This window comes from Helicoverpa zea, chromosome 16 (genome assembly GCF_022581195.2).
Source record: "Helicoverpa zea isolate HzStark_Cry1AcR chromosome 16, ilHelZeax1.1, whole genome shotgun sequence".
Classification (NCBI taxonomy): Eukaryota; Metazoa; Arthropoda; class Insecta; order Lepidoptera; family Noctuidae; genus Helicoverpa; species Helicoverpa zea.
In genome coordinates, this window is record NC_061467.1 from 8,244,096 (window position 1) to 8,316,184 (window position 72,089).

At 35.6% G+C, this 72,089-nt stretch overlaps 1 protein-coding gene across 1 annotated transcript; it reads right to left on the reverse strand.

Annotated features, from left to right (window-relative positions):
• Positions 1-39,553: 39,553 nt before the first annotated feature.
• Positions 39,554-43,566, reverse strand: LOC124637517 (putative polypeptide N-acetylgalactosaminyltransferase 9). The gene is made up of 6 exons (XM_047174032.1): positions 43,410-43,566; positions 42,687-43,144; positions 41,725-41,907; positions 41,017-41,127; positions 40,632-40,757; positions 39,554-40,301 (listed from the first exon to the last, which is right to left on the reverse strand). Exons 1-6 carry the CDS (start codon positions 43,507-43,509, stop codon positions 40,107-40,109), a joined length of 1,173 nt encoding a protein of 390 aa, XP_047029988.1. The 5' UTR covers positions 43,510-43,566; the 3' UTR covers positions 39,554-40,106.
• Between the last annotated feature and the right edge of the window lie 28,523 nt (positions 43,567-72,089).

A 72,089-nucleotide genomic window follows, 5' to 3' on the forward strand; every position in this document is an offset into this window, starting at 1 on the left:
TTTGAAGCGTATATAGGAGTTGACGCCTTTAAATTTATGAGCGCTCGAATTTTATGCACGAAAGTGGAACGGTGTACCATACGCTGGGAAGGCGGTGAATGGTGTCGGAATTTGTTGTGTGGAAATCGAGAAGTGGTATCGTTAGTTGCTTCAAATACTTTTTTAACTATTAGGGAGAATATGAGTATTCGATTTTCTTTAATTCGTCATACTCGACTTTTGAAGGAGTAGTAATCGAGCTTAGAGAAGAAGTTAACCTGAGTGTATATTGACCATTTGAAGTGCTTGTCAATGTTATGGAACTAAACAAAATTAATTTGACTCAACTGCTGACTCCTATTAGTTCCATCCTGTTATTGTTTTCGTGTGTTCCTTTGAAGTAATATATTTTACAAAACGTAGTTCTTATCCAATAACAATTCCCAGTTATAAGTTGCAATCTTCACAATCCTCACGATTCATTGCACCACAATATTCTTACTTCTTCTCAACAATAGCAGTAACTCGAAAACATTTATCAACGCGACTCCTTAACATTCATACCGTACTTCGCGTGCTTTAGAAAAATACCATAAAAATTATGATAACCATTAAACTTTCTTATTATAACGCTATTTGAAATCACAAGAGCGCATTGAAAGGCGTTCTGTAGGTATGAGCATTTCAGCATTATCTACCACGGTCTAGCACAATGCATCTGCCGGGAGCCATTCAGCTTCACAATTGTGCAGTTATGTCAGTTTATTTAAACCTTTATATAGTCTTGGGGGTCGTTAAAACTATTATAACTGCCTTCAAAATAAAACTTGGCTCCAGATAAGAGTTTTGCTGCATTTAGTTTTTCCTGTGTGGAAATGTAGCGTTTTTTTTGTTGTTTTATTTCAACGTTTTCTAATTACACAGTACTTATTTTTTGATAAGAATTCCTTTGCATAGATATTTACATATTTACATTATAAAACATATAAAAACCTATCCTAGTAAAAGAAAAAATAAATATCACTACCTATAACTAACTAACAAAAATAAATAAATTCATTGCAGAATTCCTTTGCAGAAAAAAATCGAAAGAATGAAGCAGAGAATTTAAAAAATGGTCTCGGTTTTAATAAAAAATTTCATGTTATTTATAAAACATAACTTAGAGCTGTTAAAATTTCAGTTTCCACGTAGTTCTGAAGTTATTTTCTACGAAACAAGAAACTAAGTTGTTGGCTCGCCACGAGTTTATGAAGGAGGAATGTGAAAACTTTATTTTATACTATTTATGAAAAGTTCTAAGTAATTTTGAAGCTAGTAATTGAAAACTTGCTGTTTACTTAATATGTGTTTAATATTTATTCTGGAAGGAAATGGAATAAAAACTTTTTCTCATTTATGATATTTTTTGTTGACTTAGTTACTGGTATTCATAATTCTGAGGAAATCCTACAGTAAACCTTTTAGGAGGAACCAGTCTTTAATTTTTTATAAATTTTAATACAAGCAGAAGCTCTATGATGCAATTCTCAACTTCCTGCATCTATTGGATTTCAATTCTATACCAACACTTACTTTAATAGATATATCCATAGAAAACATTATTATTTTCTAATCTAGGAATATAAAGTTGGAGTTCGTTTGTGGGTTGGTTTTCATCAACCCAATAATCTTAGGAATTACTGGTTGGATTTGCAAAATTATTTCAGTGTTATTTTGGTTTTATTAGCATAATTTACCTCAAAATCTGTACATTATATTTTAAAATGAACTAAATCTATATTTACATAAAAAAAAGAAAACTAATAAAGGGTGTAGAAAAATTGATCCTTATCACTGTCACCCGGCAGTGTACCCAAAAGGCTGGCTGCATCGCAACGTTGAATGGCACAATGTTTAAACGTTCCAGAGTTAGATTACTCATTTATTAAGAAAGGCTATCGGTTCTACTTTTTTTTATTTCACAGAACGTGAGTAAAATAGCTGGCTGAAAAATTCTAAATAATTTTCTGAAAATATAGCCATACAATTTATAACAGCACGACAATTTGTACACAGACCAGGAAATAAAAGAAATAAACTCACTAGAAGAGCCGGTCGCTGAGATTTTTTCCACTCTTAATTACCAACGGGCGGACATTTAAGTATTTCTCCACTATATAATTATCTGTTCCTCTTCAATTCAATTACAGGTTCCGTTACAACGTTCGTTTCATTAAGAATAATTACAGGTTGCCTTAAAAATAACTTGCTTCTTCTATTTGTGCAAGTGTAGGTACCTAAACGTTGATGCTGTTACGAAGAATTTTTAATACAAACATTGAACTGAGTAGCATAAAATATACTTACACAACACATAAAGTTGCAGTAGGTTTAATTATTAGTTCAATAATTAATTTCATTCCAAAAATTGACATATCAAAAAAAATATTATGTTAAACTTAAATGGACTCAAAAATGAGGACAGTTTAAGGCAATAACAATATTATTATCATAGTTATAAGTAATGTTTATCAACAGGTTTAAATGGAAACCATGTCAGGTTGATTTCAGATTTACAGCAGACACTGACAGACTCATTATTCTTTGATTTATTAAAGTTTTATAGCCTCGGACATTTCAGGGCCCATTACACACTCCGTTTATCGTTTCCGTGATATTTCCCACATTAATATATTGATAGCATTAAAATACTTTTGGTAAAGTGGTTTGCTGATCTTTAACATACAGCTCAACAAAGATTTTCTTTTAAAATCTGTTTAACTGATAATATTTAACACCCATAATCTTAATAGACCAATTAAAGTTTAATTTTGTTTACTGATAAAAAAAATCTCTTGCGGACCGGCCAAAGCCACTACGCTGATATGCTACGAACTGGCTACGACGCTACGACGTGCTGCGATCGTCCATTCTCAACAACTTATGCGCGGCTCTTATAAAAAGAAACGAGTGGTTTTGCATTCTTGATATTAATTTCGTACCGCAAACCTAAAAAGTTACCTGCCATTTCTATAGGAACTGCACATTCTTTGGTATGCAACAAATTGTTTTTTTATTTGGTCTCATAAACAATGAAAAAACGTCACAACATATACACGTTCCGTCACAACAGACTTCTCAAAGACGTTGAAAAATCTAATATAACATAAACTATATGGGTGTAGTAACTTAATGAAAATTAAACATTCTATGTAACTAAAAACGATAAATACTAAGAACACTCTAATCAGTCTTTTTCAGCACTCGTCCCAGAAACGTAAGATACAAACATTTCGTTGCAAATTAAAACCACCAGTTACGTTTAAATGGATACTTTGTTACCGCGAAACATTAATTACTAGGAACTTGGAACGTGAAATTAAATGGATAAGGATATATTAGCTGGAGTAAAAAACATACGTACCTAAATGTAAGACAATGTATGTATTATAAACTCGCCTTTATATGTGTGCATCAAACCTATTGAATAGTTTCTGTATTTTTGATTTTTGGTCTTAGATTTAATTTCTCTATGTTATAAGAACATCATCTATAATGATCCAGCCCTTACCTTAGCTTAATTTAGGATCAGCATAACATGTCGATACATCTGTCTAATATTTTAGACATCAACAAGTGACATTCTTTAAATATAACTCTATATCGTCTTTTAAAAGGTATATGTATTTTAACCAACTTCCAAGAAATGGGAGTTTTCAATGCGACGAATTCATTTTCGTTTTATCTTTATCAGGATACATCCATAGAAATCATTCATCACGCAAAAAATATTCCTAGTGTAGTAACATATTTTTTATTCCAAAAACAAATAAAACTTAAATAGTTTCACAATTCTATTCCTTGCTTCGCACATCAGAGCTGTCCACTAGCGAAGAGAAATTATTTTTAATTAAAGTTAAAATTAACAACTAGTAAAGTGGACGTGGCGGTTTGCAGTCACAGTTAACTTATTTCATATTATTATATATTAAACCAATCCCGTTTTACACCGACATACACTTGGAAAATTTAAACGGGTACAGCTGTAATAATATTTTAAATGGTTTAATTGTTTTGGTCAGGCTTTTTGATAAGTAACTGCAACTGGCAGTATTTATTTTATATTAAATTCTCTTCACGCAAACTAATTCTACGTTTTTTGTAGCGTGACTTTTTTTAATACGAGTTTGTTGCTATCTGAGCTATTCATGTGTATAAATTACATATTTACTGTAAAAAATCAAATCAAGAGATGATTTTTGGACCATGTTTTCTGTCAGTCTTATGACAAAAGCCAACATTATGGAAAAATTGAATCTTATCAATAATGTATCTCCATGTAAAAAATTTCTATCAAAAGTTTCGAAACGTGATTTTATACAATACAAGCTCAATCAAAACGTCTAATAAGTGCAACGTAGTAAACTTCTACCAACAGATGCATAAAACATACATCTCGTAAAAAACAAATGAAAACGAAATAAAAAAATCCTAATAAATAATTCATTATTTTATTATAATAAACATTTACTCGTGTACGTGTTCTCATGAAAATTGAAATTCTTATTTCGGCTTTTTTTTCCACGTATAATAAGGTGACGGTGCTTGTTAAAATTCTGAGCGGTTCTCGCCATTACCCTATCAACCACGTGACAGACAGACATAAGATAACATAGACGTGACAAATGTGTTTAGTGTTGCCATGCTTCAGGGTGAATATTTTGTACCCCATTTTTGGGCCTAGGAAAAAATATTTTTATGAACGCTTGTAGTTACTAAAGTACTTTGCTTACAATTTTGTTATTTGGTTCACATATGTATATTTTCCAGGAGCTTTTTTATGTGTGTCAAAGAAGTACGATTCAACATTCTCACACGTCATGTAAAGTTACAACTAACACAAAATAAAATATCACTAAGTATCTCATTAAAACGTAACTAAGTACATCATTCTTGCCATATTAAAAATGATCCTAATGAATACTCCATTCCATAATACGCCTCTTTTCACAGTATGGCAACCCCAATTACTGTAAATTCCTTCCTATTCCATAAGCGTACGTCTTTGTGAACGCCTACTCGTAAGACGAATGCTTGAATAAGGCCTATGTTGCAAGAAAATCGTAATAAAATATATTACGGATCATAATAAAAATTTACAACTTTCGTCTGGGGTAGGTATTTAGGTTTTTTTTTTGTTACAAGTAGAGCGTGAAGTATAGTGACAGTAAATTGTTTTGGTTATTGTTACTGTAACATTGATTTAGGTTTTATACTACTTAAACTGAAATTACCTTTTAAAATCGCCAAAAAAATCTAAATGCAATTCAAACGTACCTGCACGGTACGTGTTGAAAATTGATGGAATGAGGTTTTTATTTTCATTTCAAGGAAACACGTGTTCTACCTGCTGTCTCTCTAAAATATTCAGAAGTATTTAAAACCGAAACGAAGGACTAGCACCGAAAAGTTTTGCTTACTGAATTTTTAAGCAAGCTTTTTACCAAAAAAAAAAACAATTTGTTTTCGCGTCCAAGCCGGGTTTAGCCGCCCATAACAAACCAGATTACATCTTTAAAAATATTGTTTAACAAAGAAATCTGCCAAACGAATCCAGTTTTTACCGGTTTCCACCGGTTTAAGTTAAACGAATTGACGGAACTTTGATTCCCTTCGCGAAGTTCTGACGAGATTCGCCGAAGTTCGAGAATATTCGGCGCCCGACTTATCTGAGTTACTGTTAGCGATTCAATTATGGAAGTGTTTGGGGATATAAATATGCTAATAAATATTTTTGTGCGCCCCCAAATTGGATTATTTATTTTGTGACGCGGAATTCTGAAATTAATGGCAGTCAAACTTTTTAATAAGGCGTCTCAGTTAAATGAATTGGTTTCTGTTTAACGTTCTTAGAATTCCGGACACGAGCTGCCTACATTATTTTTTTGTTATTTACTAAGTTTTTTTACTTTGACCATTTTTGAAAATGTTTAATGCTATTAAAATCGCATTTACGAGTAGTCTCGAGTTCGAGGTAACAGGATTCATTTCAGGCAAGTATGAAAGTAACTATTCTGAGTTTTACTTGTTCAGTGTATCTTATCTAATACAAATGACTGACTGTTGAAGAAAAATATCGTAAGAAAACATAGACTTTCAAGGCTGAAATCGACACTTCATACTAGGATTACCGCTCAGGCTGTAAAAAAAGTGAGATATTAAAAAAAAGGACTTATAGAAATGTCAATATTTATAATTTGTTCCATTTCAAGCCTACGCTTTTTCATCTTACATGGATTGACATAATGTATCCAGTATTCAGCGAATGTATTGTCTACGTGAGATGTGTAGACAAAACTTTAGTTACATATTTTATTTCTGTTTTTACGCCTATAAATAAATAGAAATATATTGCTCGTTATGTCAAAAGATTGCTAAAGGAAAACTGATTTCTTTCAGTTGTTTCTTTGGCCTTGGAAAAGTTTTCCGGTATTTAATGTATGTTTATGGATACAGTGGCGAGGTTTTTAGCCATCCTTCATAATATACCGCAGTGTAACATGCGTTATGTAGTAACTTTATTTGAAGGAACACATAAAAAGTCAAGGTTAATTGGTTAAAGAGAGTTCAGATAAGAATATAAATGTGAATAAAATCTTAACCAGTAAAGATGTAATTTTACTTAATTTGCATTATCTAGTGTGGCATTACAATGTGCATAAAACTAATATACCTACTTATGTTTTTTAACTTTGATTTTTAATGACTTTCAAAACTCAATATTTACTACATTAGTTAAGTATCGAATTCAAGAACCGATTTACTGTTTTGAATTTCTCCACCAACATTTGTTGCAAAAGTATTCTTTCAGTAATGAATTCTAACATTTAGTACTTAATAAAGTTACAAAACCGTTTCAACGTCACTCACTTATCTCCCGTCAGTACAGACGGATACAAAATTGTTTCCCCCATAGTACAGTCCCGTCGTGACGTGAATTGTGATCGTACACTTGTTTACTTGACGATACTCTTTGTCACATGAGGAAGTTTCTCAGACTCGTGGGCGTATTAATGGCATTAAAAGTGATTCAATCAAGCGCTTACATTTTACTTGGAGAATATTTAAATAAATGGAGGCTCCCTTTTATCTTTGGTGATCCATTTTCTTGCATAATTATAGCTTTGAACGATCTTGTAGTTAAAGCATGTTTTAAAATATACTTAATGCAGTTTTGTTGAAAGGTAAAAATAAATCTTAAAATAAGATTGTTTCTTCGTATGCACTTCATTCACTAAAGAATTATACATTTTTAATTTTGATTCTTTTTTTGATAATTATTGACATGGTGTAATGATCAAGTTCTCAATTATTTATCATTAAAAGACATACTTAAAAATTATAATTTTAAAGTTTTTACATTTGCATACATACTATTTACTTTTTTACATTATTTTCAACATTATTATTATGTGGATAAAGTTCAAATTCATGACATTTCGATACATCCTTCTATGTATGTATAATGTTTGACGGAGGAAAATACCCAAAGCTATTTGTGGTCAAAATTACTGACGTGACTTTATTGATATTTCCCTGACCTTCAAAACATAGTAGGCATATTAAATTTATCCTTATGAAAATTTCTTCGATCTGCAGACTAAACATTTCACTGTCATGTGTGGTGTAGGCAGGTTTAATTATATCGAAACCTCGATATTTACCTTTGTACAGGTATTTAAAATTATCCTGTAATTCAGACGTCTTGCATGGAAGACGTCATAGGCATACACAGATGAAATACAGGTCATGGGTGGTCTCACTTCTGTAATGAAGAAAACATAGTATAATACGGAATGTTTACATAAAATCTCCTTTAAAAATACTGATATACACAAATAGAAGACAAGTCTGCCATATTGTGTAGTAACCAGAGGTGCATAGGCAATTGTACAGCTCAAAGGGCTCCTACTCAACGTTGGCGCAACACACATAAAACTATCCCACCTGAATACAAGCACAAAATTCAGGGAACCATTACGCGAAATACAAACAAAATTTCGGATGGCTTTATGCAATAGCTAGTCACCAGTTAATCCATAAAACTGTATAATCGTCATTCGTTCGCGCCCATTAAGTGCGCAATGGGCTTTAAACGATTGACGTAAAGGATGATTTGATGCATTTGTGCCGAGCGCTGGTGAAACGCAAATTGGTGCGATGCGGTCGACGGAACCAGCTTTCTGTTTAATCAGCTTGGTTACATCGCTGATTGTAGCCACCATGTTTTGCGATTTTATATTGTTTGGCCTAAAATGACAGCTGGCAATTTCAATTGTTTGTAAAAATGTTTGTAGAAGGAACTGTATGGTCAGGGATCATTAACGAGCAATTATTATTTATTGATGCCGTGGCTACTTTTTACATCTGAAATTATTTTTGAATTTTTATAAAGGTTTAAAATATTTTTCCGAATTAATTTACCTGAAATTAAAGAGAACATAGTTATTTCACATCACAGAAATGTCACACTACTTCCTCTAATTCAGGTGTCACCTTTAACACAAAGAAGCCAATATCTATTTCTCACCTCAGCACGACTTACCCACGTATTTTACTACCCATTACACTAAACTCAAGCTCATTACAGAAACTATCCTGACGCACAGTGGGCGTAGTCACTAACTTCACGACGAACGGGACAAAAATATCTCCATTGAATTCTACCCTTACACTTTGTACTCGAATAACGTTCAATGTGTAGGCGTTGATTGATCCTATTACGGACCAAAAAAGAAATGGTCGAGTGAATGATTTGTTAAATGTTCTAAAGGTTAGACTTTGAGATTTTTCACTGTCGCCTAACCTTTTCGGTCAGTCTCGGAGCGGAACGTGAGCGAAATTGCGATTTTCGAATGTTGTAGCTTATGGGATTACTTTGGATTCGGGAAATAGTTTTTGATTGTTTATTCATAATTTTTTACTAAAGTTTGTATTATGTTGTTTGTTTACGCGATTTTTTTATCACGATAAATAAGTTTATTATTATATCACACCGTTTTTGATGACTTATTTACCCAAGAAATAGTTTGTTAAATGATCACTTAACATGGTCTGTAAAACGCTCTTTAATTCTGAAAATAAGCCATGTGAACTTTCGGAGCCAAAAAAGCCATCACAAATTCTGGCATCATCAATACTTGTTAAGTCAACGCTCACTGAAAGAAACAAATGCTTTTGCAACTGTTATTGAGTATGTACTGGTAATAAGTATTTTAGGCAATATTGAAGAGTCCTAGTCACTTGTGTTAGCTTTAACACATCAGGTACATCTATCAACCTTGTTCAATACATGTGTTTCCGAGAATGTCCTAATGTAGGAAACCATTTTGTTTGTATTGTAAGTTTATGTATTTATATATTGTAAAGCTGAAAAACACGGAAGAAGTATATTTATACTTATGACATTCCGACATTTCAGTTCAATAAATATGAAATATTTCCGTTTCCAATAAAGTATTTCGAAATAAAGAGCCTTTAACGAAAGAATGTTTACATGTATTGGGCAATTATAAATATTTGATATTCCAAAATATACCTTATTACGACGTATATATAAACCCACGTAGGGTTTGTTTGCATGCTACAAAATAGCAATGATATGAATATAACACATGAATGTATACTTTTAAATACAATCAGTGTGGGTTCAATCTGTAAGGTATTTATTTACTCGTCATAAAAATATTATATTTCGTATTAATTCGAAGCCATCTTAACAAAAGCAAAAGGCAAAAGCAAAGATTTTTATTTACTTTCTACTTAACTATTATGACTTTCAAACTTTTACTTTTAGTTGGTAGAACTCGAAAGAGCAAACCCTACCATTAAAGGCTGAAATGAAAAAGAAATAAAGTTACAAAAAGCAAAAAGTACTGAAGCATAACCAGAAATTCCAGTTCTTAGGGAAACCGTACCGAAGCCGGTGTTGATATTTTAAATAAAGTTCACCTCTATTAACCCTCTACTGCTCATGTTCGCAACTTTTTTACGAGCGGACAACTTCGCAACGCTTATTAAGGTCAAGCTAGCCCAAAGGGCATGCATAAAGCAAGCCCACAAAAACTTTTCCATTTAACTTAGCCCGTGACATCCTGATTATATCTACTTATACTAATCCGACCTGACTTCGCTTGGGACTAATTTTTGACTGACAATCACCTCTTTGTCTGCCTTTCTGGGGTCGTTACGGAGACATGCGAGAATAGAGGGTTATCGTGTTAAATTAACAAAATTTTCCCTACATGTATCAAAAAGGAACTACTAACTTTTTAACAGAAAATATTTTTTTATCATTATTTTTAAAAGACGTGTGAATAATGTAATTAACTTGTCTTATTATTAACACATAGATCTTCAATTTAAAATACCCTTTCGGACAGACAGAAAAGTTTCATCACTTTTGCTGTATACCAATGATTCGTATATAAAATTCCAAGAGTGATGATAAAAGTTAACTTAACGTAACAAACTTAGATTAACTGCATAAAAAACGACAGTTAAGCTGAGCTGTTTGGAATTTTAGGTGTCCGAGGCCAAAAGGGCTTTCTTTGGAAAATACTGAAATCTTAATGCGATCCCAGAGTTCTTCTTTAATTGTTCTTTTTGTTTTTCTTAAGGGAAAGACAAATATTTTATTTGAAAACTTCAGTGAAAATATTTATAGTATTTGTTTTGACTTTAGGTTGAGCTCGGAATTTGACAGTTAATTTTAAATATTTCGGTTTCAAAATCAGTTAAAAATAATGGTTTGCCAAAAAATACCAACTTAATCAGACTTTCTATTTTATTAATTTTGGTGAAAGTAAGTATGAATAAATATTTGAAGATTAGGAATACCAGTAACACTAAATAGTATCCGTTTTTCTGAGCTACGGACATTAACTAAACGGCTAATTTAAAGACATAACTCCCCTAAGTTATTCACACGGAAAATCAGACATACAGCCAATGATATTATATATATGTTACCGTAAGATTACAAACATCGTTAGATTACAATCTATCTCGAGAGATTGTAAACTGTCGAATTATTGTGAACCGTAACATCTGATTGCAATTTAACGCATTATTTTTCGCTATATTATAATCTATCGATGAGAAATTGTCAAATTGTCAACTGTCCGAAAGCTCTCTCTGATTGGTCAGTCTTTTTGTAAGATCGACCAATCACGACCAGCCGTTCTGTTCCCATGGAGTTCCCGTAGAGTTAGGAATGAAATAGAGGTGTCAGTTAAATAAAATAAATGCTCTTCAAAAATTCTTCAAGTATTAAATTTATAAAAAAATAACTCTTATAAAAATACAGTTAGGTATTTTGTCTTCAAATACAAACTAATATTTAAAAATAAAATAAAAGGGGTGCTAATTAAACAGGCTTCTTTTTAATATCATTATTCGCCCCCAAAAATGTATGTTGCCTTCTAAATTACTAAGTCAGCCACAATTAATAAAGCGTCGAGCATCTAAATAATACTATCTTAACCACGAGTTATCTTCCACTCTAAATACAACTCAGCATGATGGTTATTTTTTTGCATCTAAATTTGTAGCATGCATTCTAACAGTAAACTTCTTAAATACTATTAAATGACATCATAAAAATATTTATTTACCTTCTAATTTTTTAACTCATACCTACTGAGTTTTTTGTTTAAAATATAACACATCCCATATTAATTGACCCAGCATGGAAGTAAGCATGCAACATGCAGCAAGCATAACTTCTGTCACGGCTCCGGCGCTGCGGGGCTCCGGCGGTCCCATGCGAGCTTATCGTCGCAGATGGTTTTCACGCTCACCACCGCAGCTTCGGCTTGCTGGCCGGCGGAGCCGGCCAGCCTCAGCCGCGGCGGCGAGCGCTGAAACTACCTGCGCCTCAGCTCGCAGGCCGCCTCGCCCCTCCGCGCCTACGCGGTTTTGAATTGCACTCTAGGGGTAGGGCAGACAAGACTACGTGGAGTCGGTTTTGCAGCGATTCGTTTTCGTCACTAACTTCAATTTTTAATACAATTTTTAATTGTGTGTAATTTGAGTCTTAAAAATTAAGTACAATTTTTGATTTTATAAAAAATTAAACCGTCACTTATTTTTGCACGTCAAAGAGCTGTGACACCGGGAGTTGCAAAGAACATTCTCTTTTTTGACGTTCTACCAATCAGCGCGCAAGATGCATTCCGTTCTACGCCAGTTGACAATTTGACCGCTCTACATCGCTCTCGATCTTACAAACAGACTGACCAATCAGGGAGAGCTTTCGGACAGTTGACAATTTGACAATTTCTCATCGATAGATTATAATATAGCGAAAAATAATGCGTTAAATTGCAATCAGGTGTTACGGTTTACAATAATTCGACAGTTTACAATCTCTCGAGATAGATTGTAATCTAACGATGTTTGTAATCTTACGGTGACATATATAATCTGAGGCATACAGCCTAAACTTTCGTATTCGTAATAATTTAGGCTACCTCTTTTCATTAGTCTTCTTCAACCCGTCTAACACAGGACACCCACGTTCAGCAACCTTCATCCCACATGACCTAAACATGTCTGTTATCAGCATGGAGTAAGGAAAGATGAGCGGAGATGCTATAATGCATGTAGGTCTGGCGCCTTCTTGTAGGTCAAATTCGTACGGTGGGCATAACAAAAACGATCAGTTACGAGTAAACTAACGAGGCTTTCGGGTTCTTTGATACATTTGTCAACGGTTTTTGTTATTACATAAAATGGTTGGGTCTAAAGAAGGCGTATAAGAGCGATTTGACGCGCTGTTTTCTTAGGCGATTTTCTGTTATGGTACCTTTTTTTCAACTACGTCAAAAATCATCAAATCACCCCTCCCGCTGTGAGTTTGCAGCGGTGAGTGAGTGTCACTGACTCTTACTGACTAAAAACCGTCGTGTTCCGTCATAGGCCTTTTATGTACCAGGGCCGCGGTATCTCTTTCGAACAACCCGCAGGCCCGGCAGCCGTTATGGCACCTCCACTAGTCATTTTGTTCTCGATGGCTATCAGGCTTAGGTTCATCTCTAACAATGGTTGCTCAAAATAACATTTATAACAATACGCTAGATTCAGTCGAGTACGGTGTTACAATTTATTATAACAAATGATACCAGTTGTACGGGAAAGGATCAGTGAAATCTCATCGTTTATCATTTGAACTGATGGAGTTACGAAAGTACAAAATATCGGTGTTGTTCGTTGTTTGTTCGTGTTTCTATTGCTTGTCGTAATGGTGGTTATTTCCTTCTTTTTTTGGTTTGATTGATACATTTGTTCATGTTCACGTCCTGATCTAATATGATGGGGTGATTATATGATTGTGTAGGTAAACATTTTTAATTTTATGATTGCCAATTAGATTGGTGATGCCAAAATTATATTCTCTGTATTTTGACAATGCAACTAAGTGGTTCGTACAACGTAGTAGTCAGAACTTTAGGAATAGTCAGGTTCCAAAAATTTGGACCAATAAACGATGATTTTGTGATGTATTAATACACCTACTAATGTATTTAGACACATTTACCACATCCAAGAACTACAGATTTACAAACTAACGCAGCGTGGGAAGGCACTGTACCTACAAATAAAAAAATATCCATAGGTTAAAGACCCACAGGGTTCCAAACATTTGTATGGGTAGGATCAATTGGTGAAACTTTTAGTCCAGAGAGGATATCGGCCCTAAAAGTTTTTGTTTAATTTCGCCCTACATTTTTATCAGGCTGATCGTTTGGAGATCGATATGTTTGCCTCGGAACTTTTCGTTTGAGTTTGTTTCATATGTGCTTAGTTAATGCTGGGATTGTAAGGCTGATTATGTTGATAGTAAAGTCTTTTGCATACAGTTTTTAAGGGTTTGGTTACTATATTGACTCTTAATTAGGTGAGATATAAAATGTAGATATGATTTTATTTCATTACTAGCTTCTGCCAGCGACTTCGTCTGCGTTAGAGTCGGACTTTGTGCAAAGAGAGGAAGAAATAATAAACACCAGCCCCTCCACTTATCTAAATCTATGCGTACTTACTGCTACTTTAAGTAATAAAATGTAAACTATTAATAATTTGTAATTTGAACGAATATTTAAACACAAAAATAACTAATAGATACCAACCTATTTTATAAAATAACAACAAAAGAAAGTTAAAAATAAATTATTTAAAACCTAAAAGTCGCGCAATAAGGTTGAACGCTCTGAACGTCTGTTCGCATCAATCGCACCAACAGCCAAATATTGTATGAAGCTCGCGCAGCCACCGCGCCGCGAGTCGCGTCGAGCGCGGCGACCGTTGCACAAAAATGATCCTTATAGCGTGCGTGATTCAGTATTCACGCGCGGTGGCTTATTACCGTTTTTCATGTATAACTTTGGTGTTTCTTTACCGATTTAAGTCATTCTTTTTTTAATTAATAGATAATACTGTTAACTATGTTTAATTAGTGTGAGTGAGTGTTATAAACGAAATAGTAGACAAATATAATCAGAAAGCTCCGAACTGCTAAGCTACCGAGAGTTTTACGTGTTATTGTGAGTCAACCATAAAAGATAGATATATGCTGCCATGGGATATTTTTTACATAATTTTATGAAGAATATTTCCGTCGTACATGGTTTCTGTGTAGCTGTAACCATTAAGGCTGCACACGCGACGGAAGCTTAAAAAATGGAGTAACTTCTCCCGTTTTCCCAACATTTACCTTCACTGCTCTGCTCCTATTAATTGTAGTGTGATGGAAAGTATCCTATAACCTGCCCAGGAGTATGAAGAATATTTGTGCCAAGTTTCATTAAAATCCGTCCAGTAGTTTTTGTTTCCATAACGAACATACAGACAGACAGACAGACAGACAGACAAAAATTTTACTGATTGCATTTTTGGCATCAGTATCGATCACTAATCACCCCCTAATAGTTATTTTGGAAATATATTCAATGTACAGAATTGACCTCTCTACAGATTTATTATAAGTATAGATTGCAAGAGATCTTTAGCGTAGCCACGAATGTATTACTAAGCATACACTGAAATACCTATTGCGTTAAAAAATATTGTTGTTAATAAAAATTTACTATACAATTTCGACTATCGGACGACCTTTAACATTAATAATTTTATCGTTTAATATCTATAGAGACAAGTATATAGTTACAAACCTATAACCAAATTGATGTTGACCCTTTCAATTAATCCAATATTGACAAACGGATTAATTTAATTTACATAAGTTAATGGAAATATTAATACAGCTTTCAACTGTTTACAAATGATTAGTGAGGTTTGATGGCCGGATTGGACAGTGGTTACTCTGGTTAGGTATTAAAGTATTTATGTTAAATGTCACAACAATCCATTAGAATTTCTTAGTTTTAGTAAGTAGCTTCAAATCAAGTTTAAAAAAACCTGGCATGATTGCTCGAATAAAAAACGGTTGTCACAATTTTGTAGTTCTAAAATCATCTAAACTTTTAGCAACAACTTCTTTCTGTCCTACGCCATTAAGCAGTGCAATCTTTTATTAAAAAGTCAAACAGTACCCAGACTTTAGTGACGGTCAAAAATTCAATTTGTGCCCACGTGGGCACAACCCGGGTCATGATTTATCGTCTAGCGTGGCTCCTGTCAAGCATGAAACTCCTGGACGCACGTGACGACCCAGCTAACATGCTGCAAGCCTTCCACTTTAATTCCTCACAAATGAATTTGAACTGTATCACAGAGCTGTACGGCATTATTTCCAATGGCACATTCTATGGTGGTTACTGCTTTTTTGTGTTAAGGTTCTGCATTCATGCAGCCAGGATTATTTTTCTTTGCATTTTCTTTTTAGGAAAGTTCGACCTTATTTAATACGGAATAAGGTATTATTTCTTATCAAGTTTTGTTTGTGTTTACATAGTGTTTCATTTGAATTCGAGGAGTGTTTCTATAAAGGAATTTCGCAAAACAATGAAAAATATAAAACTTGTTTTTTGAATCGAATCGTGTGTTTTTCAAAACTTTCAAAGAATAATCATTACGTATTTGAAATCTGATTTTGCTGCACTATCATCTATACATATAATAAATCTGTAAAAAAACTGTGTCTGTACATTGAATATATTAAAAAAATAATAATTGGGTGGGGTTTAGAAACAGTAATGGAGCACAAATCCAAAAAAAAAAATTCTGTCTGTATGTCTGTATGTCTGTATGTCTGTATGTCTGTTTGTTTGTACACGCTAATTTTCCGAACTACTGAACGGATTTCAATGATTTTTTCTTTGTTGTGTCAGTATTAAGCCTGGTCAACATATAGGCTATAATTTATCTTCGAAACTTGAAGACCTGATGCAGAACACCAACAGACCAACAAAACTATAAGAGATACAAAAATGGTGTCATGGCAAAAATTGTTTCATGTGATGAGCATTTTCAGCTGAGATAATAAATTTGAAGATCTGGAACACCTGATGTGGAACCCTAAGAGCCCAGCTTCTCTGTACCATATACAGGTATGCCGTTTTAGCAAAAGTTGTTCAATTTGATAAGCACTTTCTATTGACTTATACAAATTGAAGATCTAAAACACCTGATGTGGAACTCCAGGGGCCCAGCTAGACTATAGCATATAAAGGTATGACGTTTTAGCAAAAGTTGTTCAATCTGATAAGCACTCTCTGTTGACTTATAAAAATTGAAGATGTACACCACCTGATGTGGAAACCCAGGAGCCCAGCTAGACTATAGCTTAGAAAGATATGACGTTTTAGCAAAAGTGGTTCAATCTGATAAGCACTCTCTATTTTGACGTATAAACATCGAAGATCTGGAACACCTGATGTGGAACTTCAAGACCAATACTACACTTGAAATGTATAGAAATGAATGTTATGAAATAGGTATGGTGAATCAAAAAAAGTAATTAGTCCGTCTTTTAGATAACCCTAAAATAATGGACACGTATTTTTCTTTTCTCCTTCTCACAAACAAATAATAACGAAGATATAACACGCTTGAATTTTGTGTTAAGTCACTGCTTAGTACAAACTTTACATACCTAGACGTGGCGTCACGAGCCGAATTTTTTGCGTTATATATATCTCATTATTATTTTGTATGTCTCTTCCAGACCTCGGGACTACAGATTTCCGAATTTTTGGGAGGCAAACGTGACGCCAAAGCCAACACGCTGAAGCCCTTTTGAGACAACTTTAATGAAATGGTGACACAAAACCGACAATTATCCCTTTATACACTATAGAAATGAACCCAAGGACAATCCCCGGTGAACGTCGTTAAAAAAAAGATAATCTGTGCTGTACCATTGCTAACTGTGGATGAATACTACTTGGGCTATTGTGATGGGATGCTAATGGACTAGGAATGGGGAAACTACGGGAACTATGGCACCTGCCGATGACAATGTATTAGATACATGTAAAAATGGCAGGTGGAGACTCGCCAGCTCACTTACTGGGCCCCCGGGAATCTGTAACTGAATAGCAACAAAAGGGCAACAGGGAATGAGCGGCTGAAGTGTGAGGATACCTCGGCGGATTTTAAACGCAGATTACGCGCTCCCTGTGGGTCACTTACCACGAGGCACCTATCCTCCGAGCAGGGCTACTAACCCTGCTCAAGCGACTCCACTCTGGATGGTCAAGCCAAGCCAGAGGCGTGAGACCTACCCCCGTCATGGTTCACTCCGACCGGCCGGAGATGGGGGACAGTATACTCTCCCTGGAGAACTCAGTATATATGCCCTGCGGGGTCGCTACTCCCCGTCATCAGCCTCAGATGTCCTGCGATGCTTATATCTCATTATTATTGTCATTATTATCTCAAGAGCCTTTGTCCCAATTATGTTAGGGTCGACTTCCAGTCACGATGAAACTGAGTACCACTGTTTTAAAAGGAGCGACTGCCTATTTGACTTCCACAACCCGGTTAACCGCTCAACCCAACACCCCTCAGTAAAACTGGTCAGACTTACTGGCTTCTGACTACCCATAACGACTGCCAAGAATGTTCAATGACAGCCGGAACCTACAGTTTAACACCCCCTCCAAATAACGGTCATTGGTATCCAAAATATACGTAAAAAGTACATACGAACTTAGAAAAGTTGCATTGGCAGGTACTTGCCAGACCTGGAATCAAAGACGCACGCTCATACTTGAGAGATTGGTTCTCTACCCACTAAACCACCACGACTTCCACTAAGTCATCACGACTTTGTCATCTCATCATAACATTTAATGTTTTTTTACGTAATAATACGTGTAATATTTTTGCCACACACAACTTAAATGCGGACTAATAAGAATCACTACTTTTATCCCTATGGTCACGTCTATTGCGGTTCAGTTCTCAGCGTTTTGTTTAGTCTGCTGTGCTTTTGCCGTTAAAGTACAAAAATTAAATATATGGAACATTTCTAATGGCTATGCGTATTCCGTTGTTTTCAAGTCAACGGGCCCTTAAAATTCAATATCAGACGATTCAGATCTTTGATTTTGCTGACCCCGTAGTCGCTGGCATAAGGGACAGGATCCGCGTACGAAGTCGCGGGCAGAAGCTAGTCTACCAATAAAAAAAAATGTGGCTTCAGTTTGTACACCCTAGGACCCGAATGGCAAACATAAATCACATCCTTTTCAATATTTTAGTAAAGATAAATAATATTCTACAGCGAATTTTAAATGAAAAGAAAAATGAATTAAAAAATGACTTACCACAAAAATCGTTCATAAATATCGGATAACTTGAAACACAATTCATAACTTACGAACATCAATATGATCCAAGACGTTTCAGGCGATACCTCTCGAAGTACACCAAAATATATTTCACGCAAAACAGATATTGTAAATCACCGTAACGAACCCATCCATTTTGCGAAATAAACGTATTTTTCCTTCGCAGCCAGAATTTTCGCTTTCTTACTATCTTTTTCGTTGAATATCATAGGTTGTGATAGAAGCTTGGTAAAGGATTATTTTATCATCACGAAGTCGTTCAGTCAAATACTGATGTATTTGCTATTCAATTTTCTTAGAATAAATAAATAAATCGTATCGTAAAGATTACGGTAATTTCTTGACATGTCAGATATCTCACGTTCTTTTGTTTTACTTTAATCAGGAAAATTATAATATAACATCACACGCCTCAAAAGCTATGAATGCGGTTTTCGATCTTCAATCATGATTTTATCAGAAACACTCTCTGAATAGGTTACAAAGATACATTGCTCCCTCGCGTATTTCCAGACCCAAATTATCCTTCAACATTCCTTACATTATCCCAACAAAGTTCCCAAAGAATATCCTCCAAGCACACTTGACCAAAATACTGGTCCGCCAAAATTTCGCTGGTCATTTTAAAACAACAGTGTGTGTGCCAGTTGTTACACGATAAATTTAATCTTGTCATTGAACCGATCGGCTCCTGCTCCGATACTATTGAAAAACGGCGCGTTCACGTTGACATATGGCCGGGGAAAGCCATGTTGCTGTTTTCCATTTTTTAAATTTCCCGGGAATTTTTCGTCAAAGCCATGAATATCTATGAGATACGTGCTGGTTTCTTTATTGGTGGTAAAGTGAAATGGCGAATGTTTGGTCTCAAAGGGGCAGTGTAATACCAGTAAGTTATTATTGGGAACTGAGTAGCCTTACGTTATGTCAGCTGAAAAATATTTTGTATTTAATTTCTTGGTATTGTAGCTGAAGATGACATAGTAAGTACCCTTCAAAAGAGTGGAATAGAGATGTCTTACATTTAAGTCTTCAAGAATAAAAATGTTAATAAACGATTTAATTTGCAAATAAACAAGAACTGCACAAAACATGCAATGCAATCACAGTAAAAAAAACTTTCATAAACTCAGCCAAGAAACGTACAAATTAACAAGTTTCCGAGTCGAAGCAAAAACAATTTACAAGACAAAACTGAAAACGCGATCTCATCCAACACCAGCAGCGATAATCCCTGAAAAAACATGGATAGAAAAAAGCAATACATTTCAGGATGCAATCCAAATAAACATACAAAGTTTGCCTTGCAACGCTTGCTAAAAAGTCGAAGCAACTTCTGTTAGACCAGATATTACCTTCGGAAATGAAGCTCGGTACAGACTCGACGAAAGCTAACATTGTATTGAAATAGAAACCAGGCTGCCTCAATGTTTTTATTTGGTACCAACTTGGTTACGAAGCGACTTACAAAGAACGCGATGGCGGTTTCGCTGCGTTTTTGCTTCAAATTGGATTGGTAAGTAATGTTGAAGTTTTGTGATCTATACCTATGTATTGGTGTGTAAGTTAGAACGAGGAAGAGAACGTGGTTTACTTGTAGTATCTTTGTCTTTATTTGGGCTTATAATTTTCCCCTTTTCTGCTTCAATCACCTGGGCCACGACGCTTATATGGCACGTGGAATAATGCCCTATAAGAATAAAAATAAAATGTATTGATATTGTTTTAATTTCAGCCTTATTTTTAAAGCTTACCTTACACTCTCCTGCTTATCCAATACTTTGTACATAGAACAAATATTTGTACATAGGTAATATGTATCCTGTTGGTATAAGATGTATGTATCCAAAGAATAATAACAAATTGAAGACACGATGAACTATAATCTTAGTACGATCGAAAGGTTGTTCAAGTTCACAGAACTTGAGACAAACTGAAGGGATTAAGTGCCTTCTGACAGCCAGTTTGGATGACGGAGGTTCAAAAGGGAAGTCGTTAGATGACAGATGCGGCCTAAACGCAATACAAGTGGTCCATACTTAATTTGTATTTAAACTTGTGAAGGAATAGTTTCGTGCATCTTACTGGACGTTAATATCAATTAAATGCTAATTTCAAAATATTTTATGGCGTTCCCATTTAGGCCCACCCCATACAGCCATTAATCATATCTATGTAAATACTTATTTCACATTTTTTTTTTTACTTTTCAAGATTCATTTTAAATAGTTTTTGGAAAAGTTAAAAATAAAAATTAAATTTTAAAAAACCCCCGACCCTAAAAAACTACGCAATTAAACCCTATAAAAAGCAAAAAAATAACTTTAAACACTACGCAAGTACCAACTAAAGCATGTCAGGCTAAACTAAATTTTGTCGTGTCGGGGGACCACACAGAACACACACAGACACGTCAAACTTATAACACCCCGTCGCTTTTGCGTCGGGGGTTAAAAAGAAATGGAAAATATTGATCAACAGACTTACAAAAGACAGAGAGACAAAACAACAGCAGAAAATATAGGTACTCAATAAAATGTATCTTCCAGTCTTCTAATCTTTAATTACAACATTGATGGCATAAAGTACCAACCAACGTTCAATGGTAAATGACAAGATATTTACCTCTTAAAAGGCCGGTAATTAGCGATGCCTATTTAAAAGAAAAATCTTTCTACATAATTTATTTTGTGGCTTTCTTTCCTACCGGAATGGCCAGTTAGACTGACGTAATTACGGCCAAGCGGGGACCCCGAGAATTAAAGAATAACTTTTTTTCAACTGTTGGTACTTACTAAAGAAACAGAAAATTAAACAATTGAGTGCGCCAAAATAAACATTGGTCGTTTGGAGGAATGAGAATTTTTTGCACGGTACTTTCTTTCCTTTTTAGGTTAATACTGATTTTATCAAGTGCCAGAGATTATTGCGTAGTCTATTTATTAAATTGCAGGGCGTTATGGTTTATATTTGTATTTTTTTTGTTTGTTTTCTGGCCTCTTTGTTGTAATGTAAAATATACATTAATCTATACATATAATAAATCTGTAGAAAGTGATTGTTTGTTCGGGATTCACGTAAAATCTACGAATTTAATGCAGACAATGCTTATATACAAAAGTTCTACGTAACTTGGGGTATTACTTAGGCTTTGTTTCATCGAAATCGGTTCACTCTATCAAAAGATATGATTAATTTAGTGAATTCAAGATGTAAAATATTACGACACGCAATCTGTTTGACAAAACAGTACAGGTTTAAAGTAGCTCCATCTGTGGTAAATAAAATACATCAAGAAGCGAGGTGGTAAATAACAATGAATTACCATTTACATTCTTTATATACTATTATTTCAATAGATGGAGTTGTGTATTTTCCGTAATTCACCATATTTTAACACGTAGTGTAATTTTTCGATAGACATTTCAATAGTGTTTGTCAGTTTGCCGTGCCACATCAAAATCCAACTATAATTATTACCTTGATGAAAGGAAAATTAATAGATCTCAGCCAAATTTAAAACGGTGCCATCTAAATTATTTTTTGAACATTATGTCAAAAATGATGACTTTAGTGGAACAATTAATTATAATTTAAAGTTTCAGATGGAGTTCATATCAGGATTTTTTCATAAACATAGTTTAGCTTAGGCGATTATCACACTGCCCCGCATGATGCAGCGTAGTGCGTGGATGCGTTTTTTTTTCCGTTGTATGGAAATATCTCCGTTTGTATGGAAAACACGCATAGTCCAACACACTGAAAATGCATCCACGCGCGTTCATGCGGATCACGCACATACATGCGGAGAAACACGCACCCCCGCGCGTAGGTGCGGGGCGAGACGCAAGGTATGGCACACTGAATCCCGCAATGCCGCGCGTGATTTTGAATGGGCGTGACGTGTATATTTGAAAATGGAACTCGCTGTGCGTGAATTTACAAAACGCACCTACGCGCGTGAGTGCGTGAAAAACCCGCACGATGATGCAGATCTGCACTCCCGCAGGAACGCGCGTAGGTGCGTCGACACACAAGATGCAGCGTGATGCGGGGCAGTGTGAAGATCACCTTATCTTCCACTAATGTGGTGGCCTTAAACAAATTACTTTGAGTGAGTAGTATTATTTTTTCTGATGCAAAATATGAAAACTTAATCCTAGAAGAAATCAGGATCTATCTCTCGCAAGCGCTGCTAAGCGTGAGATAATGTAGGCTTCTGTAGCTTTAAAAACCAGCTCAGATACAAAGTGCAGATAAGAAATGGGAGCTGCCTTATCGCGTCTGAAAACGTACAAAATACGCGTCGCATACCAGAGACATGCTTACTTTCAACTTCCGATCGCAATTAATACACTGTTCACGATTACGAACAGTCTCAGTTAGACCCGAGCCAAGTCTAAAAAAAAACCTTTTATATAAAACTACGTTTGATATCATTCAATTACAAAGACAGAATTGTTCTCTGTTGCAAATCCTATCCACCTATATCCTATCCTAATCCAGAATGCATTGCAGGTGTGCATTGCACAAAAACCAATGGTATCCTATTCGAGAAGTCAAAAGAGTTGACCTGCCAACGTCAGCTTCTGCGCTAAGCAAGTGTTCTTAATAGTACCATCAGAATTACATTCATCGTTGAATGAGGTGAATAAATTTTCAGAAACCACAATAACAGTAGGAGCCAAAGCGTATTATCGCTTCATAGAGCTCTGATTGGCCCCAGGTGACCAAGTCAGGTCTGATTTGTTCGTTCATCAGATCTTTGAAAGTGTTTCGGTGGATACTTACGTCCTGTTTACGTGTGACACAAAATATGGTATATAAACGTCCTCCGCAAGAGCGAAATTTTCCCAGTGTGCGATAGTGACGCACAGTATACAACACTTATGTTTCTTTTGATTTGCTGGCTCCACCAAGAAATGACAAATTGCGAGCGTACATTTTGAAAATCTTGGCAAAGCTGCAGGTTTCAAGTACGAACACATGAAGTGGACTCTCTCAGATACGTACATTTTGCCTATTCGTGAACTAATGCAAACATTTCGGTGGAGTCCCAGCTTAGGCCACCACATTAGGCGTGCGCGATCCTCGGGCGTGTGAGTAGCGCGGGCGCCGCGCGTACGTCGCGAGCGCGCCGCGCGTGCGTCGCGAGCGCGCCGCGTGAGCGTCGCGTTTTGCTGCCCTGCGGCACTTGCAGCGCGCTCGCGGCGCGCACGCGCCGCTCTCCTTGACGTTTAACTGCTAAGGCGTTTAGCGGGCGGCGGGGATAGCGGGCGAAGGGGTAAGAACGCAACTCGAGCGCCGCGTGCTCGCCTCGAGCGCGTCGCTTGCACTCTTCACACATGCCGCAGGGCAGCAAAACGCGATGTTCACGCAGCGCGCTCGCGACGCTCGCGCTACTCACACGCCCAAGGATCGCGCACGCCTAATGTGGGGTCAGCCTTACCATAGTGAGTAAGTGAAACTATCCTACCCTATGCGCCTGCTGATGATGATGACTCATTTCATCATCCATCCAGCTATTCCCCAACTATGTTGGTGTTGGCTTCCAGTCGCCGAATCTGTTCGAGTACCAATATTTTGCTTGGAGCGACTACCTATCTGATCTCTTCAATCCAGTCACATTACAAGACATTATCCATGGTAAGACTGACAGACTTTCTGGCTTCTGATTAGTCACAGCAGCTGCAGAAAATGTACAAATGACAGCTTTGTCAGACTCAAAGCATATAGACATAGATTATAGCTGTTTCCTGTGAAAATTACTTACGCACCATACGTTATAATTTTCCAAATTGGCTGACTAGATCCAGAGATATTCACAACGTCACAAACTTTACTTCTTTTGTTTAGATAAATGGTCACATCCACAACACAACCTTGATCATTGAATCTATGCGACTGCTAAGTGCTAATCCTAATTATACTGTCACGTGAAAGAATGCACCTACGGGATAAGTAGTATTTTGACGATTCTATATTGCCCACGCAAACGAAGTTGCGGGCAACAGCTAGTTGATAATAAGGTAAACTGACTGATTAATTACTTTATGTATTTCACATTATTAAAATTCAAATAACTATATTTTTTTATTATTTAGGTACTCGTGTAATTAATAAATTGTATTTGTAAGTAACCGACAACAACACTAAAATTCCGAATAAAATAATTCCAAAATGAAAAATTTTCAATAACCAAACAAGTTCCATAATGTAAACTTCTTTTCTAAGCCAAAGTAATCCTGTTATCATCGGAAATAAGTCGTCAAATTTTCTTTTATCAAACACCAATCTCGCTTGGGCGCTCGTAACTTGCGTGCGTATCATGTCAAAACTTTTACATTGAGGTACAAAACTATTTAAGTACGTTAATGGAATGCTATGTTGGATATGGTATTTTCAGGAAATGTAAATGACTCTGGTTGATTTGAGTATAAATTTAGCAGTATTGTGCTTTTTAAAACTGGTTTGGCAGAAATCTACTTAACATAAATCGGAATTAAGAAAACACATGCTTGAAAATATTTTTCTTTTCGCATATGTAACATGGACTTTCAGGTATATTTTACAGTAATAATTATGTAATCGGTTTGTTACAAAATTTACAATTAACAAAACTATTGTTTTGCTTGACATATCCAAGAGCTCACTCCGTCGCCTACCTTAAGGTTCTCATGTATCCAGAAGTGCGAACTTTTACCAGGTAAGACCAAAGTTTGATTGAATATTTCAGTAGGGTAAGGTAAGTTTTTCGCTTTTTCGCTCCCTGCTCCCGAATTGCATACTATAAGATTGCCTCGCGTTACCTCGATTCGGTTGACGTTTTATGTAAATACAGCTGCCTCGTTGGTCTAGCTGTCGCAAGTGCGGCTGCTGAGCACGAGGTCTCGGGTTCGATTCCCGAGTCGGGCCGAAATCGCTTTGTGGGTTTTAGAAGACTTTCACAAAGCAGCCCGGAGCCTGGAAGTTGGTGGTTGATACTCCCGTGCATCGGAGAGCACGTAAATGTCGGTCCTGCGCCTGATCTCTCTCCGGTCGTGTCGGATTACCGTCCCATCGGGCTATGAGAGTTAAGGAATAGTGAGTGCACCTGTGTCTGCGCAAATGCTCGTGCACTATAATATGTCCTGCGTAGTTGGCTAATCTCCTTACGTGAGAACAGCCGTCGTAGCCGATAATCGGCTAGGAGGACATCATCATCATCAAATACAGCACAGATTCAATTTGTGAAGTTTGATTTTTTTTGCCTTTTGTTTATGTTATATTCTTTTGGGGTGAAAAAAAATTCGGAGTGCTTTGGTAGTCGGTGTCGTAGATTTTGGGTTGAGAGTTCAAAGTAGTTTCTTTCTTTTCTTGTAAGTAATCTTTATTAATGAAATAAAAAAAAAAAAACAATATGATTTGTAATTTTGAAAATATTTGATTTTTCATGAATAGGTATTTGAGAAAAATTTTATCCGGATATGGATAAACTTGCCTGAAATAAATGCTATTTTGTTTTTTAATTTTAAAACATTTTTTTCTAAGCTCATTGTTATATTTTTTCCTCGCCTTACTGAAGAAAAAGTATTATCCCCCAATAATAAAAGAAACCAACATAATGATTTACCCAGTTAACCCAGCTGAAATAGATCTCTCTTGGTATCGGAGTCTGCCCGGTTCTCACCTTGCAATGTATCAGTTGATCCAACTTTGATGAGACTCAAGCCTAACTTTAGTTCTAACTCAATTTCACTCTGGTTTCAAGTTAATACAATGTCTCCTAGTGCTTTCTGTACAATTTTCTTTGGTAAAATGTCTTTGATTTTGTCTCTTTGGAACTCTAGAGAAGTTTTGGTTTCGATAATATTTTAGGAGAAATAATCTTTCATTTATTAATAAAGAAAGAAATAAATAATAAAATATGTATTATTTTTTTAGTTCTTATGCAAATAAGTACCTCTTTTTTAATAGTCTAGTAATTTGGTGTGCAGGTGTCGTGTTTTAAATAAAAATATGATTTAATAAAATTCGTTTTATTCGGTGTGTTCGCCGCGTCGATATACGTACGTATTAAAATGACACATAATATAAATATAACATAGTGTCACAAAATCCAAACTCTCTGTAAACAAAGTTTCAAATTACAATGTCTGTAACGAAACATAAAACTTTACCCAATAAATGCTACCCAATTCAATGAAACCAATATCTTCGCCGAGTTCAGACTGATTCAGTTACGTCGGTTAACAAATATAGCAGCCTGCATGCACCAGTCAACGCTGAAAGATAAATAGATTAATGAAACGTTGCATCATAAATTGATTATCAACTTGGTTTCCATCGGACATCGATATTCGGTGTTTTTTGCCGATGCCAAATGGAATTTTAGTGAGTACAGAGTTTATAAGCTTGGTACAAACTAGGCGTTTCCGCTAAGTTAGTTTTACACCATAGTTCAATACTTCTTCTTATTTATGGGAAATCATCAAATGACCCCTCTGGCTGTGGGTGCAGCGTGAGGGAGTATGAGACTCTTACCGACTAAAACCCACCATGTTCCTTCTTAAGCCATTTATGTACCAGGGCCGCGGTAGCTCTTTCGAACAATCCCGTAGCCCCGACAGGAATAGTTCGATACAGTAGGTCCATTTACACAATTTTAATGTGTAACGCGTACTTGGGAATATTTAGTTTGAGGCAGCTTCACTTTTTATTACTTGCAACTTTAGCAAAATTTCTTCTAATATTATTAGGGTGATTTGGTGTAAGATCAATGTTACTCAGAAATGAAGGTAAAAATAAAATGAGCTACGGCTAATGTATTTCTTCTAGCGTAAAGAAAATGTTAGGTAAAATGTTATCAGCTATCATTAACCTGTGAGTAATTATTTGTCTGACCTAGGTTTTGAGGATTAGTAGGCAAGCAAAAAAATCTGTTTGTTTCCATATATCGTGTCATATAATCGTACTTTTTCACAATTTCTTGAACCTCACCATCATTCATAAGTAAACTTGATCCACAGTATTATATGTGTGTCGACTATTTATATCCAGTCAAATAATAGTGAGACATTATTTAATCTGAATGGGCTAAATTAATCCAATAATATTTTTAGATCAAAATTAAAATCTTATCAACTAAACCAATACTCAATTCATGAAAAATATGAACTATTTTTTTTTTGTTACGTTTTAATCAACGAGCAAAATCTCACTTCTTTTCATCAAACTACCGGTCCTCATTTTAATACCCATAATAAAATTCTCCACTTTCTAAATAATTTGTTGTTATATTTCCGAATGAAAATAAAAAAAAGGTTTTCCGTGAAATAAAAAGAAATTATACCTTAAACGTGGCAGGAATGATGTGAACGCAATTTAATCATTCTTTTTTAAGGGCTGCTTCATAACGTACCGATGGTTATCTGTTTTAAATGAAAATTACGGTAGACGCTGCTTTTTGTATAATTTTTGAACCGTGATATCTTCATAATATTATATTACTATTGTCAAAAACTTTTACCGTTAGTGTTGCTAGAAGTTATTTTCACAGATTCATTGTAATAATCAAATGGAAAACAAACAAAGGAACATCTGGTTGTTAGAAGCTTCAAGTGCTTGTAGATTTAAAACTGTTGAACCGAAAATAAAGACAAGATTTTTCACTCAATGGTGATCCTATAAACGAGTATTGGTATGGGTATTTTACTTACCTATGAACTTCTAAGCATTAGTTATGTCACCCTTAAAAGTACAAAACATTTTCCGTCAAGTTTCTACGTATAAATAAAGTTGAATACAATACGAATATATTCAAGAAAAAATATGGTATTTTTATGAATACGTAAAGCCAGTATATTATACGCCTTAGGTATCTTCTTATGTGTATATTATTGCGCTGACTCTTCCGTAAGGGTCGGCAGGGGTAAACGTTTTTATGAGCTATTTTTATGGCCCAACAGTTAATATTATGTGACTCTATTTCCAGACCTTTATGTGGATTAAAAATACGTAATGCTCGTTTTATTATATAACTAGCTGTTGCCCGCGACTTCGTCTGCGTGGGCAATTTGGAATTGTCAAAATACTACTTATGCCGTAGCGTAGGTGTATTCTTTTACATAACAATATAATTAGGATTACCACTTAGCAGCAGCACAGGTTGATCAATCAAGGTGGTGTCGACGGTGTGTGACTATTTATCTAAACAAAAGAAGTAAAGTTTGTGACGTTGAGGAAATCTCTGGATCTAGTCAACCGATTTGGAAAATTATTACGTAATTCTCACATAAAACAAAGGTCTGACAAAGTTGTCATTTGTACATTTTCTGCAGCAGCTGCGACAAATCAGGAGCCAGAAAGTCTGTCAAACAGTTTTACTTACCACGGATAACGCGGTGTCTAGTTCACTGGGTTGAAGAGATCAGATAGGCACTCCAAGTAAACATTGGTACTCAAAAAGATTCGGTTTGACTGGAAGCCAACACCCACACAATTGAGGAATAGCTGGGTGGTTGATGACTGAGTCATCAGGCAAGCGCATAGTTTCACTACTTGTATTTTGGGGATTTTCTGTGCACTCACTCACTATGTTATGTTGGAATTCCACCGAAATGTTTGCATTAGTTCACGATCAGGTAAAGTATACGTCCGAGAGAGTAAGTCCAATTCGTGTGTTGGCACTTGAAGCCTGCAGTTCTTCCAAGATTTTCAAAATGTACGCTCGCAATTTGTCATTTCTTGGTGGAGCCAGCAGATCAGAAGAAACATAAGTGCTGTGTATACTGTGCGTCACTACTGCACAACGGTAAAATTTCGTCTTTATAAATAGCACAAACGTTCGCTCTCTTGCGGAGGACGTTTAAATACCATATTATGTGTCACACGTAGGTAAACAGGACAACAGTATATTATCATCGAACCGCTTTCAAAGATCTGATGAGCGAACAGACCAGAACCAGAAGAAAAAAAAAGACACATATATTTGCAAACAAATTGAAAAAACTTCTCCTAAGCAAATGCTACTATAGCGTCAAAGAATACCTTGACGATAAAAAGATAGTCGAATGAATAACTTGTGTTTTCCTAATCTACTATTGCATCTACTACTGTAATTAGACTTTCTAGCCTTCTTTTGCTGTACCCTAACAGGGTCCATAATATGTACCTAGCTTTAAGCCCCTTGTAACATCTTTATAACTTTATGGTATGCAAATAAATATGAATATGAATATGAACTGACTTGATCGCCTCGAGAAAATCAGAGCTCTATGAAGCGATCATTCGCTTTGATTCCTACTGCTATTGTGGTTTCTGAAAATGTATTCAATTAACCAACGATGAATATAATTCTTAGCCAGCCGACTCTTTTGACTTCTCGAAAATCATAACGATGGTTTTTGTGCAATGCACAAACGGAAATTCGATATACTACACATTCGATATTCACACTTCTACAGAATTGATATTAAAAGGTTTGACAACGGGCTATAGTAGCGTAGTTAAACTAACTGAAACAATTTTAGTGATCCTTCAATAAAGTTAGAGAAGCGGGTGTGCATGATGAACATTAAGAGTTGGTAAATACGTGATGATGATGACCTAATTCATTACTATTCTAATTTGTTCATGTACCACAAAACTCAAGTTAAGGTGGAGAAAAGGATTACCAAGCTCCCAAAGGCCTGGGCATTTGAAACACGTTGCATGGCATCCTGGAAAGTTACGTAATTCTCAGCCATCAGTTTGAGCAGTGTGAGGGAGTGTCAGGCTTTGGCCCTTGTGGGCCTCACAGGGGTTTGCTGAATCTCCTCGAGGGGCGCGTGAAATAACGGGTCTCCCAGAAGCCGGAAGGTCGATGACCCACTCAAAACTAATCGCTCACGCCTACGGTGGCCGGGAGTCGTCTCTCGACATCCGGCTTTCGTGGTGTCTTACCGCAGTGGCTGGAATGAGAGTTGGGAATTTTCAGTCGCTCCGCGGCCTCATTCTTTGTCATCCCATTTCTTCTCGCTCCAGATCATAGTTTAAACCGGGGCCGGGTGCGATAGGTCGCACAGTCCGCACAGTGGTGAGATCCGGGCGCCACCTCCATGAGATCAGAGTTGGGAATGTATGTTTGCAAAAACTAATAGAACATTTAGCAAAAACACGTTTGATAGTAATTCTGTCTTAGTAACTGAATAATATAAATGATATAAACGTAGCTATATAAAAGATGTTTTTTTAGACTCAGTCCGTGGGTCTGACTGTGACTGTTCGTAATTGTAAACGGTGTATTTGTGATATAATTCTTAGCTCGATGATTTGTGATCAGGAGTTGAAAGCAAGTATGTCTCTGGCCTGCGACGCGTAATTTGTACGTTTTCAGAACGAACGAACTCTTGTCTTCTGTTGACATCTTGTTGACGTATTGTGACAGGTAGTTATTCCCATTGATGTTAATTTTAGAAGTGACACAATGTTTTCGGTCGTATTTTGCCTACATTCTTTATTACTCAAAAAGTATATTAATAAGGACCTTCTATTTATATGTAAGTGAATTCAAAATAATGTAATATATTAAAACCAGGAACTTATTTTTAAGGATGTTTGAATATTAATTACAATGTTTTTTTTTATAATAATAAAATCTTAGACTCGCAATGCACTTTCAGTGTGATGCATGTTTGTTATTGGATGAAATGAATGGATATTCATGTTTATGAGAGGTATAGCTTATATTATGTCAGAACAACATATGTAGACTTTTTAAGAATGTGGGGAAGTTCATAATTTCTTCGGGACGTGGGTACCGCTTCCCATGGGAACTACTGCCCGCACCGGGATAAAATATACCCTATGTTACTCGCAGATAATGTAGCTTTCTAATGGTGAAAGAATTATAAAAATGTCCCTGATGATGCGCTGATATTTCTTGTAGTGTTTTTATGGTAGCAAAATACACAAGTAGTCATATATTTTTTTCTTGAAAGTAAGAACATACCATGACAAAGTGAAGTCTGTTTTCATTGATATTTTACCTACTACCAGTTTTATGGCACATCTGTTTCTGCATGATTTTCTTCATCTATAATTTTAGGATATCATTTCTTTAAATTCAGTTTTTTGCTCAAGTTACTTATAAAAGCGTTATTTTCTATGTAAAGATAGATAATAGGCCGATAAACTTACAAAGTTCAACATTCAAATATGTGTCATTATTGCACCCGCTGTTGCAGAAACGTTAACAGAAATTATCGTTCATTGCTCATCCCCCGTAGGTGATAGCGTGATAATATATATCCTATATGTTGAACAGGCTCCCAGGTAATATTCATGCAAAATTTGATTTAAATCTATGCAGTACTTTTCGAGTTCAGTGAGACCAAACATACAGACAAACAGACAAACAGACAAAAATTCTAAAAACTATATATTTGGGTTCAGAATCGATAATAGATCACCCCCCAAGTATTCTTTTTAAAAAATATTCAATGTACAGTTTTGACTTTCCTATCATTTTATTATATGTATAGATTTCAATTGCCTTTAAGCGATGTTTAACAAGAACATTTAGTGGATATTTTTCCTAGTAAGTATTTTTATAGTTCTCAATCCTACTAATAATTTAAATTCCAAATAAGATGTATGTGGGTATATTTGTTACTCTTTAACTCTAAAACTGTTGGATGGATTTTAATGAAACCTGGCTGTAATACAGTGCTGATGATGACGAATAATGATGATCAAAACGCACTATGTTGTTGACCTAACACCTTTTTTGCTAATCTCCAGATCTCTGTTTTGCAATCAAGACCGAAGTCCGCACTAACTAAGTTTAGAAGGATAATTTAGGGGCAGGATTTATGAGCTCCTCCGAATCTTACTTGGACTAAGTGCAGCAAAATTATGGATGTGTTGTGTTATTGCTGCATATTCATAGTTGTTTGGTAGTTTTAGGCCGGTTTTTGAGCTCTAAATTTTTTTACTATTTGGCATACTAAACGTATAGGCAAGTATTGAACGAACATTTTCCTTCATATTATGAAGAACTCAAAAAATAACTACTATCATAAGGGTTTTAATTTAAAATACTGCCTGATATGACTGCCTATACATTTTGCGGTACAGCATCACACATAGCGGAATAAGTGGCTTACTTCAACGGGTTAACACGATAAAGATATACTGTATAATTATGCAGATTTACAAAATAAAGAACAAATATAGCATATCACAAAGCCAGGTGCCCAGTATACCAAATAGACGCGAAAATCGTCCGTTCATAAATTCTAAACGCCCGTAACATATTTGTTAACCCTCATTCGGCTCTTCATTTAACCAGAATAACGACAATCAATAACCGACCTTACGATATTCAAAATAAGAGCTATATGTTACAAGTAAATTAAAGCCTCCAATTTTCAGGGCGCGATGTTGAAGCAATTTTTCTTCATCCCTCCCTTCAATATGTTGGGAAGCCCCTAAAATACGTCGTATATCTTCGTATGTGCCCATTATGCAAATCAGCGCAAGGCAAATATATGTGGCTGGACATATATTCTGGATTCAATGTGAACTGTAAAAGTTTTCCGTTTAATTGAATTACTTTTGCGGACGATTAGGTACAGTTTATAACTTGGAAGCGAATTTAAGTTAGTGCACTGACGCTTTTAAAGATATATTCGTGAATGCAAATGTACTGTGATTTTTTTTCTGTGACTTTAGTGAGTAAATGGACTGGTGCAGTGTTTATCTGGATTATTTTGTAAAAATAGGGATTTGTGTTTCGCTAAAAACAATTTGACATGCATATTTTAAAGTCGACTTGAAGGTTTTTATAGTGCTTTTAATACTTTCATAGTAAGATATAATTTTCTACCTAAGGATCTGACTGTATTATGTGACAACACAAAACCAGGTTTTGTGTCTTGACCAGTGAAAGATATTCCGTGTTCGCTCCAGTATACCAGGCCCCACAAAGTTAAGCGCCTACAAGGATTATACGTTCAAATCCCTTCTATAATCCGATAATGCAGGAAAATATATTATTTTACCAGTGTTTTTAGTTTATGTGGGTGTGAGCATTATTGACTCGTACACTTTATTTTTAAACCTGCATACTGCAAACTTTTAGTCGGTCAATACTGTGAACCGACCGGTATCAGGTTGATCAAAAAGTCTGCATGCTTTCACGATTACTTTCAAAATAAACTGACAGCCAACTATCGTGCTCTTGAGAGCTCTTATTATATTAGTGTACAGAATTTATTTCGACAAAGTTTCAACATTATTTAATTACCCGTTTCAGCAGACCGATACCAAATAGCATAGAGGGAGCTACTACAGGTATATCAAGCCGTAAACTCATTCACTTTGCGGTTATCGGTGAGCGCAGACCTATCGCTCGGGCTAAATAGAAAGCATTGAAGAGCTCTATCCTTGCAGTAGCTTTGAAAAACTGTATTTCTAAGTTTATTTTTAACCGACTTCAAAAAAGGAGGTTCTCAATTTGACCGTATTTTTTCACACCCTCTGCACACCGCAAACTTTTAGTCGGTCGATAGTGTGATCCGACCAGTAACAGGTTGACTAAAATGACTGATTGTATTCACTTGTTGGTGGATTGGTTTGAACTATCGTGCTCTCAGAGTCAGGTTTTGTAGTGTACAGAATTTATTTCGACAAAGTTTCAACACTGTAATTATCCGTTTCAGCAGCCCGATACCAAATAGCATACAAACGGCGGATCCCAATATACTAACTTCTTTTGTTTTTCTACCTAATGTTAATTTGAAAACTCTATCTCCAGTAAGCAAAACATCGATAGATAGAATATAGAAAAACTCATTCACTTTGTGGTATCAGTGAGCACGGACCTATCGCTCAGGTTAAATAAAAAACATTGAGGAGCTTTATCCTTGCAGTAGCTTTGAAAAAACAGCCATTTGTTAAATTAAAAAATGTTCAGGTAAATAGCTGTAATGGGATTGATGGGGAAGTGGGGTTTGCTTAAGTTTTTTTTTTATTTTTATGGTGATCTTTGCTATTATGCAACACTACAATTTTTGAGCTTGTAAAGTAGCTGTTACTGATATTAGCATGTACCTATTAATATTAATATGTTTTACATAATAACCATGTATCAACGTGGCTCAACGTCAACTACCACAATGTAAAGTTACTTTTTTGTCAATAAATATTATTTTATTTATTACTAGCTTCTGCCCGCGACTTCGTACGCGGATCCTGTCCCTTATGCCAGCGACTACGGGGTCAGCAAAATCAAATATCTGAATAGTCGCAATAGACGTGAACATAGGGATAAAAGAAGTGATTCTAATTAGTCCGCATTTAAGTTGTGTGTGGCAAAAATATTACGTAAAAAAACATTAAATAGATGACAAAGTCGTGGTGACTTAGTGGAATTCGTGGTGGTTTAGTGGGTAGAGAACCAATCTCTTAAGTATGAGCGTGCGTCTTTAATTCCAGGTCTGGCAAGTGCCTGCCAATACAACTTTTCTAAGTTCGTATGTACTTTCTACGTATATTTTGGATACTAATGACCGTTATTTGGAGGGGATGTTAAACTGTAGGTTCCGACTGTCATTGAACATTCCATTCTTGGCAGTCGTTACGGGTAGTCAGAAGCCAGTAAGTCTTACCAAGGGGTGTTGGGTTGAGCGGGTAACCGGGTTGTGGAGGTCAGATAGGCAGTCGCTCCTTGTAAAACACTGGTACTCAGTTGCATCGTGACTGGAAGTCGACCCTAACATAATTGGAACAAAGGCTCTTGAGATAATAACGACAATAATAATGAGATATAGGCACCGCAGGACATCTGAGGCTGATGACGGGGAGTAGCGACCCCGCGGGGCTATATATACTGAGTTTTCCAGGGAGTGTATACTGTCCCCCATCTCCGGCCGGTCGGAGTGAACCATGACGGGGGTAGGTCTCACGCCTCTGGCTTGGCTTGGCCGTCCAGAGTGGAGTCGCTAGAGCAGGATTAGTAGCCCTGCTCGGAGAGTAGGTGCCTCATGGTAAGCACAGGGAGCGCGTAATCTGCGTTTAAAGTCCGCCGAGGTATCCTCACCCTTCAGCCGCTCATGTCCCTGTTGCCCTCTTGTTGCTATTCAGTGACTGGTTCCCGGGGGCCCAGTAAGTGAGGTGGCGAGTCTCCACCTGCCGTTTTTACATGTACCTAATACATTGTCATCCACTAACATCCCATCACAATAGCCCAAGTAGTTTTCCTCCATAGTTAGCAATAGTTTAGCACGGAACCGGGGATTGTCTTTTTTTTAACGACGTCCACCGGGGATTGTCCTTGGATTCATTTCTATAGTGTATAAAGGGATAATCGTCGGTTTTGTGTCACCATTTCATTAAAGTTGTCTCAAAAGGACTTCAGCGTGTTGGCTTCGGCCCCACGTTTGCCTTACAAAAATTCGGAACTCTGTAGTCCCGAGGTCTGGAAGAGACATAGAAAATAATAATGAGATATAACGCAACAAAGTTAGAGAGTGGGGGCTCGTGGGGCACGTCTAGGTATGTAAAATTTGTACTAAGCAGTGACTTAACACGAAAATCAAGCGTTGTTGTATCTTCGTTATTATTTGTTTGTGTGAGAGAGAAAAGAAAAATGCGTCAATAGAGAGTGCTTATCAGATTGAACCACTTTTGCTAAAACGTCATATCTTCATATGCTTCATATAGTCTAGCAGGGTTCCTGGAGTTCCACATCAGGTGTTTTACATCTTTAATTTTTATAAGTCAACAGAGAGTGCTTATCAGATTGAACAACTTTTGCTAAAACGTCATACCTCTATATCGACTGCAAGCAAGCAATACCTCCTATCTGACATTTTTGTTTCAAAAAACTTGTATCTACCAAAAAGGTTTAAGGTAGCTTAAGATTCAAAATAAAAACAAAAAACTTTATTAATCAATACTATGCGTAAATAAAGAAAACTTGGATTTTCAGTATCTCATTATACCTACCTCGGAATAAGGATTTTATTAAGTTTTATTGTTCCCCTTTAAAATCCACCCGGAGTCAGATAGGAGGTATTGCTTGCTTGCAGTCGATATGCTATAGTCGAGCTGGGCCCCTGGAGTTCCACATCAGGTATTTTAGATCTTCAATTTGTATAAGTCAATAGAAAGTGCTTATCAAATTGAACAACTTTTGCTAAAACGTCATACCTGTATATGGTACAGAGAAGCTGGGCTCTTGGGGTTCCACATCAGGTGTTCCAGATCTTAAAATTTATTATCTCAGCTGAAAATGCTCATCACATGAAACAATTTTTGCCATGGCATCATTTTTGTATCTCTTATAGTTTTGTTGGTCTGTTGGTGTCCTGCATCAGGTCTTCAAGTTTCGAAGATACATTATGGCCTATATGTTGACCAGGCTTAATACTGATACAACAAAGAAAAAATCATTGAAATCCGTCCAGTAGTTCCGAAGATTAGCGTGTACAAACAAACAGACATACAGACATACAGACATACAGACATACAGACAGAATTTTTTTTTTGGATTTGTGCTCCATTACTGTTTCTAAACCCCACCCAATTATTATTTTTTTAATATATTCAATGTACGGACACAGTTTTTTTACAGATTTATTATATGTATAGATTTCATATCAATTTATTTTAATTAGGAAGCATATAGGTGGGATACCTGCATAAACCAATACTAGGCATTATAATGATGATCATCACTGAGACGCTAAAACATCCAGCACTTACGTTACAGCCTAAAAAGATTGATATCTAATAGGTAAGTATGCATTATGCCTTAAACGACTTATATAATTAGTAGGTACTTATGCAAGAAAATCTAACTAAAATTCAAGTACCCCAAACTAGGCCTTAAACCCTTTATACCTAAATACTTACCCCATACTTTGCCTTCACCAGTTTTACTATTCAGAAGTAACCCCAATCCCTTATATTGCCTTTTAAGTATTATAAAGTATCGTACGAGCCCTGCTTAGAGATTAATCCTTCCTCTCTAACCACATGAGTTTGGTATTTGGTTCTGTATACCCCTAATTTAGTTTAGTGACCACTATCTACCCAGATTTTGGACTGAACAAATGTTTGATACATTTTTGAACAGTTACGACAGATACATAGTTGCTTTCGTGGTTTATATTCGAATAATATCTAAGTTTTAAAGTATCTTTTTTTAAGAGCAAAAATGAAGGATCCTAATTCGGACAAATAACATTGTTTTTTCGGAAAAATTATCTTACTTTTGTAAACCTTTATATATAGAATAATGTAGTTGTCCATTAAAACCTACCCCCTTAAAAATTCAACTAATTCCATAAAGTTGACCATATTTTATTTCCCCAAAAAAGTAGACTATAGTCTTCGTTAATCTACAATTTAAACTATAACAACCCTTCCTCAGTAACAGACAGTACCGCTTTCTCTTCCTTTCTACCCAAACTGTAGGCCTTATAATTTATGTTTGGCCAGCCAAAAGCAACAACTAAAATCCAACGTAATCCTTACTAAGTTAAAATAAAAAACCCCGCTGAAAATTTTGTTCACGCAAAATATTTTATTTTAGAGCCACAATTAAGTTAATCCGTAGATAACGCTTTTACTTAAAAAACAAAAAAGGTATATTATAAATTACAAAGTTTGTGTTTTTCGTTGTAGGAGTTAGAATAGAAAACGCGTGAACAAGCTATTTGATATTTCTTGTGTGCCATATGGACTACTGCATACTATATTAATCGGGTAAAATACCCTAAGTAAGTCAAAATTTTCCAGTGTAGTCATTTAAGGAGGAATTGTAACACAGTGGTGCAACTGCTTAGATTAGAAGCTCACCCCAAGGAAAAGCCTCGGGAAAATGTTGGAGATGATATCACGAAAAAAATATGGAGTATTTAATCTATGTTACTATATTAACTTGCTTTATGGAATCGTTCTATAATGACTTTTTGAAAGAACAAAATCTGAAAGATTAAAATCTACCAGTAGTCTATTCATTTATGTTTTTCTGATATCCCTACATATAAGTTATATTTTTACAGCCAAATTTCGATAAAATCCATTCAGTGGTTAGATTTAATTGATTTAATTTTGTTATAAGGTATGATTGGGTTGACATAATATCCTTATTGTACCAAAACCCCTAATTTGTAACAAAATATATGTATATTATATCACAGCTCATATTATAGCTTTGCAAAAAGACAGGTAGGATAATTACCGTATTTATCATAAAACAAACAGCCGTTACGACACTCAGAATTATTAATTAGTGTTTGTTACAAGATAATAAGTTTTAATTAATGCGTTTGCTTAGTGTGCCTTTGTTCATTTTAAATCTTAATAAATTCGTCAGGGTTTCCTTTAATTTATGGTTTTTAAAGAAATAGCTTGAAAGTGTAGAGTAACTTATTTATTGTTAAACTTAAGTTAGCTATTATTTCGCTTAGCTTGTTTTTTATACAGTCATTAAACCGAATAAATAAATGAGAATAAGATGTAAAAATAAATAATAAACAATGTATATGGATTAAAATATTTAAAATTAATTTTGATAACTTATAGCACTTTAAGAGAAGTGAAGAGAGAGAAGTATACATTGTTTATTATTTGCTATGGATTTCAGAAGATGGATAGAGAAAGTAATTAAAATTGAAAATAAACCGTGTTAAGCACGATAACAAGATTAATTTTAAAATCGACATGCACAAAAAAAAGGTACCTAAACTGAAAAAATCCAAACAAAAAAAAAACAACAGTTTTTTGTTACGTTGCATATTTTTATTTTGCTCGTAAAAATAAAGGCAGCATTCACATTTGGAACAAAGCAAATTCTCCTTTGTGTTAGTAACGGTGCTTTTTCCTTCAAACCACAATAATGCTTCTGAACTCAAACGCTCCTCATTTGAGGTTGAGGTTAGTCGTAGTAAAAAGGACTATAATAAAATTCTTTCAGGTACATAACGAGGTTTGAGGTCAGGATTACCACCTTTCCTCTTCCCGTGGGTATTTCAAAGGGCTTGTGGTTTCTTTGGCATATAATTTTGAGGAAATTCGGTAACAAATCGTACGTCCTACACATTTTTGCTGGCGACATCTTCCTGCGTTATAAGCAATGGGTTCAAAAGTTCATAATGATAAATAAAAGCCGTCAAATATTATTTTAAAGAGTATTTCACCTTTTGGAAAAATAAACAGCTTCATATCATATTAATTTTAAAAATAAATTATCTAAGCCTTCAAATAGATTTACTGCAGTACACTCATACTATACTTATAATTATTTATTATTTCGTTTTAAAAAAAATAGCACATTATTTTGTCCAGCATAATACTCTAAAGATTTGTCAGTTTTTGATATTCCGCTATCCCAAGTTGCATTTGTTCCTCCAGTCTCTCGTATTTAAAATGTTCTATGACCCATTTTTGTGATACTGATGGAGAGCATGTTATCAACACGACCTTCAAACCTTCTGGGAATTCCGCTATACTTAAACAATGTTCAGTCTGCATATGCCTTATGGTGTGCGACTGAAATAATAAAAAAAAGTTTAAAAGCTCGTTCTAAGTTCCGTTATTGTGAGTACCACACTAAAATCATTACTAAGTTGAAATAACAAAAAGGTTAATCTGTGAGAAAAATTAAAACATATAATTTAAGTTAGTTTTGTGTAATATTGATCTCTTGCAGATTTCTTTGCAAGCCAAAAGTGGGTGATTAATATCAAAATGCAATTTTCAGGCTACATTGGCCCATTAACCATTAAAAAGATTACTAATAACAAAGCTTTTCTCTGCTCTATGATATTTTTTTGTGTGGATTATACCTAAGGCCACTAATTATTATAACATACAAATTACCTTTTCATTGTACAACCAAACTTGCGACGCTGTATTCCTACAGAAGAACAAAGCGATTGAATTGTACAAGTAGTCGAGACATAACTGATCGTGGCGTATTTCTCCAATTTTGGTGTACGTCCAAAACTGAAAAAAATAATCACAAATTAAAAAAAGTCATTAAAACAGGTCTTATTGCATTGCTAGAACAAATTGCATCTAAATAGGCTCATCTTTTTAAGCAGTAGTGTGCTACAGACAAACACACACATCAGTCAAACTTTAAGAACACTGTTTTTTGGGTCGGGGAAAAAAAAACTTTGAATAGATAGTTATACATAGTTTTCATGAAAAGTAACTATATTATTTCACTTAAGGGTCTGAAAGAGAGCCTTAACTTGCTTACCTGATTTCCACCTTGAAAGTGACAGGGTAATAGCTTGACATTATCTTGGAAACTATCCAAAGTTACTATCTGCGCGTCTAAGCAAATACCAGGACTGCTGATACTGTAGATCTATAAATATTGCAAACAACCATGTTATTGATCTATAAATAATTTGTTGTTGAATTCGTAAAGGAACAAGAAAAACATATGGTACATCTTTAATCTTAAAATACCCACAGATGCACACTGGAGACTAAAGTGTCGGCCGACAGTTGACCTGATGATTGGCGAAACTTTTTATAGAAAATCTTCATTTCAATCGAAATTTTTATTCAGTCTCATACCGGCTAAATACTTGATTTTAGTAATATGTATACCACCATTCATCTTCATACTGATTTATGAGCCCAAACAAGCTATCGGCCGACTAAAAGTTTGTAGTGTGTGGGTACGCTTAGGATGTCTTTATTTAGAAATCGTTTAAAGCAAATTATTTCTGATCAGCAATAGAATTTTGGTATTGATAGATGTTAAAAAAGCTTTTTTCGATATCAATGAGACTTTTGATGTCACAAAAACATGACTTCTATTTAAATCTTTTCAATTAAGTATTATTGAGCTATTCATAGACATGATAACGAAGAATTTTATGACTAGTTATAATATATTATGGATATAATGTTCATTATGTTTGATAAAAATAATATCTTTCGCAACTTTACTTACTTGGCCACTAGCAGCGAACTTATCAGGCATTTCCAGTTGTGGGTAAATATTTTCTAAATACCACCTGAACGATTTACAATTTAATTTCTTCCGGAGTTCTATTCTTGAAGACACGTTGCCGTAATCACCTTTATCGTTTCCAATTCTTTCAAAGTAATATTGTGCATATTCGTCAAGCCATACCTAGAAACATTTATTTATTTATTTATTTAACAATTTATGTACACAGTGAACATATAAAAGAAATAGACATAGCATAGAAATAGTACAAAGGTACTGCTTATTTCTAAATCGAAATCTCTTCCAGCAGACCCGTAGTAGGAGAGTTAGAATGAAGAGAAGTAGGTAGATAGACTGTGTAAAAGGACATAGTAAAGATATATAAATTACACACATATACAAGCTGTTGATTTGCATCCGTGCCATATTCAAGGAGGTAATTATGCTAATGATTCTCGACCCAAATCAATAAAAAAATTGGTACGTATTTTTTTTTTCTTTATTTTTTTTTCGGAATTCCGTAAATGTCATCTAGCCTTATTTAAACTTGGCGCGTATGTTACTGGCGTTAAAACCGTGCTGCACCCTCACACAAACTCAAACACAAAGCATACGCAACGATCACTCATAAATTTCATTCATAAAATTGGATTACTTCGGAAATACCACGACATTACAATGACAAAAAAAGCAGTACATATTAGTTATTTCCCATCTACTGTAATTCCAATCGATTATTTACGTATTGTATGTCCTCCTCCTGAGCTATGGCACAAATGCAAATCAACACCTTGTATATATAAAGCAAAACATAAGTTTGTCTTTCTAAGATAATTACGAACAATTGAGAATAAAAGTATTAACTATTTTCTTTCTTAAAACATTGCGGATTGTCACCGTTTTTTATTATTTTAGACTGTCTTAATTTACAACTGTGGTCTGAATTTAAAATAAATATTTACCGTAGCCAACCTCACGTAATTCCTCTTCAAAGTTTTTACTGTTTCCTCATACGGTATCCTCTTTCTAAAAATATGTCCGACATGCGAACAAGGAATCATTTCCAAAGTCCCGCCACACATCCAAGTTTTGAACGACAATTCTAAGTTTTCTGCTCCCCATATTTCAAAACCTTCGTCGTAGTACCCAATTCTTTTGAAGAAATCTACGTGTATTGCGAAAAGTCCTCCAGCTATTGTGGGAGTACTAATAGGAGCTAAATGATTGGTTCTTCTTGCGTACTCCTCTTGTGGTATACCAATCCAGTTGAAACGAAGGTCCCAATTGAAGCCTCCTAGTCGGAGGTCGTTGACCCCTTGTGCGATGTACTCAAAAGTAGTTTCGTGGATATGATCGATTACTGGACTGACTACTGCGTTTGGGTTTTCTTTGATGCGTTTTAGTAGTGGTTCTAACCATCCTGGAATCATTGGTTAGCTGTTACCTTATCTACAAGAGAGTCTTGCAGGATGTCTTAAAAGAAAGTTGTCTTCAATTGGCTCTGAACTTACAATCAAACGTCTGTAGTTAAAAACTTAATGGGCTATAAAATGTAAGTAGGTAATTTACTTCTAGAAAGTGTCTAGCTTTTATTTTTTCAAAGCAAAGAAGAAAATAATGAAGCTGCCATTTTAAATGAACATAAAAGAGATGATGAAGACCAATAATCAAAACCAGGACGTTACCTTCAGCACATTCACAGTGGCTATCAAGATACAATACTATAGGAGTCTTCACATGAGGTATGGGCAATAATCTTGCTCTAACGATTCCTTCTCGACGCATTGCGCGAATTAATTTTACCTTAGGAGTGATTCGTACATAGTCGTCTAATTTCGTCTTTAGATGTTCTGCAAATAATAAAAGTATAAAGGCATTTTATAAAAGTTTTAATTAATTGTTAGATATTTAGGACTGTTACATAAAGTTTCCTTTGTTACTTAACGTAATCTCCATTTGGAATTTGCTACCTTCAACGTTGTTTTTATCCTTTGAAAAATCAGGTGATATGATTAGGTAAACTTGTCTTATTGCGTTCTAACCAGATAGCCAAAAACTAAAATGATATAATTTGAGTTCGAACCCAATGTTTTTTTTTCATTTCGTAAGTATTTTGTATGAATTGTTCTCTTAATTTCTCAATTGATTAAAATACAAAATTAAGTACATAGATAGTAACATACCCATAGTAGAATTGTCATCAACTAATATTATTTGTTCTAATAAATGCGGAGGGCTCCTGTTCAAAGCTGACGTCACAGTCCTTATAAGCGTGGACCATGCTTCGTCAAAGAAGCAAATAATTATTGTAACTTTTGGTAAATCTTCTGTGTAATTCTGCGCTTTGCACCTGAAACCAATCTACTTTTAAAATTGCGTCATTTCGAAGAATCTCTTTTAATAATCTAACACTCACAAAACAAGCGTAAAGTTCTGTTTTAATAATTTTCAAAAAACAATGATTCTACCATGGATCCCGTACATCCATCAATGTGCGGTTCACAGGTATCAGATCACTGACGAATCTATTGAAAGCGTGGTCTCGCCAGCCTTTGTGTATATCCTGTCTCAAGTAATACCTCAGATCATCGACCAAATATACCGGGCTACCACCAACTCCTGAAATAAAAAATACATCCGATTATTTCTAGATTTTATATGCGATTTTGGTCTCTAGCAGAAGTGATAGTCCTTCTTATCCTACTTATATTATATCCTACTTCCTACTTATCCTACTTATATTATAAATGTGAAAGTTTGTGAGAATGTATGGATGTATGTTTGTTATTCTTTCAAGCCGAAACGGCTGCACCGATTTGGTTGAAATTTGGTTGAATGTAGGTAGGTCATACCCTGGATTACCACATACATACATAGGCTACTTTTTATCAACACACCACGCGGGCGAAGCCGCGAGCGGAAGCTAGTTTTTACCCGACTGCCAAAGAAGGAGGGTAATGTTTTTCGAGTGTATGTAAGTATGTATGTATGTCTGTTCCTTTGTGACCTCCTGTAGCCTAAACGGCTTGATGGATTTTGATGTATGAGGTATCGTTAGATTTGTCTTGATTACGGGAGTGTCATAGGATACATTTTATCCTAAAAGTCCCACGGGATATTTTTTCTAAATTTCCCTTTAAAAAAATATGTATGCGGTATCATTAGATTCATTTCAATCACGGGAGTAATAATTAATATAGGATACGTTTTTTCTCAAAATTCCCACGGGAACATGTTAATTCTGCGTCAACGCAAAGCAACTCATGCGTTAGCAAGCAAAAAGATAGGGCGTGGCCTGGCATGCTGCGCGCGGCGCGGTGCGGAGGGGGATATGCTCGAGTATACAGCCCGAATGCGGGCACACGCATAAGGGCACACGTCGTTGACGGTCTTCAGCAGTAATGACTCACCTAATTCTTTTTCTTCTTCACTACCAACAGTCCAGATTGGCGGTAAATTTATGTTGAGGAGTAACATCACTCGTAATCTAAAGCCAAATGTCGTCGAAATAATTTAAAATGGTACTTACATATACATAGTCTTCTACATCTACAACATTTTCGTTAAATAAAAACAGCTAAAAAGTTATAAATAAAAGAATTATTATTAAAAAAACAAAATACCCGACTGCACACTAAAAAAAGAGTAAAACAAGCCCCACAATAATATTTAATTTATAAATATTGATGGAAAGCATCGCAGGCGGGGACCACCTTGACCGCCACCAACGAAAATTCTGCTAAATGGTGCACAACCGAAATGACTATAAATAAGCCTCTGTTGGTCCCCGCCTGCGATGCTTTCCATCAATATTTATAAATTAAATATTATTGTGGGGCTTGTTTTACTCTTTTTTTAGTGTGCAGTCGGGTATTTTGTTTTTTTAATAATAATTAATAAATAAGCTAAGTTTACTCTATACCGTTAATTATCTTCTTTTGGCTTTAGAATAAATTCCTATTGCTGCTTAAGATGTAATTAAACTAATTGATTTAATTTCAATATTACCTGGTGGATACTCGTCACCTTTGATAATTCTATCTTTCTCTTCATCTGTCAATCCTGTTTCTGCGTAAGGGAGTAGTTGCCACGCTAGAACATAGTTTTTTTATTATTCCAATGAATAATATGTTATGTTATTTATTTATTTTCAATCAAATATGTACATTGTACAACCTTAGGGTGCGTCCACATCTGGCGAATGCGCCGCGAATGCGCAGCACGCGAGCCGATCGCGAGCTGTCCGCGAGCTGCGCGCGTGCAGTCACTGCAATAGTTCGGTGCGCCTCTTTAGCGCAACTCACGCAAGGCTCGTATAGAGCGCGCGAGCGGCGCGCGATCCGCGCGCAATCAGTTCTCGCCCTTACAGTTCCGTATATTGGCTCAGTACTATCGAAGATGGCAGACGTCGCGCGCCGCCTGCGCGCCGCTCGCGTGCGGCGCTTAGGTCGCGCGCGAGCTGCGCGCGGGCGGCGCAGAAGCGGCGCACGAACAAAAATGCACGCGCGCAGCTCGCGGACAGCTCGCGATCGGCTCGCGAGCTGCGCATTCGCGGCGCATTCGCCAGATGTGGACGCACCCTAAAACTTCTTATCTTCTTATTTTTTTTTAAATACTACATACGAAAATAAAAAACATATTTGAAAGTTTTTAAACATTGATTAGGCGTCGACGTTATATTATTATAGTTAAACGTTATTATATTTTGGGTCTAAGTTATTTTCATATATATCTTTTTACTGTACCTATGTATTCCTCATTACTCATGAAACTGCATTTTAACTTTCTCGGTATGCTAAAGTCACATGAATACAATAAAATATGTATTTAACCTTACCTGTAAATTCCGAGGTACCATTATCAAACCTTCTACTAAACTTCTTCATAGCTTCTTCATACAACTGATTTTTAGTAAAAAATAATTTGTTATGATGTTTATACTCCCGAACAATAGACAATAATGAAACTAACCATATTGTAACAATCACTGCTAAAATCTTCAATGTTTTTTTCAGCATAATCTTAGGGTGTGTTTCCACCAATTGTTGGAATAAAAATGACAGTGGAACCAAGTTTACCGGTACAAAAGAGGTGTTTACGGTATGATACTAAGAATTTCTCGTTTCCCACAGAATGAAGGCAAATATTGATTGTTTCGAACAATGAAATAATCATTTCTGGTGTTAGTGAGTCTTCGTTTTTGTTGTTAGAATTGCAGGATCGGTTACTGTGACATTATTTGATGAATGAGATACCAATATATATAGTATTTCTTCAGTCTGCCTAATTTTGATTAATTATATTTTTTCTTAGTTCTAATTGTGTTTTGCAGAAAATCAGTTGCACCCAGTTACGTGATAACTGATAGGTAATTAAAAGTATATAAAAAACAAAAAAAAAACTTTGCTGCCATAACTTGCATGCTTGTTTCTCGGGAGGTCATTCATTTTAAAAGTGTCCCAAGAAATCTCCCTTAAAAAAATCTTATATTTTTTCATTCGTCCCTTCCACCAAAATTAACGTTTGCATTAATGAAGAAGGTCCACTAACGAAAAAAACAACCATTTCAGTATATATTTAAAGAAAATTTACCAACAGACCTTGTCCTGTCTTAATTAAATGCCGCTTGGTAAACCTTACCCTTTTGAAAAACCTTCATTAGACTCATTACTACGGTAATGAAGAATGCCATCGGAAAGCTAAGAAGACAAACTATTTTGAACCTTAAAGTCATAGACTTAAGTGCTTCTGTAAGAGCGGTATCGTTTTCTCGAACGCAAATTTATGTTGGTTTAACAGTACAAGAATCAACGACAAAAAAGACTGGTCTCCTTAGATTTACAAGGGCATCGTTAAAGTAAATTGAGGTAAAGGTGGGCAAATACTGAAGTTAACGAGGTACCCCCATCCAAAAAAGGCAATTGCTGAAAGAAATTAGACTTAATGATTCTTTCTAAATTGAAACTCTTATTTCTTAGTTTTTATTGTCTTTTAGTTTTTAGTATCTATATAATTAGAATTCATAGCGTGATTAAAAAATAATAATTATTACAATTTCATCTTAAATTATGTACCTACTAGGTATTGATATATAGAACATAATAACCTATTCAAATAAAAATTGCACAGCACGGTGATAAAAGTAACAAAAAAACTTCCAGAAAAACAGTGAATAATCATGAAAATAAGTGCGATTTTCGTTTTACCTTATAAACTCAGACTTCTTGAATTTCGAAAACAACAACCACTTCGGAAAAACAAGCGAAGCTTTGTTTTTATTCCGAAGACTAAACATAGAAATCAATATTCCTGGAACTAGTCTCAACTAAGTATTTAATAAAGATTCTTTCTCACAATACATTGGTACCCAACAGATTTTGTTCTTGATATTTAAAGCCAAAACGCTCAATCCTTCTTCATGTGAGAGGAGGCCAGTGACCAGCAAAGGCTGTGAAAAATAAGAAAGAAAATTCAGAGCCCAATTTTCCTTCAACACAATTTACCTATCGAAGCCGATTCAGCAAAATAACTATCATCTACCTTTACGGCCACATCAGCAGTTCTCCAATAGAATCCTTTGCAAAAACAAAAAGGGACCAAACTAGCAATTCATCAAGCCTACATTAGACTGGACATGCCTTACAAAAAACTTGTGATTTACAACCAAAGTTCCGTAGAATCAAGAGTGAATTTGGTACCGTTTCAAAAAACTTTTCCTTCACTAATGAACTCCATTGTGAGTGTACCCTAGTTTTTTCCATTACCACTCTTTAATTGAAAGTAAAAATTCAGGAAGTTCTATGCAATGGAGGCGAGTTAACTAAGACTCCGACTTCTTCGTATAATCTTTTTCATTTGAAATTGTTTAAGGAATAGGGTTGTCAGAGCTGTGAGTTAGCTGTGAAATTTTGTGTTGCTTTGTGTTAGGTATGATAACAGTTCAAGGATGACACGTAGGTAAAGTTGACTATCATAGACGCATTTATTTAAAAAAACGGAGCTAATAACTTGAATAAAAAAAGGTTCCATGTATAAAATTGTAAGTATCTGTACATTACGTGGATGAAACTGATCATTTTCATTCATGAACTTACAAAATTATTAGTGGTATATATTGACCACAATAGACAGCTCGTAAATGTCAAAGTGACTTATGCGAAGTGCAAGTTCATTAATGAAAATTTATGGCCTAAACAAGCCATTGTTTACTATATTAATGATAATAAAGTAAGCAGCTGAAACATAAACAGTAGGTGCTAAAATTTCCTTAAAATATTTTCCAACAAAAAAAAATTGCAACTTAATGGAGCTAGTGTGTCATCTATGGGCCAGGATTCATTAAAGACATTCTAAATATTTTTTTAAATTACAAAAAGGCGTCAACACAAGTCCCTAACATGAAAGCGGAACGCACAAAAGCAAGCATCACCATTCACCGCCATCATTATCTCAGACACCATCCAGATTTGACACAACCGTGGAAGAAAGGCGAACGCATTTAGCAGAAAATAAAGACACTTCGTTGCCATTTGCAGCCTCGACTAACGACCACGTCATTAATCATACAAAACAGTGGCTGTCTCCCACTTGACTTGCTTGCTAAGTTATTGTACGATATAAGCTACTGGCAGACCCAGATGCGTACTAAATTATGACGTCACAAGCAAGATTTTGTTTTGTTTCTTGAACATGTTCTGAATTTAGGTGTCTGAAGTAGTGGTTATTAATGAGTCGCGGTTGTCTTTTGTTTGCAGTATTGTGTTGAGATAGTTTAGAAGATATACTTACGTTAAGTCAAAAGTAATATAAAGAAATTACAAAAATGCATCGATGACATGTTTGTTATATTTAACAATGTTATTATGGTTAAACAGATACTTTTCTTTTCAACATAACATTCGAGGAAATATTAAAACGTCTTGATTTATTTAAAAAAAAATCGATACATAATTTCATATAAATAAACGACAATTCATTCAATTACTTGTAACTCCCACATAGTCTCTTGTAGGTACAATGTACATACCTACATAAAAAGACAGATATTATAAAAAACAAACATGTTTAAACAAAGTATAACGGGTGTGTCGTTCACAATCACATTAAATTCTATCGCTACTTTATGATATTCTATGGCGAATTGTAAAAAAAATAACCTAATCCATTCAGTGGTTTAACCACAGGAGTCATTTTTCGTTTTTATAATTTACAACATCATGTGTAAAGCAGAGATAAAGTTAGGAGTATCGAATGTTTTGATGAGTTGATAGCTGTCAGTTTTCAAGGGAGAATTTCAGTTGTTTGTAATGTCTGACTTTTATATGGTGTTCTAATTTTCGCACATTTTTATTCTATTTACTTTGTTTGAAAAAATCATTTTTTTTATTTTTACGTATTTTTCTTTTTCCTTTGTGTTAATCGACATATATTAACCAGTATATTAACGCATTTCATTTAATGTGATTATGAACGACACACCCGATATAAGAAACGTAACTTTGTTAACTTGTTAGTTTCAACTGACAAAAAAAAGCTATGGTACTGGATAATATTAAACAGATTAATTTGATACAAAACAAACTTGTCTATAATCTCCTTGCTGAGTTCCAGTACAAAGTTTTACTTTACAGCTATGTTAAGCAGCAGTGATAGTCGCGGAAAGAACTTTAAATTAATTATAACTTATAAACCACACTTTATGGGAAGTTATTTATTAATAAAGAAAAGGTTTTTAACTATGTTCTTGTTAAACTTGGGTCAAAAACAAGACCTCGGAGACGAAGTCTTGAAATAGCTGCTGTGGGTAGATCCAGGAAATTTACTGGATTTTTTTCTCTATGCAGACGCCAAGTATTACTATACCTATCAGGACATTAGGTTAATAGATTTACAAACCTACTTATTAAGGTAATCATTTTGTATTTTATATATTTGTAAAGTTGGAGAATTAATTAATTTATTTGAAGGAAATGAACACATGAACTACACGCAAAATTTGAAAATTATTGTTTTTTGATAACTCATTTTTCAAGAAAGGCTACTTTCTGAGTACTCAAAATACTTAGTATATTACGGGAATGAAAATACTAGTGGAAGTTATAGTTATAAAATTAAAAGATCTAATTTATATTTTGTAGCAGCTGCTAGTGTGAATACGATCCCACAAATAAACATAATTATATTTTAACTCCCAGACAATTCCCAGTTTGTGACGATTACTCTAAAGTTCCTATGCTAATATGTTATGAAACTATAGTGTCGTTACTATAGTTACTGTCAACGAGGGTATATAATTCGTATGTAAATAAAGGGTCCACACAATATGCTTGACCTACTTGGTATACGTGAGCAATATGTTTTAAGGAAACGTGGAATACGTTGGGAGAAATGTTTTATATTTTTTGGGTTTATAAACCAAAACAATATTGAGGTATCTTAGGATATCTGAAGTCTCATATTTATGGTGAAGGTAAATGTAGTATGGTGTGTGCTGAACAGTTTGACAAGAAATATTGAGAATACAATATTCTTACATCACCACGAGTTTCAATTTTATTACATTACTAGCTTTTGCCCGCGGCTTCGCTCCCGTCAACTGACTTCTCTACTTTACCCTATTTTTTTTTCATAAGAACCTTCTCCTGACAATAACAAACACAACAAAAAAAGAACTAGCCAAATCGGTCCAGGCGTTGTTGAGTTATGCGCTTACCAACACATTTTGCGATTCATTTTTATATTATAGATTACCGTGCCCTGACCTTCACCTGCGCAGAAGCGATTTATTGGTTTTTTGCCTTATGTGTACAGTGCGCAAAGCGATCCCCACTCTTCCGCCGAGAGCTCAATATCCGTGCCGATAACTATACCTATCTCACCACGTCACTCTTTAAACCAATCACGTGAAATAGAATAAGTGCACTAAAATGCGTCCTTTATGTGTAAGAGATCTAATGTTTATTTGATCTCAAAGCCTGCATTATTATCCAAACACATTTCCATAAACACACCTACAAATAAGAAAACAAAACGATATCTTTATCCTTTCGCCTCTGAGTTAAAACGCTTAACGTCACACACCACGGTCTTCATATATCACATGCCTAAGTATGAGGTTTTTCCTTCATATTTTTATGCGCATAACTACCCCATTCCGGGGAGAGCAAAGTTTCCCACTTCCCCAGTGTTTACTGACGGTATTACATCAAGTGAACTGACGGAATCAACGCTGCTATTGTACCGAACAATAGTTCTGAAATAACTTGCAGGAAAAGATTTTTCCTTTGCTGAATTATTTTTAACAATACGTGTTTAAGGTTAGCGGGGGTTGTCGGGGTTTTTAGTGAAGTTGAGATGTGGAATTTTGTTTAGGAATTTTGAATGTTATTCTTGATTATTTATTTATGGGATGTTTTGTTTCATGGGATTAAGAAGAAATATATATTTTAGATCGCGGATGTTTCTAGCCCCCTCTATCTTTACGAGTAGGTACAAGGCACGATATACGAGGACGTACTTCTCGTTTAGTAACTGATTGTGTTTACCTAAGATAAGTAATGCTAACAAAATAATCACACTATCAACTCATGCATTTTAATCACCTACCCAAAACCCTAATCACGCCTAATATCGTCCAATATCTCAAAAACACTGACGCAAATCCGAACTATCGTGATTAAACCATAATTAAAGTTTGTCCGTTCTTGGCAAAGTTTTGGGGATCAGCTAATCCGGGTTGACCTACCAAAAGCCCGTTTAATATTCAGTGTCACACTTGAACTCATCCAGGGATTAGATGGTAATGCATGCCCGAGACGGTGGCCGCACTATTCGGTGCTTTGCACTTAATATATGGTAGAAGGAATTGTTGTAGAAATGTTGCAGTTTCCAGCGCTAGAACGTTTGCAGCGCTTTATTTTCTTACCGCTGCTTAAAGCTGTTGCTTAGTTGATTCAGTGCTAGGTCGTTCTGTGAGCTCTAAATCTTATGGTGCATGGTAAGCAAATAATTCCGTAAATCCGTTTGTTTGTTGAAAATTTTACATGAGAAATTATTTGTAAGAATTTTTGGTAAATGTAGCAGCTATTTTGTTAAAAATTCTATTCGTAAAAATCAATGTAAAACGCCTAAGCTTAAGGATAGAACTTGAAGTTACAATCGACACGTAATTCACTTTTCCCATCACTTCCATTACATGTAACACACATGTTACATAATACATTGACGACCCTCCAGAATAGGTCGGCGACGAACCTAAGATATTAGACGGCATATAACTAGATATTCGACGTCTAAACCCACTGCCTAGTTCACGTTCCACTCACGAGAGATGGAGTTAGCACTGATAAATGTAACTGACGCGCCAAATATACATTATACGGCACTTGAGGGTTTGTATATCAGCTGACTAATTAGGGCTTGTTGATGTTAGTATTGCACTTTGCTTTGCAAAAGTCCTGAATTGAATACAGGTGAAGGAAGTTACTGTTTAAATAAGCAGATCTTTGTGAAGTTTTACACAATTGTTTGCGTTTGTATTTGAAAATGCATAGGAATAATTTGGAGAAAAAAGATGGTGAAAAAAAAACGATCGCAAATATTGAGTGTCTTGTGAGAGCTGAAGAAAAGCTGGGTTTCGATGCTTCATTTTGTCACTCCAAAATATGGATCATACAGCGACTAGGCTGATTAGGACGTCTGCAAGAGACTACGAGAACTAAACTTACAAAATAGGTAATCTACCTAAGCCTGTCCCAAGTCTTACAATTTGAACCTGTGCCAAAGACTAAAGATGTAACCCATCAAACGCATGCCAAAGTGTCCCAAATATAATACTAGGAGGCTATAACGCCGTGCCCTGAATACCGAGGGATGATTAACTTAATACACCTAATGAACATCAGCGTTTAAGTTGGGATTTAGGCGGGTTATGCACGTTTAGGATTGACCGGTGTTAGGTGAACTCGACTGTAGATAAACTTTCTAAGGTAAAGACTCCAAAGTAGAGATTATTATAATGCCTTTATTTTCAGTATTTATTTAATTGTTAGGTACTTCAACGACTTACTTACAATAAAACGTAAGTTTTTATACATGCATCTCTCACTATGGTGAATAAATCACTTAAAGAAGTACACAGCTTTAACAAAATTACTAATATTGAGGACACACTTTAAATACTGTTAAATATCAAAGCCAGTGAAATAGGAATAAAAAGTAACTAAATAATTAGTTTTACAGTAGCAAACGAAACAAACTTTTATGGTGAAACAAAGTCCGCAACTACAAATTATTGCTTCTTGATCCATCAAAACAAATCAACCAAATAAAAATGTATACCCAATAGAAAACCAAAATACAACCAATTCCCCTAATTGCATAAGTATACCGTTATTTACTTTTTTCGCGAAAATAACCGATGTTATTCATTTATTGTTTACTAGCTGTTGCCCGCAACTTCGTTTGCGTGGGCAATATAGAATCGTCAAAATACTACTTATCCCGTAGGTGCATTCTTTCACGTGACAGTATAATTAGGATTAGCACTTAGCAGTCGCATAGATTCAATGATCAAGGTTGTGTTGTGGATGTGACCATTTATCTAAACAAAAGAAGTAAAGTTTGTGACGTTGTGAATATCTCTGGATCTAGTCAGCCAATTTGGAAAATTATAACGTATGGTGCGTAAGTAATTTTCACAGGAAACAGCTATAATCTATGTCTATATGCTTTGAGTCTGACAAAGCTGTCATTTGTACATTTTCTGCAGCTGCTGTGACTAATCAGAAGCCAGAAAGTCTGTCAGTCTTACCATGGATAATGTCTTGTAATGTGACTGGATTGAAGAGATCAGATAGGTAGTCGCTCCAAGCAAAATATTGGTACTCGAACAGATTCGGCGACTGGAAGCCAACACCAACATAGTTGGGGAATAGCTGGATGGATGATGAAATGAGTCATCATCATCAGCAGGCGCATAGGGTAGGATAGTTTCACTTACTCACTATGGTAAGGCTGACCCCACATTAGGCGTGCGCGATCCTTGGGCGTGTGAGTAGCGCGAGCGTCGCGAGCGCGCTGCGTGAACATCGCGTTTTGCTGCCCTGCGGCATGTGTGAAGAGTGCAAGCGACGCGCTCGAGGCGAGCACGCGGCGCTCGAGTTGCGTTCTTACCCCTTCGCCCGCTATCCCCGCCGCCCGCTAAACGCCTTAGCAGTTAAACGTCAAGGAGAGCGGCGCGTGCGCGCCGCGAGCGCGCTGCAAGTGCCGCAGGGCAGCAAAACGCGACGCTCACGCGGCGCGCTCGCGACGCACGCGCGGCGCGCTCGCGACGTACGCGCGGCGCCCGCGCTACTCACACGCCCGAGGATCGCGCACGCCTAATGTGGTGGCCTAAGCTGGGACTCCACCGAAATGTTTGCATTAGTTCACGAATAGGCAAAATGTACGTATCTGAGAGAGTCCACTTCATGTGTTCGTACTTGAAACCTGCAGCTTTGCCAAGATTTTCAAAATGTACGCTCGCAATTTGTCATTTCTTGGTGGAGCCAGCAAATCAAAAGAAACATAAGTGTTGTATACTGTGCGTCACTATCGCACACTGGGAAAATTTCGCTCTTGCGGAGGACGTTTATATACCATATTTTGTGTCACACGTAAACAGGACGTAAGTATCCACCGAAACACTTTCAAAGATCTGATGAACGAACAAATCAGACCTGACTTGGTCACCTGGGGCCAATCAGAGCTCTATGAAGCGATAATACGCTTTGGCTCCTACTGTTATTGTGGTTTCTGAAAATTTATTCACCTCATTCAACGATGAATGTAATTCTGATGGTACTATTAAGAACACTTGCTTAGCGCAGAAGCTGACGTTGGCAGGTCAACTCTTTTGACTTCTCGAATAGGATACCATTGGTTTTTGTGCAATGCACACCTGCAATGCATTCTGGATTAGGATAGGATATAGGTGGATAGGATTTGCAACAGAGAACAATTCTGTCTTTGTAATTGAATGATATCAAACGTAGTTTTATATAAAAGGTTTTTTTTTAGACTTGGCTCGGGTCTAACTGAGACTGTTCGTAATCGTGAACAGTGTATTAATTGCGATCGGAAGTTGAAAGTAAGCATGTCTCTGGTATGCGACGCGTATTTTGTACGTTTTCAGACGCGATAAGGCAGCTCCCATTTCTTATCTGCACTTTGTATCTGAGCTGGTTTTTAAAGCTACAGAAGCCTACATTATCTCACGCTTAGCAGCGCTTGCGAGAGATAGATCCTGATTTCTTCTAGGATTAAGTTTTCATATTTTGCATCAGAAAAAATAATACTACTCACTCAAAGTAATTTGTTTAAGGCCACCACATTAGTGGAAGATAAGGTGATCTTCACACTGCCCCGCATCACGCTGCATCTTGTGTGTCGACGCACCTACGCGCGTTCCTGCGGGAGTGCAGATCTGCATCATCGTGCGGGTTTTTCACGCACTCACGCGCGTAGGTGCGTTTTGTAAATTCACGCACAGCGAGTTCCATTTTCAAATATACACGTCACGCCCATTCAAAATCACGCGCGGCATTGCGGGATTCAGTGTGCCATACCTTGCGTCTCGCCCCGCACCTACGCGCGGGGGTGCGTGTTTCTCCGCATGTATGTGCGTGATCCGCATGAACGCGCGTGGATGCATTTTCAGTGTGTTGGACTATGCGTGTTTTCCATACAAACGGAGATATTTCCATACAACGGAAAAAAAACGCATCCACGCACTACGCTGCATCATGCGGGGCAGTGTGATAATCGCCTAAGCTAAACTATGTTTATGAAAAAATCCTGATATGAACTCCATCTGAAACTTTAAATTATAATTAATTGTTCCACTAAAGTCATCATTTTTGACATAATGTTCAAAAAATAATTTAGATGGCACCGTTTTAAATTTGGCTGAGATCTATTAATTTTCCTTTCATCAAGGTAATAATTATAGTTGGATTTTGATGTGGCACGGCAAACTGACAAACACTATTGAAATGTCTATCGAAAAATTACACTACGTGTTAAAATATGGTGAATTACGGAAAATACACAACTCCATCTATTGAAATAATAGTATATAAAGAATGTAAATGGTAATTCATTGTTATTTACCACCTCGCTTCTTGATGTATTTTATTTACCACAGATGGAGCTACTTTAAACCTGTACTGTTTTGTCAAACAGATTGCGTGTCGTAATATTTTACATCTTGAATTCACTAAATTAATCATATCTTTTGATAGAGTGAACCGATTTCGATGAAACAAAGCCTAAGTAATACCCCAAGTTACGTAGAACTTTTGTATATAAGCATTGTCTGCATTAAATTCGTAGATTTTACGTGAATCCCGAACAAACAATCACTTTCTACAGATTTATTATATGTATAGATTTTCGCCATTTCTCGTCCGTCATATCAAATTATCCCGCTGTCAGATATCGCAAAATGGATTTTCGGTTGTCAGAAATTGAGGAACATTTTGCTGAAGTATCCCATTTGTTGTAGACCGTGTTACAAAAAGGTTTTGGAGGCATTTAATAGGTTATCGACCGGTTTATTTGGTCCTACTAGACCCTGGGGGTAGGTTAAGCTGCTGATATTGGGGGAAAAAGAACTTTATTTTATTTTATTGTCTTTTATTTGTTGCTGTGAAACGCACAAATACAGAATTGCTTTCATAGGTTTTGTAAAATTAATTCTACATAACAGAACGATTAAAAATGAAAACTCACTGTTTAGCATTGACGCCATTATTTATTCAAAAGTATGTAATAGATTGGCCGTAGCTGGAAGACCACAAGGAGAATTCACACAATCACTTAGGTCATGCCATTCACTACAGCTATATTAAAAAACCTTTGTAGTAGGCACTATTAAATCCACAGCCATTTATCTTCAGAATGGTAAAAATAACCAATTTAGACTAAGTACTAAACTAATTACTCTGAAATCAATCTCAGACAAACAACTAGAAACATCACGAGGAATCACTACGAACACACAGCATTCAAATGACGCCGAACTACTAAGTGCAAGTTTTCGTCCAACAAACCGCCAACATTCGGCGAACTACCCATAGCCACACGTATTTCAACGTCCAACCTGCAATTATTCTAGCAGTTGAGAAATTATTAAACTCAGCAAGTAGATTGCACAAAAGGTTGGCACCAGTGTTCCCAACAATAATTGGTTTTCGGACCTCGTCGAGAAAGTCGAGAAATTCAGATTGTGTATAATGGACGGCACTGTTTATTCTTTAACTTTTCGACGTTTAATAGGAACTGTCTTAATCTGTCGCCTTGAGTTCGCAAGTTTAGATTTTGGTTTACTGGTTTCAACCTAAAGTTTAGAATGCGTTTGGTTTTGGGTTATATTTCACTTAACTGTTATGGTAATTTATTCCTACATTTCTAGTCATAGTTAACCTTAGTATTTAGGCTTTACTTATCTCCTTTTACTTAATTTTAATAACTACGGTTATGTATTTCATAAATTAAAACGTGGACTAAATAATGAATTGCTTTATAATAACATGTTTTTCTCTTAATTTTCCCGGTAATTTGAACAGAAAACACTAACAAATCAACGAGAAACAACGACAAAGATCCAATCAGAAAGTGAATCGACTCAATGAAATTAGCCGAATTAATTTTGATCCGTGAAGAATTTAATACAGAAGGCAGGATACCTCCCATCTCCGTTCTACAATTACGTCGTACCAGATGAAATTTATGAAGTGAAATTTCTGTGACCGTGCTCCGGGAATAGCGATGGTCGATCTCGGGATTTTCGAGGGATTTTTGGTCCTACCAACTTTTTTGAGGTTCCGCTGCGGTGGAATTCCAATTTTTGACGGCATGTCGTGGTATTTTTCAATCTTGTCGCTACACCAACCAGAATCTAGTGTAAAAAAATTGAATAAAAATTAAAATATATGGACTTTTCATTTGGTTGTATCTGTCTACTTGTTGAATCTGGTGCCTATAGCATCCAAGCGCAGATTTTTCAATTTTAAATAAACTTGAATCTACTAGCTCCTAACAGTCTAAATAATTAAAATATTAATTTTCCTCATGTAAGTAGCAGAAGAAATTCGACCATATCTCACTAAAACTGTTGTATTTTGTTTGTATGTTTGAAAGCTTTGGGCTTGTAACTACACCTATATTTTAACTACATTTAAAAAGGGTGTCGTTCAATGGCCTCTTAGCCATTTAAAATATCATAAATCTCCGAGTCCCGCATACTCATCCCGATATTTTCTATATTGGTACCGACAGCACTGCTTCAGACAAAGCCAGGGTCTAATACCAGCAAATTGAATTCCAGTGCAGCCCGCTTCGGGAATTTTTCTGTTATAAAATCGTCAGGTCGAAACAATCTTTGAACATCGATTTTTATTGGTTATTTGTGGCTAATATTAATGTTGTGATGGTTAGGATGTTGCGTGTTTGGTGGCTTGATAATTTTTGATGCAAATTTTTGGGTCCTACAATAGATTCCTCGAAATACTTAAAAGTCTCTTAACTTTAAGTTCTACTTGGAAGTTATGTCATACATAATGTAATTTTGACTAATACAGAATGCTGTTTGAGCAGCTTTTGAAATTGAGCGACGTTTCACTATTCGGCTTAGTCATAATGTATTTTTCTATTTACTTTTCTATATGCTCCATCCTTCTCCGTGTGAGAAGAGGCCTGTGCTCAGCAGTGGGACCATAAAAAGGCTTTAACAGTAACAGAGGCTGGTCCTATCCATTTTGTGACTGTATATTAACAAGGTGATTAGCTGAAGCTACATAAAATAGCAAGCAAATTAGAAAGTATGATAAACACGACAATTTCACAGCTAACTTAGTGTCTCATAAAACATAATTGCATTTCATAAATTTCATGTCTGCATAAAGCACCCTTCACACAGGACATTATGCAACAAGATAACAAGATTTTCGCCTTTCTTACAAATTTCGCTTAAAAGCAACGAACAGAATATTTCAAAGTTAATGAAAATTCTGGAATAACATCTTCCGTGTCTGTGCCACTATCTAAATTGAATAGCCAGCATAGTCTTTGCACTGCCTTTAAGCTAACGGCTAGCCTTTTCAAATTGAACAAATTCCCTTTACTCTTTATTTTCGAGTATTAGAAAACACTTAATTTATGATCCTCTGATTTATTTAACAATTTATGTAGACAGTTACAAGAAACAAAAGAACAGTCCGCTATGAGAGAATTAAAATAAAGAATAGAAGTGGATAGACAAAATAAAAAGTATACAAGACAAATCTTTTCAAAAACTTTAAAGTGGATACGCTAGTATTTATCGCAAAGGTACTTATAATTAAAATCTTATTTACCGTCTTAAAACTTTAAGAACTACTCAAACCAAACTCCTTTTCTAACTAAAATAAAAAATAATAAAGTAAACCATAAACAAAGCTTAATGAGCGTCATTGACGGAGCACCAAAGTTTCGCCGCGGATTTAAGACTCTCAAGAACTCGAAGAAAATAAACTTTGGACTAATTATCGCTAGTCCACAAAATGTAAGGAAAACAGAATTATCCACGATTATATCACAAAGACCGAGTTCGTATGTTTTTGAATTAACTTAAGGATTAAATTGATTCGAAAAGTGTGTGTGTAATAATTTGGGTGCTTCTTGATAAATGTGAGACTGAGATGTTTGTTTATTTTTTGTGTCAATGTTTGAAGTTCCATTTATGTATGTACACAAGAATGAATTAAAAACCTTTGCCATGAAGGCCAAGAAGTGCTTGTTTTCTAACGTCACTATTTTCAATCAAATAAGTCATTGGCGTGTACCTAGTTCGAAGGCTTCACTAAACTACATAAAAACAAGTATAATTATTCGAACATCCTAAATCACTTGGCAAAAAAGTCCAATTAATACAAATACTATAACTGTGCAGGATCCATTAATATAAAATTAAATACCATAAACTGTTCATACTATGAACATTACTAAAAAAACCGCCTAGTTCTCCAAGCGTCCCGCATGGTCGCATCTTACATGCCACAAAAGCGATGTTTACAGAGCTAAAGAGCTTCTGCATTTTTTAGAATGCACGTCAGTTGCACCGCCTCTCATCATACGAAGTTATAGAAGCTATAGAATGCACTCATGTACCGGATTGGATTTAAGGTTTCGGGGTAAAATACAACTCGGACTGGGATGACAAATTCTAAAAAATGATTTTTATTTTGTGGTCAATTTTTCGTTGTGATTATTATTGAAGAAACGTTCAAGTTTCGGTTTGCAAATAAACAAATACAAAAACACCAGACTTCAATTTAATATAATTCTATAGCTACTTTGGACCTGCTAGGTCTGAAAAATACTATGCTGAAAACCGCATCAAAATCAGTTCACCCAAACGTTAGATACAGTAAGAACATATAGGAACATACATATGCAGGTCAAACAGGAAACCTCTATTTTTAAGTAAAATTTTGAAGTTTTGAGATTTTGAGATTATTTTTCAAATTTTGAAACTGCTAGAACAATAAAAAATATTACCCGCAGTTGTCAGAGTAGATTAACTACTAGGCTCCACTAATTACATTAGTATTAAGCTACACAGCTAAACATGTTGAATGAATGAATGCACTCCAAAATCTAGTGAAGCAACTCGTACAGGACTCGTTGAAATAAATTTAAACACAAACAAACTAAAACTAGAGCCTGTGAGAACATCAAAGCGAACCGACTAGACATGTGGTTAATTTTTCACTTGAATTAAGTTCTCTTACGGAACGGCTGCATTGCATTTTTTTATCCCAGGTACACTTTGAGTCTTACTAAATTATTTGTTAAATTGGCATTAATTGAATTCGAAGTTCGTGGTTTTATCTTTCCTGAAGGACCATAATTCCTAACTGGCACAATAATGAAAGACCATAGAACTATTGACAACCCAAATATTCGAATAGCTTTTAATTACCTACTTACTTTAAAGAATTTTTAAGCTATAATTTTGACACATGAGTCTGTCTCGATGATCGGCGGAACTCTTGAAGAAAAGCCCTCGATCGACAGTCACAAGCGACAGCTGCGTGGGCTATCATTACACTTTTACTTGCAAACAATTTCCAAATACTTAATTATTTCCAATGATGCTTCTGCAATGCAGCATAACAATACACAGATCATATTTCAGCAAATGCCTATTCATAACCCAGGAATTATACTCATGCATGCATAATCATCGTTATCAGGTTACAATCTTGTCGTACATTACACTGATACGCATGCATGCAACATGCATTGTATGCCCGTTTAACTATTAATTGATGCTGTACAGATAATTGGATTAAGTTGTATTCAATTATGTTAGTCTAATACTCCGAGTATATTAGTGCTAATTCAATTAATTGCATATCTGTAAACGGGACGTCAGGTTGCAACGAATTGATATTTAAATACATTCACGCTATTGCCACTGAAAAGCTTAAGATAGGTAGTCTACACCGCTATATGGAAAAAGAACTAGGTAAGTATATCATGTTTGTTTCATTTACTAAATGATGATGTACGGAATAAGTATTTTAGGAAATTCACTTAATATAAGTAAAGTCATAGATCATATTTTAACTAAGCCACACAATTATTAGATTTTCCCATATCAAAATGATCAGCAATTGAGCTCATACATTTGTACTTCTTATGTACATTAGTCGTGGTGGCCTGGTGGGCAAAGAACCAACCTCTCAAGTATATATACTTCCCCTGCCGATTTCGGCTATGGTGACTGCTTTCAGTTATCATTGAGAGAAGAGCTAGGATGATCAGCTCTTCCAAACGTTAGATACATAGTACCCTATTTTATGTGTAAACGTGCGCGAGCATTGGCTGCACGTTAGGATACCGTCCACGTAGTTATAATGAATGGCTACTGGTGTTTTAGCCTTAAGAGCATCACGCTTCGCATCCAGTGCGGATTTCCTTTGCTCTTCGAAATCTTTGATCGCATTTTTTAGTAGGCTTCTCCATTCAGGGCGGCAAATGGCTTTTGTCTCCCAGTTCTGAGGATCAATGTTGCACCTTTTCATGTGTCTTTTCTGAACATCCTTGAAGCGTAAGAACTGGCCACCTTGTTTCCGTCTGCCGTTCTGGAGTTCAGAAAAGAAGATACGTTTGGCCACCCTATCATCATCCATGCGTAGAACATGACCGCACCATCTGAGCTGTCGCCGCATCAGGTACGCTTCTATGCCGCAGACATTCGCGCGTCGTAGCACTTCGGTATTTCTAATCCGATCCGACCATTTGATTTTCAGAATGTCTCTTATGCACTTTAGATGAAATCGATCCAGCGCCCGTATATGTTTCCGATAGAGGATCCATGTTTCAGCCGAGTATAAAAGATTTGGGAGAACTATGGCCTTGTAAACCAACCTCTCAAGTATGAGGGTGCGGGTTCGATCCCAGGTCAGGCAAGTACCAATGCAACTTTTCTAAGTTTGTATGTACTTTCTAAGTATATCTTAGACACCAATGACTGTGTTTCGGATGGCACGTTAAACTGTAGGTCCCGGCTGTCATTGAACATCCTTGGCAGTCGTTACGAGTAGTCAGAAGCCAGTAAGTCTGTACCAGTCTAACCAAGGGGTATTGAGTTGCCCGGGTAACTGGGTTGAGGAGGTCAGATAGGCAGTCGCTTCTTGTAAAGCACTGGTACTCAGCTGAATCCGGTTAGACTGGAAGCCGACCCCAACATAGTTGGGAAAAAGGCTCGGAGGTTGATGTACATTAGTCTTTGATCTCTTTAATTAAAAGCTGACAATAATAATAAAAAAAACGAGAGTGCCTTTTAAATAACTGTTGACTATTTCGCACATAATAAAAGATTAATTTACAAGATAACCCAGCTGAGATTTAAGCGACGGAGCTCAAACATATCCATTTGATACTGACCAAAGATCTAAGTGATTAGGCACACAATTTGTAATTCGGCGCACGTCACGGTGTAACATTAGTATGTGCGGTTGGCGCCTTCGTATGCTGAAGACTTCAGCTAATATAATTTATGGAGGTAGATAAGTCTGTGTTGTATAAATATGTCAGGTTTTCTTGGCAGAAACGTATTTTGGTGGCAGGTATGTTACTTGGATGTAGATTGAGTTAATTTAGTGTAGGTAATTAAGTTTGTGTAAAAAAGTGAAATTAATTATTGAGTTTTATAATAAAGCTTTGTGATTTAAATTTTTTGTTGCAAATTTTTTGATGTAGTTATAATTATAAAGTTTTATGAAATTGATTGATTAAGAAACGAGTTTTTAAATATACTGTGACTTATCTCATTAACACCAATTATTTTATCAAGAATAATCAACGTTTATTCAATAACAATCAACACAAAAACATTGTTTCCATTTGCATTTTTTTTTTATCAAACGAAAGGTACCAGGCCTTACAAAAGTGGATGTAAATACTCTACTCTCTCCCTACCTCCATAACTTCACCCAAGATTTTTTAAGTAAACCAATTTAGAACTACACCCCCAAAAAAATTCAAGTTCTCACAAATTCTCAAGTCAACAGCTTACCAGCGTTGCACGAAAGTGCATCGTAACGATGTGCAGCTAACGAGCGATCGTTACTGCACGTGCTCCGCAATATTACTCGCGCGGACAATGTCACATAACACCCGGGTAATGTGGATAATGTCTGGGTAATGTAATTGCCTTATGTGAATATGTAGGATTGTATGGCACCCATTGTATACAATAAACTGCCAAAAAGTTGGAAGGAAGAAAATTCTCAAATATTTAAAAAACGACTGCAGAAATTCCTAGAAAAGAAAGCATACTACAATATCTCAGAATTCTTAAATGATAAAGTAATTGCTTGAAACTTAAGACTGTTTTGCTAGTAGATTATTTATTATATTTTTAACCTAATTTTAAGTAAAATTTCAAGAATGTTCTTTATTTTAAATTTTGCTAGTAGCTTATTTATTATATTTTTAACCTAATTGTAAGTATTTTAAGAATGTTCCTTATTTTAAATTTTATTTTTTTGAATATTTGTACGCCTAAGAGGCCAAACATGAATGGTAACTTTATTTTCTTGTATAACAACCTGCATAACTATATGTACACCCATGTTTTTTACAAATAAAGTATCTTGTATCTTGTATTATACGTCGGGCTATTGTTGCCGTCGGGGTGCCAGCTGTACTGGAACCAAATGGCTTGGCGCGCGACGACGGTAAGAGACCAGACGGCATGTCTTTATTCCCTTGAGAGATGGGTAGGCCTTTAGTATGGGACGCAACCTGCGTCGATACTCTTGCGTCATCCCATCTTCCAAGTTCTGCGTGCTGTGCTGCTGCTGCCGCTGCGGCCGCGGAGAACTTCAAGCGGCGGAAATATAGTGGCCTTGTCGGCAACTATATTTTTGAACCGTTTGGGGTTGAAACCCTCGGGTCGTGGAGTCCGAATGCGCACACCCTATTTAAAGATCTGTCTAGGCGGCTGGTTGACGCTTCTCGTGACCAAAAGGATGGCTATTACCTCGGACAAAGGATCAGCATGGCCATCCAACGAGGTAATGCTGCCAGCCTCTTGGGTACGCTCCCGGTTGACAGCGATGGGGATGAATTTTTTGACGCCTTTTAGATATAGTGTCTGTATATATATATATTTTTATTGTTTTACTAGGATAGTTTTTTTTTTTGTGTTGTAAATATCTATGTATATAACTATGTAAATAAAGCATTAATCTTAAAGTGAGTATTCTTTATAAAAAAATACAAATTTTCCATTTACAAATGACCAGACGTGCAGGGTACTAGAAATATTACTTACTCCTCAAAAACCTCTTCACAACTTTACCCCAGAAAAAAACTTAATAAACCAACAAAAACTGAAAAAGTTCAACAAATTCTCAAGTTAACAGCTTTACACAAAAGTGCATCGTAACGACGAATTTAACTAGTCTTATTTTATTTTTCTCCACCTCTGTTATGTGAGGCAGCTAGTAGCTTATTTTGTATAGTAAGTTAATTTTCGCAAAAAACTTTTAACAATATTTATCCTTATCAAAATTCTTTTATTCCCATATCAGAGTGTTACCAAACAAAAATATTTTATTCCTCACACAAACAGGTAAGACAGTGTGGCAAACGTGAAAATTGCAATATATCCTTGGACAGGAAACTCCTGTCTTGGCAAGAAACGTTCGCAGCGTAACTACCGAGCGTTCCAGGTTTACCTAAGGCTACTATCGTCAACGTCGGCGAATGTGCGGAATAGCTTAGAGTGAAGTTATTCGGAATATGTTTAGAGGTAAGTGATTGATGGGGTAATGAGGTGACCAGTATTTATTTTTTTAAATTTAGAACCATTTTGAATATAAAAAAATGAAGGGTACTTGCGGCAATTGATCCTGCTAAGGGCCGTTCGATTGAAAGTTGAGTCTGCATTCTGCAGGATAGTCTGCAAATAAAAATGATTGCATGTATGTTTTGCTTGTGCAACGAAGTTTTGGTGAAATACCTTCGATAGTAGGTACACTGTTCAAAATTTATATTTAATGGCTGTAGTACATAAAAAAGTTTTACAAAAAAAAAACTCCAAAGAAACAAAGACATTATTTGATATTTTTTCTCAAACATTTCCATCGTTGGCAAGGCATCCTTGCTACGATCTGTATACCAAATGAGCTCGTGTTGTATTCCTCACGAGCCCACGCTAGTTTTGTTCAAGCATACTCTAGACGATTGTCGACTTGAACGTGCGATGTTCACGCTAATTTTTAGTTGTGTTTTTAGTTTTATACAGAGTTGTTCGTAAAAATATCCTTTATTAATATTATAATTGCGACAGCCAGTTTGTTTGTTACGCCTTCATAGTAAAAAAGCTCAATAATTGAGATACATTTCGGCAATACAGACATTGAATACGGTTGAAGACTAGTTTGCATCTCAGTGTTTCCAGAATAAACAAATAAATAAAACTTAAGATCTCTTGGACTGAAAAGCCTACATTTCAATTCTTTTTAAGCAGTTAAAAATGCGCAGTATACTTTTTTTTTTTATTGCAAAATGTATACAGATGCATCCTTAGCCTAGGTATACATTACCCTGTTAGGGCGCAGCAAATTAACTTAAAACTAAATAATTGTATTACAATATTTTCAAAAATAATACTATTTCATTTAATTCTATTAGACTTACATAAAAATACAAATTCCAATATAGATATTTATATTATTATAATTATGACTTACTTGCAGATGAAATAATTTTCTGTTTGCTTTTGACATACCTACCACGTCTCTGCTTTAAACAGAAATTCAAGTTAAGGGTTTACATTTTACAAAGAACAAAGCCTTCCTTGTATTATGCTGTGTACGAAATATTTCTGTAAACAACAGTAAAGCAAGGTACAATTTAAATATACCTCACTGAATGCACACAGCACTATTATTTAAATGAAAAAATACTTCACGTTGGCCTTTCATTACCCACCTGTCATTTTGTGTTTATTTTGCGGCAAGTTTTAATTCCGACGTGTTATTATAGAGTGTGGGTCAGAGCACGTCATGTTGGTGTCACATAAACGTCCCATGGCGGTCATTTATTGTAGCTTTAGCTAGGAACATTGTAGACTATATTTGAACTAGCAAGCTTTTAGAATGAATACCCTGATGTGTGATTTAAGAATCCGTAATATTATGATGACGCTAAATTCTCATCTCTATTATGAAAAAAAGTTTGTATGCATTTACAATTCTAATCCAATTTCGAAATTATTTTTAAATCTTCTCAAAATATCAGTCATGTTTGGTACCGTTTTCTAAATATTATAAGCTAAAATATTACTACCTAAAATATTAGATGCTGTCATCATCATCACATCAGCCAATTGCCGTTCACTGCTGAACGCAGGCCTCTTTCAATGAACCCCAACTATCCCGGTCTAAGTCTCCATTCACAACACAACACAAATAAATAAAAGGCTGTATGAAAAACATTATCAGAAATTCCACACATTATAATTCAAAATCCCGATCAACACAGCTATCGTCGACAAAACCTTTTAAACTCCAATTATTTATCCGCAATCGTAATTCATAAAAGCCAATAGGAACTAACTACACCCTCTCACCAGTTCAAGCGAGCAATGAGATATTAATCAACAGTTCTTAACCCGTGCCCTATTATTAACCGTATAAACGAGGTGGCTAACTGGTAGCCGTTTATCATAAAACTAGCTCGTAGGTTAGTCAATTATTATGAAAGAAAGGGGTTATAATAATGGTATAGTTTTAGGGATATATTAGGTTAGGGTTGTGATATATTCTGATTCGATGCCGCTATACATAAGCGTTTTTCTTTCTTCAGATAGTTTGTTTTACAAAAAATAAAATATGACCACCATTTACCATCTTGTTTTCAAGACGATATATATATTTTTTAATTTTAGATTACGTCCAAAGTTTGAGTTATATTGATTAAACTGCAGGATTTAGTATCACGACTAGTGTTTCACACATCTAGCGAGATTCTAGCAAATCTGATACTTCCCTAAGTATTTTTGTAAGTAGTTATTCGATCAACACCGTTACCAAATTCAGCCCAGGATCATAATGTACTACGTAATTGTAGATTGGTTGCACTTTTGTTGCTAATCATCAAACGACGATGATGCCTTGCATCAGATTTTGAGCTGACAGTACTCTTGTCACACTTTGGTCCCTTTCCCCCTCAGAGGCTCTGAAACACAATTTTGAAACTGTATATGCATACGTAATTTATGCAAACAAACTCGTAAACGTTTCTTGTTTTAATTAAGATATGCAGTTGAACCTAATTCTGGGATATCTATCTGCGTTCAAGTTTGTGTTAACTGTGAGTTTAGAAACTTTGGGTATTTGCTTCCTATCTGGTCTAGATGCAATAATATTACACGAATAATTTGACCGCGTGAGTCAGTATGAGCTGTTACTTCTGTACTGTATCGTTACTCTAGTGTTTGCAAACGCTACTATTAAAATTAAATACCTAGGAACTATTCTCGAATTTTTGATATGGAAAATCATTAAAACTCCATCTCGATGTGCTTGTTCCTTCTTTCAGAATCGTTAACTTTTGTGAACAATCCCGCAGCCCTCTTAAACTGTACGAATTTTGAAAGTTCTTGTCCTAATCAAAAACCGCCACGTTATCGAATATTTTGTCTTGGTACGGGAAGGTAGGACCAGCTTGGTAAAGCATGCGAAACAGCTACCTATATCCACTTAATTACAACTACTCAATACTCAATTCTTTATTAGCATTCCATATTTTATAACAGGTGGTACACTTTGATTGGTGACAATATGGACCCTATAGGGCACAGCTTAAAGAAGTACAGCTTAAAGAACTACATTAAACATCACTTTCTTCAAAAAACTAAAAACGCAAACAAAATCCAATTCATTCACAACAATCTTCGTAACAAACTAAGTTGAACATTTTAATATCCATTTTGTTACACTAAAGGGAAGTTACAAAATATTATCGTGTTTATGCAAAGTTCCAACTTTGTTACGTCCGTCGCTAGCTTCATAAACAGATTTGTATGACATTGTTTGTAGAAATTGGTTTTTGTTAGTGCTGTACACGCGAGCAAACAGTTTATTATGAGTAAATAAATGGTTTTTATATTGTTTATTGATAAGTCGTTTTTAATTAATGATCATCATCATCATCATCATCATCTCAGCCATAGGACGTCCACTGCTGAACATAGGCCTCCCCCTTTGATCTCCACAGATACCCGTTGGAAGCGATAATAATATAATGATATAATTAATGATAGATGATCGCAATTCTGTACCAATTTTTTTTTTGAAATTTTTCAATCACCAGATAACTTTAGAATATGTTTGACGTTTTGGATAGAAAATATTTCAAAACACTATGTTCATTCCTCAGATAGAAGTAAACTGATGATTGTAATATCGGTCCTTAGTTTTGCAAATTTATAAAGCTAGCTTCGTAAACAGATTTGCATGACGTTGTGTGTAGAAATTGGTAAGTAATTGATAGTAATTGAAAGTAATTGATAAGTAGTTTTTAATTAGTGAGAAAAATATCTTAATTAATGCTGTGTAACCGGAGTGTCATTTAAATATCTTTGGCAGACGTCACGGGTAAGTCTGACAACCAGTCTTACTATTAGGGTATTGGGTAGCCCGGGTAACGGCCCGGGTAGGTTGAGGAGGTCACATAGACAGTCACTCCTTGTGAAACACTGGTACTCAGCCGACCCCGACATAGTTGGCAGATGATGAATAAATGCTGTAGAACTTTGTGTTATAATGTGGTCGATTTCAATTGAACTAATCAAACGAGTAGGAAAGAGGCGAAATCACACCAGCCGGACTTATAGAATCACCGTTTTCACCTCATCTATTAGGAAAAACACTCTTCAACAAAATACGAATAGCTAACACTTACCAACGTTTTACACTCTCCAGAGAGAGCTATCCAAATAAATACCTACCACGGGTTTTCCTAAACCAAAACCTTTGAACAAATTCATCGGTCACTAGCGCAGTAGGTATGTTAAATCGAGTGGGGCGTACCAATAGATCTGAACTGCGTGAAAACTCTAGCGAAGTTAGAACTTCACTTACTCACTTATGCCCGTTTTCACCAACAATCTCTTAACGTTTCCCTAACTAAGTGTCACTTAGAATAAGGGTTCCCCCAATAATAAAGGTTATAAGGGACACATAAACTTTGGTGAAAACGAAATTCGTATTAAGTGTTCCCTAAATGTTCTTAGGGAATCCCTAAATTTAGGTATTTGTTGGTGAAAATGGGCATTAGTCGCTTCTGCTGTATGTAAAATGAGGTTTTTCTAACACGGACGTTTCTTTTAAAAAGGTATGTTGTTGCTTCATGAATACAAGGTATGTGTTTAACAATTTAGTTTGAAAGGGGACTTTGTCAGGAATTATGTACACAATTTAGAGAGCCGTAAAAACTGAAATCCTGGACATTCTTTCAATAAGCATTATTATCATTATATTAATAAGTAAATTGTAATAGACAGCTGTGTTGCTGGGAAGTTTGTTCTTCACCGCTTCTTCTTTCCAGCCATAACACTAGGAAGTGGTGAAAGGGGGGCGTTTTAGGGGTGCTGTCATTTTTGTTGTTTTAAAAAATAAACAATTTTGACTTTATCAGTGATGTGGTTAAGTGTTTGAGGTTTGCAACTATTATTATAATTTAAAAATTACCACAATTTAATAAAGGGCCCCTTTGAAATATTATAGTGAATTCTTCTAAGAAGCTTACACTAGAAATTACACATAAATATTTTATGATATTATATTTATGTTGTATGAGTACAGTAAGACTGTTTAGTTTACGTGCTTCAGGATAAATCTTTCTCATATCAAACGGAGATATAAAAGGGTTGCTCTTCAAAGGGTCTTAGGTCTTAGTTCAAGTGCTCCTTTGATGCTTTTAACCTTTCTCTTGAGATAGGTTTACTAATGTATTGTGTTACAGAATTAAAAGGATCATAAATATTATATTTGTTAATGCACATAGACCACAACGCAAAAAATTGATAAAAAAAAACAATTATCTCATAAACAAGTAAACGGCTTGGGTCTTTAACCCAACCAGTTTATTAGATAATTTTTGATTAGATAATTGTTTTTTTTTTAACAAATTTTTGCGTAATGGTATATGTGCATTAAGAAATGTCTCAGTATTATAATTTGAAAAAATCGAAAATACAACTTCACCATAGTTTTAAAACTGTTAACAATCTCGGTATAGTAGAAATAAACTACGCTAAACCTCAAAAATATGTACTTAATAAGCAATTATCAACTAATTTCCATAACCCCCATATGCTGATATCCCCTACAAACTTGAAAGCCATAACACAAATTCACTCAATAAAACTCGTTTGAAAGATGAAAACTTGGCGCAGCTTCGCCCAGATTCCCGCCCGAGACAAGGTATGATTAATGGCTGTATCAATAGAGCTCGCCAGTGGACTAGCTTCCAACCCTGGCTGATGTATGGCACCCAACAGGGTAGCCTTTATCGCGATACCAGACTTTAAAAATATAAAGATTTTCATGTTAAAGACGGGATTGTTGAGAATAGTTTACGAAGTTTGTTTCGAAGTTATGGAAATGTGGTTTGTTTTGTTTTTAAGCAGAGATACAGATGAATTTATAATAATGCTTTATAAAATATAAATATTTCTCGAAGCTGCTTTTGATTTTTGAAAAAAAATGTATTTGAGAATAGATAATTTTGTAACTATTTCGTGCGACGTTTGTCAC

What these genes read in the sequence shown, in the direction of transcription:
- LOC124637517 (XM_047174032.1), bottom strand. Translation starts at nt 43,509, where the DNA reads ATGCGTCGAGAAGGAATCGTTAGAGCAAGATTATTGCCCATACCTCAT. An exon ending in CCACTGTGAATGTGCTGAAG is followed by an intron (nt 43,145 to 43,409) that starts GTAACGTCCTGG and finishes CAATGATTCCAG; the next exon opens with GATGGTTAGAACCACTACTA. An exon ending in AGTTCGCTGCTAGTGGCCAA is followed by an intron (nt 41,128 to 41,724) that starts GTAAGTAAAGTT and finishes CAATATTTATAG; the next exon opens with ATCTACAGTATCAGCAGTCC.